The sequence below is a fragment of the Pteronotus mesoamericanus genome, unplaced genomic scaffold (genome assembly GCF_021234165.1).
Source record: "Pteronotus mesoamericanus isolate MK-2021 breed Mesoamerican mustached bat unplaced genomic scaffold, CSHL_Meso_final contig_98, whole genome shotgun sequence".
In the NCBI taxonomy this organism is placed as follows: domain Eukaryota; kingdom Metazoa; phylum Chordata; class Mammalia; order Chiroptera; family Mormoopidae; genus Pteronotus; species Pteronotus mesoamericanus.
This window is the reverse complement of record NW_026555295.1, coordinates 3,670,675-3,742,763: the sequence shown is the minus strand read 5'-3', so window position 1 is coordinate 3,742,763 and position 72,089 is coordinate 3,670,675. Positions and strand designations below refer to the sequence as shown.

General features: G+C 37.9%; 1 pseudogene; it reads left to right on the top strand.

Moving 5' to 3' along the window:
* Window positions 1–26,093: 26,093 nt before the first annotated feature.
* On the top strand, window positions 26,094–53,391 carry LOC129081368 (UDP-N-acetylglucosamine--dolichyl-phosphate N-acetylglucosaminephosphotransferase-like; annotated as a pseudogene).
* The last annotated feature ends 18,698 nt before the right edge of the window (window positions 53,392–72,089 follow it).

Sequence of the window (72,089 nt, the reverse complement as noted above, 5' to 3'; positions counted from 1 at the left end):
TGGATTGTAAGATAAGAGGAAATGACCTCAGGCAAGTGAAAAAATATTGGTAAAGCTGTAAAAAAACTTTCCAGAATTTTGTCAGAGTTTTTGTGCTTTTGTCAAACTTCAGCCATATTCACACTTTCCTCCATCTCCAGGCAGCAATACTGTGGGATGTGGGATGGTTTGTTTCTTAGCTAATATTCATCATCCAGAATGACAGCAGGTCTGTCGCTCCCTCACTAGACAACTGTCATAACAGGGAGGGGACCCAGTCTTCTGTAAAAAAAAAAAACCCTCCTCTGGCCAAAACAAGAACAATAAGAACAACACAAACTTAACATTGAAAAGAAACTGACATGTTGCTTTCTGCCTTTTGGAAAACATAAAGCAGCATCTTTGCCCCAACTGCTATCCAAATCATAAGCAAATTTGCAGTGCTTTTGCGAGAGGCAGGGGTCGGGGGGTGGCAAGGAGGGTGAACAGAGACTTTGGCAGAAGGCAGGAATGAGATGGAGAGAGGTCCTAAATCGTTGCTTGAACATTGTCCTCAGTTAGCGCCTGTCCCCACTCTTTTTCTCTGGAAAAGGAGCTAGCAGGTGGCATGTTATACAGCAAACCAGCAGCAGGCAGATTACAGCTGTGCATGTTTGGTAAACAAATGTTTCATTTTGGAATTGGTCGTGGGCCAGCTCTACAGAGTGGGGGCAGGGAGAAGAACCTGCTTTTATTGCACTGGGGAAGCAGACCCCTGAACAGATGCCAATAACCAAAACCACCCCATGGAGAAGCACAAAGTCAGTGCCGGTGCCACCCCTGGAGACCTCCCACACACCATCCCAGCCCTGATGGAGGATCAGGGCCCAAGGAGAGAAGATCCCCTTCTGGTGAGAAGTAGCAGCCATGAGCAGAAAGAAGTGACTAACAAAGTTTCCCACGTTCACTGACTCTTTTTCAGAGAACTGGAACTATGTCATTAGATGGAATCTGCAGGCATTGCATCACAACTTCGGGGAAGTTCAACTTCTCTGGGAGCTCACTTTTCCAGCCCAGCTCCCAGGAGACCATTTGACGCTGTGGCAGGAGCTCCAAGTTAATGTCAGGAACTTCAGCGTGGGTCTTATTTCTCCAGTTCTGGGCAGCTATGTATCTGTACCTCCATTGCTCCGTTTACATGATTTTTGGGGGCATCGTCCTGCCCATTAGATTTCTCTAATAATAGCTATAAAAGTGACATGAAAAAAAAATCACTTTTTTTTTTACCTAAAAGGGACACGTCTGAGGTGGAGTCAACTGAGAAAGGTTTAATAGCAGTACCACTTTGAATCAGTGCAAACAACTTGAGCATTGTTATCCCAGTGGCTAACTAAACGTGGGAAATCCCATACATCTGAAATTGAAACAACTGGAAAGTATAAGTAATTGACTGGTTTAATGGGGTCCTATGGTCTGAATGCTTTGTACCCAAAAAGATCGTGGTATTAGGAAGTGGGATCTTTGGAAATTGCGTAAGTCAGAAGACTGTCTCGTAAAAGAGGCTCCCAAGTGATCCCTAGGCCCTTCCAACCGTGTGAGGACACAGCAGGAAGGTGCCATCTCCAAACCAGAAAGCGGTCACGCACTAGTCACAAAATCTGTTGACACCATGATCTTGGGTTCTCTAGCGTCAAGAACTGCGAGAAATAAATTTCTGTGGCTTATAAGCTGCTCAGTTTGTGGTACTACTCAGCCTGAAGGGACACAGCCATGGGGGCAGGTGAGACTCTTTCTTCCATTTCTCTACTATGAGGAACATGTAAGTTGCTGTGAGGATCTGTAAAGAAGGCCGCCTTCTGCACATGTCATGTTTTGAAGAGGAGGAGGGAGGAGCTTTCAAAATTGACCCAATCTTCTTCCCCTTTTACATCCATTTTACAGTCTGATGATAACTGATGCCCATAATGAGGACAAAATTTCAATAGAAGCCTAAATTAACGTCTGTGCCATCTAATAATGAATTACTTGCAGGAGAGTTTCAGCACTTGGCATAAATCTAAACCTCAATTGGTATGTATTTTGTCATCCTTAAAAGTAACCAACATATCAAAACTAGAAAAATCCTCAATTATTTCAAAGAAACAAAAATAAGTGTTTTTATACACCAGTAGGAAAATCAGAAGTAGTGATATAAGGATACTTCTACATGGTATCACACATCTGGAAGAAAATTCAAAAAGTTAATCCAGTAACCAGTTATAATTAGTATCCAAGATATTTAATGATGAAAGTTAGGATTTTTGAACATGTATACATGTGCATAGAAGTTTTTATTATTTTTTCCAAATATCCAGTTTAAATGATTTGTCTGGGAATTTCTACTGGTTTTAGTCTAATCTTCCCTCTCCAACTGCTGCTTTTGTAAAATTACCATATGACATCATCAGGACAGTGAATACAGATAAGAAACATCTGTCAATGTCAGAGTCTCGGCTTCTTGGTAGACACTCCACAAAATACCGTATCTGGGAGTGAATTTCTTGGGGCCTCTCCTACAGCTTTTACCACACAAGACAAGAAACTTTGAGTCACCAAATTACAAAGAAGAGTTTGTGAATTTTGTGGAACTCTGATATTTCCAAAGATGTGTTCTATGGGGCTGAATAGGGATAAATTGTTAAGTTTAAGCAGATGTTTAGCCAGATGGGTGAAAAAGTGATTCTGTTCTTTTTAATTTTTACCTCCTTTGTAAGTCTTTATGACCACCTAATCTCAATTAGCCAGCAACCCCCTTTCTGCTGGTTGGTACCAAACTCTCGTAATCCAAAACTATCTTGTTCATTGTTTGCTTTTTTGCCTGCTTTCCACCCTGGAAATTAAACTTCCAACTGCTTGGGGTTTTTTGTTTGTTTGGTTTTTTGTTATTTGTTTTTTGAAAAGTTTGGCTTTTCTCTCCACTGTATTCTCAGTACTTAAACTGAATGCTAAAAAAAAAAAAAAAAAATCCTAGAAGAGAATGCTGCCATCCGTGCAAATAATAGAAAAACAAATGAAGGTTGATTGAATATGCATAAGGTAGCTCTGAGAACATCATGCACACCTGACAACATTAGCTGCTTTGAGTGAGAGAGAGACATTTTTTATTGTATACCCTTAGCATTTCTTGAATTTTGAATCATATGATGATACTAAGTATTCAAAACCAAAGGAATAACATTTTAAAGAATGGAGTGCTCTATTCTTGCAAAGAGAGTTTAGATGTCTCTGAAGGGTACAATTATTTTTCCATTCTTATCAGTCCTATGAGCCTTTATGCTCTTTGGTTGTCTAGGGGAGTCCAAATCATTCCATACTCTTACATATTTAATCTCATCATCTTCAAATATTAGTCAAATAAAACAATATTAAAAGACTCTGAACCCTATTTCAGAATATTCTATACCATGAAAGAAAAAAAATCGAATGAGGCAATTACACAGGAGGAATGTAATTACATAATTAAGAACATTCACGATGGTTTTACTGAACAGCATTAAAACAGTCCATTTTCCAATCATTCATTGCTTTTATTGGACACCATCCTGACTTAATAGAATGGTTCTTCTTAACGCTGTTAATTTCTGGAAGGGCTCCAAGGCAAATGAAATCTTGATACTCGTGTTCTGGGAATATAAGTTGTGAAGTGGTGGGGGTAGGAAATGTAGAGGGGGTCTTGTTGAAGACAAATTTCACCCTGAAATCTAACAAGACATCTCATACCTCATCATGGCCTAGCCAGCTTATCTCAAAGTTTCTTCCCAGACTGCAGAATGATCTTCTGTCACACTGAACAAGATTCAGGCAGCTAACTCTGAGAGGGTAAGGAGAGAAACTAAAACCATACTATCGATCAACTATTTCATGCTTTTACTATCCGCTTCCCCTACACAAGGGAGCTCTGCATGAGTGATATCAGTCCATATAATTATATCAAATAATTATAATTGCATCAAGGATAAAAATATTCATAACAATATCATTATGCTAGGTCAATCCAATACTTGCAAGAGACACCAAGGCTTTCTCAGGGTTATGGCTGGAGTCACCCTTGTCATAGACCAGTATGGAAAGCTGGGTTGCAGCTCTTGATGTCACTACTTCTTGAATGTAGAAATCCAAATGTGGCCTCAGTGCCTCCATCTCTTGACTACTATCCAGTTCTCATCTACAGTCAGCTGCATCTTGGGAGTTTAGGTATGAGGCTAGCTAAAAGAAGAAGGGGTAAAAATATCCAACAAGTTCACAAAAGCTCATCATTAAACTAGGAGTCAGGAAACTTTAGGCTAACTGAGTAGGTGCATGTTAATTAGTCTGGAAGAATCAGACTAACTTTTACAAAAACACAATCAGTTTAACCACAATATATCTCTGGGTTCATAACTGTAAATTACACATACTCCAGACATTTTAAAATATATAACAAAAATTTGATTCAGACATTGCTAATTCAGGAATTATGTGTTTTTTCAAGTAAGGTAAAAGTGTCCTTTATTATTCTCTATGAGAAAAAAACATTGCTTCCCCAATTAGAGGAGTAAAAATAATTCCAAAATCAACAGTTAGTCTAAATGAATAAATTCTTTTCAAATATTTCAAAAACACCTACTTATAAACAACAAATATGCTTGCTTAGAAAGTATTCATAAAGCAGAAAACATCTTACTCTATTCACCTGAAATAAGCAGTACTTTAATATTTTTAAGAATTTTAAACTAAAACTTTACTAAATTGTTATAAATTAATAAGGTTTTACTAAATCTTACATATCTATTATAACTGAAACATTAGCAAACTATACAGTTTTCAGCTGAGTACATTTTCAACCTTTATCTCAACATCTTCATACAATGACCATGCAGAATTCCCAACAATGATGAGACAAAATTTCTTGGTTTTACTGGACACATATCAAAAGATTACACTGCAATGAAAACAAAATTATGGTCATTAGATGTTTGATTTACTTTACTCAAGATGTTTGATTTACCTTACTTATCTGGTGTCCAAAAATTCTGGATAGTGGACTGGGTCTTTAGGGGTGTCACTCAAGATATTTAGCAACCATTAAAGTCCAGGGAAAAATGAGAATAGATGCTGGCTGCTTGTAGCTGCTATGTCTGAATTGGTGCTTATCTGTGAAACATGAGTTCTGTGTGTCTAGAAGTATGACTTGAAAAGGCTTGGCCTAGTTTCCTGACCTTGGCAGAGGACCAGAGCAGTGGTATAGTGTCCCAGGAACCCCCAGAGGGCATAACATTCCACTGCTTCTCTTTATGTACCTAAGGTTAACAAATCACAGAAGGGAAAATTGACAAGACTGACAGACACATAAATATTTGTTTATTAAAATGTGCACGGTAACCATTTCACTTACATGTACAGGTTAATTCAATTATAGATGTGTGTTCTAAGGACAAGATTGTTTTTAAGTGCTTTGTGGCTATGCCCACACACACAAACTACTTTGGAAAACCATCCTTTTGAATTTAGTCAGTCAATCAATTAATGACCATTTACTTTCATATTTCTTTTAAATTAATCTCCTAACTCTGGCTATGATTTTTAAATACATGCAATATAAAAAACTCACCCTACGGAACTACTAAAATAATTTTAATTGGTTAAATTCAGGCAGTTATCATAAAATCTCAGATTTGGAAGAGACCTCAGAATTATTGAACCTAATCTCCCATCCTTTATAGAAAGACTCTCTCCCAGATTCCTGAGTTAGTTTCTGTTTAATAACTTTCAGCTGTGAGCTTACTATCGCTCATGGATATTTTTCTAATTAACAAATTATTTTATTCATTCCAGCTGCATATTGCTTTTAATTTGGAGTATTTTGTTGGTTGGTTGTATGTATTGTTACATTTGCTTACATTATCTGTAGTTTGTAAAGTGACATCTACAAGTGAAAAATTAAATTTAGTACTGGCTACTTTCTAGCATGCTCCAAATGGGAGGAATAAGAAAAAATTTCTCTAGAACACAATTTTTTCATGTTCTCTGGGGAAGTCCAAGTCTAAAGTATGTGACAAAGCAGTAAAAGGAAAGAGAAGGTCAAAAGATCAACATCAATTGTGAGTGAGTATTTATTAAACAATTATTAATGTCTTCAGAATTTATTTGCTGTTCAGCAGGTGACTTGGACTTTAGCATTTAGTGATGGGTCTAGAATGGTTTCATAGGACTGTTTGGGTACTGGAACTCTGAACTGCATCTTAAAAAGAGAGCTAATGTTTGGAGAGGTGGAACAGGAGGAGAATAAATTTATTCTGGAGTCATGTAACTCATAGGTGTGAGAAATTAAATATAGAACTTGTGGCAGGCAGAGAGAAAACAAACATGCGAGAATGGAGAGTGGGTTGCAGAGAGGAGGGACAAGCTGTACTGCCCAGGATTATCAAAGCTTTGGTTGGAGTGCTAGCCAAGGTCATTGAGCCTTCCAAGAGATGGAGGGAAGATGTCTTTAATGAGTAAGCATTCTGACATCACTTGTTTTAGGAATGGGATCAATAAAGTAAGACATGACTCACCCTTCTTGGTAAATTTACAAAATTAAACACAGAAGGAAATTGTCTTTACATGCCCATTCTAGTCCTTATAAAGACAAAGAGAATGATTCTAAATGTGTCCATTGCCAAATAACGCAGGGACTCTGGAGATTTATCTCACTCAGCCTTTCCTCAAAGGAACAAACTACACAGATCATACATACATTTGTGTCCCCAAACTAACATCTTTTGAGTAACGTTTCTAGTATCAGCTTCATTTTCAATGTAAAATAGAGTACAGTTAAAGGATTCAGAGAACACATAATCCCACTGTGAAACAAGTACATTAATTAAAACACTGTGAAACCTGGTTGTTGGCCATGCACCATGATTTATACATTAATCTGAAAGCATGAGCTAACACCTCAAGTTTGTTTTCCTATTGTATTACAATGTCTGGCCAGGTTCTCATTAGTCCAGATAACCTCCTTTCAGTGTGAAACCTAACCTGTTTTGAATCCGTATGTATGTGCATGTTACTCGTGTCTTACAGTCACTGGGACCAATTCAACATAAGAATGGAATGCCGAAGACACATTAATCAGATGTGACAATTCTCCTATTGTTATCATGCTTTGTCAAATGTGACCACCCATAGGCACTTAGCAAAACATAAAGATTTATCACCTGATTCCCCTATTCATGGTCACTTGGCTATTGTGATTTTCAGTGTGATGCCAAGACGTCTTCCTTCATTATGTACCATGAATAAGACACTCGTGCTATGCCTCCTACACATGAGTTTGTTAGGTTTTAGGCCTTCTCGCCACCATAAAATATGAACTGTCATGGGCAGTGTTCGGTCTATTTATCTCTGAATTACTGCCCCTTACATTAGAGTTTCCATCAGATAAGTAGAGGGGGAGAGATGGCTGCTTGTTTGCCCCCAGGAAACAAATATTTGAAGCTGAAATGCTCTTAACAGTAAGGGATGAAGCCGAGCAAGCAGACGGTGCAGTGATGGTAACTAAGTGAACTGTAGTGTGAGCTGTTTGGTGACATGCTCAGACACGCCTCTTGCTTAGTTCACCCGTGGCCTTGTGCCGCGGACTCACATCTCCAAATAAACACAAAGTCAGGACCGGAGCATGGGATCTGATTTACTGAGTCAGCCAGCCCAAGATCCATTTAGACAAAGATTGCCATTTTATAGTTTCACAAAAAAAATAAAATAAAAAAATAAATAAATAAAAATATACCAAGAGAGAGAAAGAGAGAGAGAAATATTTTTACGTGGACAAATGTTGAGTAAAGCGTAATCAAAGATTCATGTGTGGACTCTGAATGCATTCTGCCCCACTGGGAATTTTAATCAACATGTCTCCCAGATGATTGTTTTAAGCCGATTTTTTAACGGTTTGATTAACTTGTCCAGTGCTGTTTATACACTGACTAGGGAAATATTTTGTCCCTGTTGTTAATACCTCACCCTAAATTGAAGTAAACCTGGCTATAGAGAGGGTGCAATTTATGCTGCCTGCCACATTCCCTGGCTGGGTAAGATTTTCAGTTAAAGTCACCCCCTCCCTAACTTCCGTTTTGCCCCAGGGAAGGGAGATAGATACATACGCATTCAGCCCTGACAGGTAAGTGCTTGCTACTTATAAAATCCAATAAATAAATTCTAAATAAATATATCTGCAAATCGAAACCATTTTGAGCTACTTAACTGAGTGCATATCTAGTCCTTTGTACACATATTTGTACAAAGTGTTGCCTGTAATTTTAAAGATGCTTGCCTCCGGGAGGTTTCGTTTTTCCATTGAAGTCCCCTTGATTTACTGTACGCAATATGTTACAGCTTCCTTATTTGCTCCTTTGGGACAGTTACTGACAGTAAATCTCTATTAAAATATTATTCCATATGGTTGCATGAAAATTTTATTGCAGTGAGCCTGGGGCTGAAGGTCACAGCTGAGTAGCTGCAGTTGAGTATTGCTGTCTATGGACTCGAAGGTACATCTGTTCTGGGAGCTGGAGTAAAATTAGAATTTTACTGTCAATAGCATTTCTCCAAAACTAGTTACATTTGTTTACTGTGGCTGGCTGGGCTTTTTTTCTCCTCCATACCTGAAATGCATGCACCTGGCCCAGCACCCATATCTTTCAGGGTAGAAGTTTTAATACAGAATATGTTGAACCTGAAGGTCACTGGAGAAGTCCCTAATGGATATTTCATTTATGATACATGAAAATTTAATTTGATCTCTTCTAATTTGAGTCTATTGCTCATTCACATTGGTTTTAGCTATAACTCATTGTTTGTTCTAAACACTTCTTCGAAAACAAACAAACTTAATAAATACTACCAAAAGATGACTTTTAATCAGTATCTCTGGAGCTAATGAGAGAGTGTCCACACAAGTTTTCATTGCTTTGCGTCACTGATTAGAAAGGGTGGGGTGGGTTGGATGCCATTTGCCTGGGAAACAAATGCCATTAGTTCAAGTGTTGGTAGACAGTACTCACCCTGGAAAAGACTGGAAAAACCAAGAGACCCTTGAAAGCCCAATTCCATTCAATAGCTAGCTGTAGCAATGACAATCTTTTAGGGCTCTAAACACCACATTCAACACTTGGGAGCTGGGTCAACAAGCATCAATGCGGAGCTCATATTTGCTATTAAAAAAAGAATGGAAATATTCAACCATACTTCTAAGCCTATCTTTCTCAGCCGTGTATGTCTAGCCTAATCCATGTCTACCCCACCCTCTCCCAGGTCAGAGCACTGTAAGTTGCAAGGAGAAAGCCAGACCAAGAGGTTCCAGGTCTATGACAGTGTCTCCACTAAGCTTGCCAGCATCTTGACTGGAGCTGAGTTCAGATAATGATTTGAATAGTAGATTCAGAAATTTGAGTGACTCTGCATCAGTTGTCTTTTTTGAAACTAATTAATTTCTAGCCTTATTTCTGAGACTCAGTTGTTTATCTCCCATTATATCCAGAAATACAGGGAAATGCTCAAGCTTAAGTCATCATACTGAACTTTTATGAAGGGATTCCAGGGACAAGAAGTGAGAAAAGAGGTTGGTAGGCATCAGAGAATAGGAGTTACATAAACTGAGGGCCAACTCTGGGCGAGCCCTGAGTTTTCTCAAAGTGCTAATTCTCATATTCACAGGACCCCTATGAGTTAGGTATGACTGTCTCCATTTTACAGATGGCAAAAATAAGGTACATTGAGATTAAGTAACTTGTTTACTTACACTGATACAGTAAAAAGAGGTGGATTCAAAGCAGTATGGCTCCAATGACTATGTTGTTAACTATTGTACTCTGCTGTGTCCTATGGAAGCAGCACCATGGGAAAGGCACAGAAGGTCCCAGTTGATCTCCCAGTAGCAAATCAGGTTTGAAATAAAGGCACAGACCATGCTGTTTGGCTTCAGGATGTAATCTGAGTAAGCCCAGTCTCTCTGTCTTTTATGAGAACAAAGATCACACTCTTGACCCCCAGCAGCAAGAACAGATATGGAGCAAGCTTAACTTTGAAAAGCCCTAATAGGATTTTCATGAAATATATATGGAAGCACAAGAGTTCATTTTGATGAATCTGGTGAACTAGGTAAAGTTTTTCCTCAGGAAAAAAAAAAGTGTTCCTTATAAAAATATATATTTCAGAAGTGTATGTTATCACAGACTAAATCTCAACCTCACCCTTCATTATTTCTACTCTGCACACCTCCTTACCCAACACACACACACACACACACACACACACACACACACACGATAGCTGGTCAAAAGAGAAAGTGCTAAGACCAACAAGAAAAGAGGTATATGCGAGAGGTAAGCCTGAGCCAAAATTCCTCATGGAGGCCAAGATCAAATATGAGGAGCCATCCAAACGACCAGAGGCAGAAACAGAATATGGGCAAAGAGCTCCATATGGGGAAGAGGTGTGCTGAGAGCAAGACAAAGGGTGCCTGGGATTGTCAGGAGCAGCCCTGAGGCATCAGGGCCTCAAGTGGGTAGCACACTTAGCAGGCAGCAAGGGTTGGAGATTCATTCTCTTTTCAACAAATATATTTTGAAACTTTATTTTGAAAATGTTTTAGACTTAACTTAGAAATTAAAAAAAAAATACAGAGAATTCCCATATATCTTCCTTCCACTTTCGCCCAGCAATAACATTTCACGTAATGCCATGATCAAAACCAGGAAATTGACATTGGACAATACTTTTAACTAAGCTATAGAGAACTTATTTGCATTTCACCAGAACATGTATTTTTTGGAGCGCTCTTTTTGTGCCTGACACACACTGTGCTAAGGGCTAGAATATATCCCTGGCCTGAGAGTGTTTTCAATCTTTGGAAAAAAGCTTGCAGGCCAGCCACATGCTACTCAGCTGTATGGTCCTGTGGCTAGTATTTGGAAATATTGTCATTTCACTGAGTGTCATGACATAGGGAAGTACTAATTACATCTCTCCGAGCGTCTTTCATTTTACATAAGCACACAAAGACAGAATCTCAGTTCTTTATGTCTCCAAATTACAGAAGATGTAGAAGACCGAGGAATTCCTGGGGAGGTTTTCAGCAGTAGAAAGTAAGCCAGGAGCTGGAGAGTGTGCATTATTGGCCTCAAAGAACATTATTGAAACCTTTTAAAGCTATGAACTTTGGAAATACTATTGAGAGAGATGATCAGGTATTTGTGTGTATGTGTGTGTATGTGTATTAACAACTTAATTAGAATCCCTCAAAAACCCTGAGGTTTTAGTTATTCTTTTATTGGTAATTTCAGATACTTTTTATTTTTGATATTAAGTAGCAATCAGCTATTAGAAATAGGATGCTTTCTGCATGATTAAGTTTTGCCTATTCTGAGAAAGCTGGAATGTATATCATTACATGTGTAAGGTCAGGGTTTTGACAATAACATAACTGGATTTATGGTAGAGGAAATTGTTTTTAAGAATTGGTTTTACTGTGTCATTACATAATACTCCCCCCCACTTTTTGTAAACTGTAAGCCATTTCAAATGACTCTATATATCACATAAGTGCTTTAAAAGAAATGTGTAAAATGATTATAGCTTTGTCCTGGAGAATGAAAGTTAGTCTCTCTGTGTGTGTCCACTTTAAATCCTATTATTTAGAACTAGATGCAGTAATTCTAAGTAAACACATATTTACCAACCACATGCGCCTCTGTCCACACATGGGCACCTATTACAGAGACACAAAAGGAACAGCAGGCAGACTCTTTCCTCTCAGCCTGGGTCGCAAAGCTCCTTATATTTGCTTATGTGATAAGGGGGAAAAGATCATTTTAAAGTTAAATCGCCTAGTGAACCCATCTATCATTTGCAAAAAAGTAATGAGCTGGAGCCAGAAACTGAAGTCTCTGCTTTCTCCCCTGTCTCATGGCCAAGACGTAAGACATAAAAAGCCATTTTTCTTGATGTGTGATCAAACGCTGGATTAAGATTTGGAAGGAGTCGGTGATTAATTGTCTGATAATATGTGACAGATCTTGTCAGATTGGCAAAAATGTACACCAGCCCAAAGTGAGAGAAGGCTCTGAGCTGTGAAGGTGCTTTCCTAAGCCGTTGCCCGAGCAGCAGAAGCCTCTGTGATACCGGTTATCTCTGTATCAATACCAAGCAGGATTTTTGCTCTGAAAACTGTCGTCAGGGTTTGACGTGTATACGTTAATAACTAATTAGATGCATTTCGGTAATCACTTAACTTTAATTGGTTTTGTACCTTATTTTTCAAAGGAGGAAGATACAGACTTGTCCTAATATATTTTACCATAATAATGTTCCACAACACAGGACAGGAATTCCCCACCACTCTCCCCCACATCATGGCAGGCCAATAAAAATAGTATTAGGTGATTAAAAAAAAGAAAACTTTTAAAAGAAACAGACATAGCGATAAAAGGTAATAAAGTCAAGCAGCTGGCGGGCTCCTTGGTGAATCTGCCACCTGATGGCTTGCCTCTGGATTCAGGCGAAGCCTCCTCCAGCTTTCGCTTAGCTGGCAGGACCCACACTTAGCATTAGCCCCTCTGCACAGGAGGGGAGAGACAAGGAACCATGAAGAGACAGATTGTTTACACCTTTCACAGCAGTTTCAAACTTGCAGGTAACATCCACTCATCTCTGACTGGCCCGACTGAAGGCAGTGAGGGGAAAAGAATACATTTCTAAATCACCTGAACTTATTTTGGGAGCTCAGGGAAAGTATAAATCAGGGTTCAATTTTCTTCCTTAGCCCCAAGCTTGGGAAGAAAAGTTTTATTTTTACATGAGGCCAAAGAAAGGACTGAAATAGGTTTTAAATTCTTTCCTAATGCAAAGGCAAGGAATCTAACGACTCAGCATTTTCTACCACCGTTGCTGTAAAAGAGGACACTGTGCTGAAGCAATTATTCCTGTATAAACAAGCTGTCTCCCATTTGGGAGATGTTTACATTTGGCGTTTTAGATACAGTCCCCAGGAAGCTGAGGCTAAGCTTTTATATATGTACAGAGAAAAGTTAGGGAAGATATAGGGTAGATAGTCAGAAGGGGAGGTTAATAATGAAAACCCAGCTCTACTGGTCACATGGAGCTATTATCTGAAATAGATACTTTTCATACATCTAAAAAAATCTTGTATTTATCCATTCATTGTGTGGTAGGTGTGCACGTGTGTGTGTGTGTGTGTGTGTGTGTGTGTGTGTGTGTGAGAGAGAGAGAGAGACAGAGACAGAGACAGAGACAGAGACAGAGAAACAGAGAATCATTTCAGGCCCTGAGGATTCACAGATGACTAAGGCAGCACCTAGCCTTCATTGAGATTGAAACAGAGGTACATTAGGAATTATCTAGCCCACAGTCTGTGTTTTTCAAACTGAATTCCGGGGAGCTAATTGGAAGTATTTGTGTGGGTGGAATAAAGAGAGAAAGCCAAGCAGATCTCCTCCAGCCCAGCAGCTACCCTCTGTTTCATCCAAAAGGTATATATAAATATAGATATAGATATAATTTTCCTATAAGATTTTTTAAAAAGAGTTACAAGAGAGAAAGAATGGAAGAACTAGAATCCAATATTTTATGCAAAGAAAAATCAGTTCTTAAGCCTAAGAAGCATTCTAGGATATGTTTGGTGACAGTCTGGAGAGTCCAGCTGGTCTGTCGTGAAGCTGTCATAACAGGTTACCCAGGAGGTCAGTGGCTGCTACCCTGCTGCCCTGCGCTGCTCAGAAGAAACAAAGGCTTGTGGCAGGTGCCACCCAGTGCAGAACTCCCACAGACAGAATGAGGAGCTGCACTCTTGCTGTGCTTCCTGGATGGAGCTTAGGGAAAACTTGCCAGTTGATTTCTGTTTTCTACTCCAGGTTTTCGGTGTATAGGAAGGCATCTTTCCATGATCATAAGAAACATTTGAAGCTCTTGTGTGAGTCTCTTAGCATTTGCTGGCATTCTGAAGGGAGTACACTCATTACTCTGAAAGTGTTAATTTCCCCATGGAGTCCACATTTTTCTTGAAACTCCTGGGATTCCAATGATGATCATAGCCAATATGACAGCAGTGAAAATTATGACAAAATACTAATTCAGTAGACTAGGGGTGAGAGGTCATGATCTAAGATGAGAAAAGGTGAATCAGTGGGTATAAAATTTCACTTATGCAAAATTAGTAACTCCTAGAGTGCTTCTATACAACATTGTGCTCATAGATAATACTGTATTGTACACTTAAAATTAAAAATATGCTAAGAGGGTAGATCTCATGGTAAGTGCCCTTACCAAAATAAAAACTTCCAGGGGCATTAAAGGGCACTTTCTTTGCTCTGCTCTGGAGGGTGGGCATGAAGCTGTTTATAATTGAGAACTTCAGAGCCAGGGAACGGCAGGTCTTGGCTTATCTGGTTTGAGAATAGAAATCTCCATGACCCTCAGATATTCTCTGTAGACAAGTGTGAGCTTCTATATCAGCCAAGGCAGCTGGGCCATTTCATCCCTATCCCATCCCTTTTTGTCTGGTCTAGTGCCAATGCCTCATGCCTTCTGTCCATTCTTAATAAAAGCTATTCTTGTCTTAATGAAATTGGAAATATGACACCCATTTTTATGCATTCTTAGGTCTACTCTAGAGTCAAAAAAGAACAACTTTGCAGCCAAAATCCTCAAGGTGAGGTACTACAATACTTTAGTAGAAATATGGGGCAGAGAAAAGGAGCCTGAGATACTACGAAGCAAGTACAATACAAGAGATTAAACAGAGGGAAAAAATTTAAAAAAATAAACAAAGGGGGAAAATATTATACACAGGGTCTAATACACTGTACTCATTCAACCAGTAAACATTGGTTGAATGAATGAATGAATGAATGAATGAATGAATGCTGAACATGAGATGTCAGTCCTTCTCAAACTACAATTGGGCATAATGGATCTTCAAGCCTTGTAGCTGAGCATCTCAGAAAGTTTTCCTGATGAAGATAATGACTCCAGCATATGCCCAGTGTCAGAAATATGGCCAAGGGGGTGGGTAGGAATCCAATATATCTTTTATCTGTTCTCCCTCCTGGGTGAATCCCATCAGGGACCCCAGACTCTGATGGAAATCAATCCAGAAACAGCTTTTTTAATTTAAAAATATCATTAAAAAGGACAAACACCTGACAAGTGATCAGACTGAGAGAAATAAGTACTTGCCAGAATTTTAATCCAAATAGCCCTGGAAAAGAGAGAGAATTTTGTATTGAGCATTTGTCATATTCCGAAGACAGATTTCAAATGGATTTGATTTGTACTGACAAGAAGACAGACTAATTGCAACCTTGCAATAGGCAAGATCAAGTAAGATACTAAGTTTAACAAAAAAAGGATGTCTGATTTGTAGTTAATCATTCTCTTGGGAGCTAATATGAGAATTCACATAGGGTCAAAGACAAGCGCTTTCCCCAGCTTCAGTGAGGCTATAGCTAAAGTGAAAAAGAGGAGAATGGGTAATTGTCTTTCATCTGGCAAGAAAAAGTGGATTTTAGTGTTTGGTAAACAGGGTGAAGAGCTGTTACATACAGATGCTGATATTCTCTGTAAGAAGTGCAGGGATAAAATATTCACAGACATTTGTTTGGAAACAAGCTATTTCCACTTTTCAGCAGAAGTGACCTACTTGTAGATTTCCAAAGAGAGCTCATTGGGATTTATTTAAGTTCAGTATAAGATACATTTTCAGGGATTCTCTAGCCAGATGACCCAGTATTGATTTACAAACAAGAAAACATAGGCTTTGGGTGACATATTAACCCATTCAAAATCAATGGCATAAAAGTGACAAAAACCACAACTCATGCCACCTCCTTGACTCCTTCCTTTCTTTTTGTGAGACTCAGGAAGTATTTTACCCATATTAACTCTGATTGGGCACTGTGGGATATCAAGAGACATATGATATCATAATTGTTTACAGAATGATATGAACCTTATTAGGAAGAAAAGACACATGATACTACTATAACTAGATGGCTTGCACTGTGATTCATGTACCAAGATTAGTGTAGGCACTAATCATTCTATACAGTAACTAAAATTTAGTCTTCATACAGCCATGTAAGCCAAAGAGCTCCATTTGCTAGAAATTGAAGCTTAAATTGAATGACTTGCTCGTGGTCAAATAGAAAGTATGTTCCAGAAATAGAATTTGAAGTTGGGATTTATCATTGAAAACCAAGGTCCTTCCCACTATACTTTGCAAGTTTTTAATGTTGTAAAACTCTCAGTTTTTTATTAAAAGGCACGAGAGGCATAAAACTTAGTCACCTTTAGGATGTAGTTCTTGTCATAAAATTAATAAGGGAAAATAATTATTTTTAAAACATTTCAATTCAACAAAACAATCATTTTAGGAGTGAAATATCACTGAAAAGAACCACTGGTTTCACTGACTTGTGCATTCTTTGACAGGTGTCAAAATATCACAGAGAAAGCATCTCCACCACTGTTGAATACCTGCAGAATCAGAATATTCTGAGAGCTGTTGCCAGTCAGCACGAAACCACAACATTATTGTAGAATTCATGGAAAACAAGTTATGAATAGTGAATAGCCATTGACAGGTACTTTTTTTAGGTTTCTAGATGTGTTTTCTAAAACAGGGATCACTGTAAAAAAAACAACGCAGATTCTACAAAAATAAGCACAACCCACAAACATAAACAATAATAAAGGAAATAGGTACATTAAACAATAGATGTTCTACAACTCTAAAACTACAATATTAAAAGCCAGTCATGAACAATTATCTATGATGATTACCTTGGGCTCAACTCTAACCCCATACATGTAAAAATGCTATAGTCATAGAAAGAAATTTATAGGAATACAGTCTTATTGTATAATACTATGAGATTTTACATATAAAAATTAGGGCTAAAATGACTAAGTATACTGAAAAGATTGTGATAAGAAGAATAATTGCATGTAAAATGCAATCCTTAAATATTTAATTACTTAGAAATTCATTACTTTTTAATTTGTTTTCCAGAATTACTCAAGAGATTTTTTTTTCAGTGAGAACAAAACACATGGTTAAATGATAGCATCTACCCACCATTTTATTATTGTTTTTGTTTGTGGATTGTTGAATTATTTTTTGGCCTTCTGAAAAGCCAAAGCTATTTGAACAGGCTCTCCAAAAATACTATGCTGGAGCTCAAACCAAGCATGGAAAATGTTGGCTTGTAGAATGCAATTATGAATCACTAAAAATAATACTGGAAATCCATATAAAATATTCACTCCAGAAACAAATGGGAAATATGAACACATGAACTGGAAGAGCATAAATAGTGCCACAATAATCTGAGAGTCAGGCAACACCAGAGAGAAAAGAAACAAGGATAAAAATTATAGTAGCTTCTGGCTCATGGCACAAAATAAAATGAAGTCCTTGTAGTTAGGGAATCCAAGAATCATATTTATATGTCCTGGGGTTTACCAACTGGAATACTTGAGCTGCATTGGATTTTGCCCTCAGACTGGATTCCAGCTGCCAACTTATGTTTTCATAGCAATAGTAACCCAAATAGGATATCTCAATGCAGTTCTTTTGACATGGACCATGTAGTTATCATTTCAAAGTGAAGTTAAAATAGTTATGTCTTCAACAGATATCCCTGACCATCATTTCCTTCTTCAGGTCATGTTGAGATGACTCTCCAGACTCTTTCTGATTCCTTCTTCCTAAATATGTTGTGAAGGCACCTGCTAAAAATTTCACTGGGTAACCTAAAACTTTGAAGTTTAATAACTTGGTTTTTAAGCATTGTCATAATGTTCCCAGATCAAAATGGTGTCATCAAACAGACTGGGTCAAAAAGTTATAAACTCTTTAGGAATATAAAAGCTAAATGCTACCTAACAAAATAAATATAAGATCTATTATGAGGAAAAGTACAATTCTGATGAAAGACATCAAAGAAGTAAGTAAATTGAGAGATATTCCATATTCATGGATAAGAAGACAATATCATTAAGATGTCAGTTCTCATTTTGATCCATAGATTCAATGCAATATGCAATTCCAATCACAAGCCCAGCAAGTTGTTTCAGGGATATTGAGAAACTAGTTTTAAAGTTTACATGGAGACACGAAAGAGCCAGAATAGTTAATTAATTATTGAAGGTCAAGAGCAAAGTTGGAAGACTAACACATCTTCAGGACTTGATATAAAACTACAGCAATCAAGACACTGTGGTACTGGAAAAAGAATAAACATATAGATTAATAAAATAGAATGGAGAGGCCAGAAACAGACCATATAGATATAGACAACTAATCTGTGACAAAGGACCAAAGGCAATGTAATGGAGCAAAGATAGTCTTTTCAACAAATGGTGCTAGAACAACTGGACATGCAAAAAAAAAAAAAAAGAATTTACACACAGACTTCCTACCCTTCACAAAAAAGTAACTAAAATGGATTACAAACCTAAACGTAAGACACAAAACTGTAAAACTTCTAGAAGGTAGCATAAGAGAAAACATAATTGGCTCTGGGTATGGTGATGGGTTTTTAGATATAACATCAAAGGCATGATATGTGAAGGAAATAATTGATAAGCTGGACTTCATTAAAATTTAAAACTGCTCTCTGAAAGACAATGCCAACAGAATGAGAAGACAAGCCATAGTCTAGGAGAAAATATTTGCAGAAAACACAATGGTAAAGGACTATTATACAATACACATAAAAACCTCTTAAAATTCATTAAGAAAACAAACAGCTCAATTTAAAACGAAGACAAAAAACCTGAATGGACACTTTATCAAAAAAGATACACAGATGACAAGTAAACATATGAAAAGTTGTTCAACATTATATGTCATAAGGGAATTTTAAATCAAACAACGAGGTACTGCTATATAGTTATTAGAATAGCCACAATCCAAAATGCTGACAACACCAAATGCTGGTAAGGATATAGAAAAATAATGCTCACCAGGAATGCTCACTCATTGCTGGTAGAACTTCAGAAATGGTACAGCCACTTTGGAAGACAGTTTGGAGTTATTTTGCAAAACCAAACATACTCTTACTATATGATTCAGCAATCACACTCCTTGGTATTTACCCAAATGAACTGGAAACTTGTGTCCACAAAAAACTGTACAACAATATTTATAGGAGCTGATTCATAATTGCCAAGGCGTGAAAGCACCCAAAGTGTCCTTCAGTTGGTGAAAGAATTGATAAACTCATATATTCAGACAATGTAATTTAAGGCTAAAAGAAAATGAACTATCAAGACATGAAAAAATATGCAGGAAAGTTAAGTGCATATTACTAATTGAAAGAAGCCAATCTGAAAAGGCTACATACTTTATGATTCCAACTCTCTGACATTATAGAAAAGACAAAATTACAGAGACAGTAAAAGAGTCAGTGATTGCTCGGGGTTGGGAGGCAAGAGGGAGAATAAACAGGATGCAAAAGATTTTTATGGGATTGAAACTGCTCCCTATGATACTACAATGGTGAATACATGTTTTTATACTTTTTTTCAAAACCCAAAGAATGTATAACATCAGGAGTGAACCCTAATGTAAACTATGGACTTTGGGTGATAATGATGTGCCAATGTAGATTCATTGACTGCAATATACATACCTCTGTGGCATGGAATATCAATAGAGGAGGAGGTTGTTTTTCTTTGGGTGGGGTACAGGGGATATATGGGAACTCTCTACTTTCTGCACAATTTTGCTATGCCTAAACTTTCTCTAAAAATATTGCTTTTTAATTTTTTAAAAAATGAAATGCTTGTAAGACTGGGGGAAGGGGAAGGGACTGGTAATACTTGGTAGTGTTGCCAGAAGAAGGGAGGAGGGGGTCTCAGTTAACAGGAAGTCTGTCTCTTATACAATTAGCAAAGGAGATGAAACTGTTTTACATAATGTCTATTAGCAGCAAATGAAATTGACTTGTATTTTTAATTATTGATAAATAAACATTAAATGTGTATATACTATAAATACAACTTAAAGTTTTCAAAGCATAGTATAGAGTTTCCTGAGACCCTTTCAAGGGGCCCAGCTATTTTCATAACAATACTGAGGATCATTTGTCTTTTCGCGGTGCTTATATTTGCACCCACGATGCAAAAACAATGGTGGTAAAAATGCTAGAGCCTGAGTCAGGGCAGTGGCACCAGACTGTACCGGCAGGCACGGTGCTCTACTCCAGCGTGCACTCATTTGCAAATAATAGAATGCCAGTTTGACTTAAGAATGCCTTTGATAAAACTGTAAAACTGATTGTTCTTTTTTTTTTTTTTAATCTTGGCTTAAGTACACATACTGAAGTGGGACGTGTGCAAAGGCAGTCCTGCTGCCCACAGAAGGCTGACATCTCAGATGAAGCGCTGTGTGATTGCTGGGACTGTGAGCTGAACCAGCTGATTTGTTCAAGGAGCTTCAGGTGTATTTGAAAGAACGCCTGACAGACACACAGTGATCACCCTGGCTTGGGCAGCTGGCAGACATTTCCTCAAGAATGAATGAAGTGGCCTGTCACTTCAAGGAAAACAGCTGACAGTATTATTTGCCAACTGAAAATTTTGAGTATTCAAGAAAATAATTAGAATTTTGGGAAACTTGTATGAGCTTGACAGTTCCCAATATTTAAAGGTTTTCCTGGTTATATCAATGGTGATATTGATGCATTTTTTTTAATGTTGTAGAATGAAATGTGTCAACATTTAGAATATCTGCGTAACTCAGTGAAGTGTTATTTTGCAAATGACCAATGCGTGTAAAATCATACATGGGTAAAAGATCCTCTCAAAGTGCAAGAAGACCAATGGATTTTACTGTAACAGAGTGTTAAAAGTCCAATGATATAGTCTTAGATACTACATTGAAACTAACCTCTAAGGAACTACCACTTGTCAAGTTTGGATGGAGTATCAAAGAATACCATCCTTCTCCCAGATGTGAGCATATTATATTAATTTTAGATCACCCATCCTTTAGCCTTTTTTCATAGTTTACCTGACATGCATATCTCCCTATACAATATTTAATCTTGTCTGTATTTGAGCTGCATGCAAATACAACCATACTATATGTCATAATTTGGGTTTGCTTGAACGCACTGCCTGAGAAAAAGGCTTGGGTACAGGTAGTATATTTTGGAGGTGGAAGGGTAGGGGGAGAGGCTAGAGAAGAGAGAAAACAGAAGCACATTATTGTGCTGGTTACTCCTGTGGGCAACTGAGGAGAGTCCTGCTGTGTATCTTCTCTGAAAATATGTAAAATACATTTCATACCTGGCCCACCAGCCCCAAGGAAAGGCGATTAGGCATTATGCAGTGACTTTACCTCCATTTGGTTAGAGTTGTTCTCAGAAGATTAACTCCCTTGCAAACTTAGGCTGAGTGGCTTCCCGTGATTCCAAGAAAGGCTTGAGGCAGAAAAGCAGAGGCCTGTCATTGTGACCTTGTGGTGACACTGGTCACTGCATGGAACTGTCCACCACAGTTACCTGAAACCATGTGAGCTAAAGGAATATGGATTGAGGGCCACCACAAGTGGCTGGCTACACTGTACATATTCTTTCATGACTTCCTTCTTTCCCTCTAGAGTGTGATATTAAGATACTTTGGGTTGATATTAGTAGTTTTAGCTAATTCACCTCCACTGATGCATAAGACTCTATTGCCTAACAATTGTATACCTGACTTTATATTCTATTATTGCACATACCTTGACATGAGGGCTTTTATTAATGCTATTGCAGGAAGACAAATAAACAAATATTTTCCTGTCCTTACATTTTATGTTAAAATTTCATAGTCAGGAGAAATAAGGTCTTCACCTCACTGTTGCATTTCAAATCTTGCACAGATTTGACCAATATAAGTCACATTCTGGCTGCAATGGATTGTGGGAGGCATAGGTTTGAATTTTCTGACCTCTGCAGTACAGGAAGGCATACTACAAGAAGCACTATGTCCAACAAATTAGGCAACCAGGCAACAGCTACAACAATTAAAAATAAGCATAACCCTTTGATCCTGTGCTTTTTACTCTGGTAATCTATTCCATAGAAATAGAAGTATTAATATGAAAGGGTATGTATATAATGCCATTTATTGCAGAATTACTTCTAGTGGACTGAAAGTAAATGTCCTTTAATAAAAGAATAGCTGGATATATTGAAATACAGCAAAAAGAATGCATTAGGGCAATACCAGGTAACTTGGAATGATTCCACAATGCGTTATTGAGTGAGAAAAGCAAGATGCAAGAATGTAAGTACATGTTATATAATCCCATTTATTTTTTAGTAAAATGATGGCCAAGAAAAGATGTCTATATACAAGGGTGGGCAAGGGTTTACTGTTGCATTGTGACATTCTTTTGCATTAATAATGCTATCATAATAATCATAATCTGCTTGTATTTTTCCATGTAAACAAGTGTAAACCTACCTTTTCCAACCCCTGTATATATTTATGTAAGTATAGAAACTATATAGAAGACCACCCATTGAGTTGTTTACAGGGCTTATGGTATAGTTAAGAAAGTAGCACAAAACTAACGTGGGCAAAGGAGAGTAAAATTATATATATATATATATATATATTCCCTTCAATGTGATTATTTTAGGAGGTTAGAATTTTAAGCAACCTTTATTTCTTTATATTTGTATGTACTATTAAAATTTTAAAGAGTTTATGTTATTTATATAATCAGTACAAAACAATAAATCTATTTTTAGTGTAAAAAAAAATCCTTTTTTTTCCTAATGGAACCGAGGGTAGAGGAGTGTAGAAAAGATAACTGTTTTACATAATCTACTTCTGCACTATTAGATTTGATACTATCTACATGTACACATACTTATATATAAATGTACAAGAAAATAATTTTTTAAGTTAGCGGACAAAATATCCTTGTTTGGGCTAAGGTTGATTCTTGCACTGATGCTCTGGAGCTCACCCAGTTCAACTTCTTCACTCCATTAATTAAATTCTTTTCTACAGTATCAAATCCTCTTCTGCTGGTTTCTTCTATGAGGGTTAGAAACACACTCACCTATTCCCCATCTTAGAAAATCTCTTTTTAATGTTATAGCCTCTTCTAGCTACCACGCCATCTCACAGCTTTGTTTCGTGGCTATGAGAAAGCAAGTTGAAAGACTTGCTTCCACCCAAATGTCACGTACCCCTCATCGTGCCACATGATAGCCTTTTCCCTGACAAATGTGCCCTGGAGGCCCCCCACCAGGGTCAGCATGTCCTCCTTATTGTCAGCCCTGGTCATCCCAGTGTCTCAGGAGCCCTCAACCCTCTGAACCACCATCTTCTTAGAGATCTTTCATCCATTTGCTTCCATTGTCTTCTCTCCATTCCCTTGCTTTAAATGGATTATCTCTGGGCCCTCTGCTACCCCTTTATCTGCCTTAAATGCCAGCATCTCTCAGGGTTCCACTTCCTTTTCTTCCTATTGCATTCACTTTCCCTGAAGACGACATTCATGCTTGTGGCTTTGGCAGGAATGACTCAGGTCTGTATTTATGGTACAGATAACTCATCAGAGTTCCTGACCCACATTTCAAACAGCCTCCTGGAACTCTCCTAGATGTCTTACTTGTTCACTGAAGTGCACATGTGAAAGACAGAATGCATTGTCTTTCTCAGAGTGCATATGCCCACACCGATGATCAGTCTGTGTTCCCCACCTTGTTGAATGGTGTCATCATCCACCAGCCCACAAGAAGGGACTTGAGCTATGAAGTCATCATATAACCCTGATTCTTATCATATCTAGTAACCAGGTTCTTTTTGACTCTACCTCCTGAAAACCTCTGCAGCTCTTTTGTTCACTCCCTGGCATCCACCTCTGCCTTAGTGCATACCATCACTGCTCAATTGAACTCTTACAGTCTTTTATCTCCAGTGGCGCCACCTTCAAACCATTTTTCATGGTGCCAGCAATATAAACATTCTTAAATGCAAAACTGAGTAGATCACGCCCATGCTCAAAATTCTTGAATAACTTCCCATGACCTGCATGACCAAGTTTAAACTACTTAGAATAATACATAAGGCCTGCCCCGCTTACTTCTCTGAAATCACCTCTTACCACTTATTCATTTATTACTTTTCAACATGCTGAATTATCTACATTTATCTATATAGCTCTTATATCATTCCATGTTTCCATCCGTTTCCCCACTGGTCTGTAAGTGCCTCCAAGGGCTGCGGGCTGTATTCTATTCCCACAACTAGCACATGCTAACTATTTGCCTCATATTGGTTGAATATTAAATGAACTCTTATTTGCAGGTACAGACACTATGTATCAATCAGAGAAAGAGACTTTCTCAGGTCACGCAGTAAGAAGTAAGGCCACCTGAAGTAAACCCTACTCTTGCCTGGAATCTATGTTGGGTTCCCTTCTCACCAAATCCCATGCCCTTCCCTGTTAGTTATATAAACCTAAGCAAGATACTTTAATCTTGAATATTAATATTCTCATCTCTGGGAGAATTATTGCCAAGAAATCATTCAATTCTGATTATTTGTTTTAGCAGAGTAGTGAGTTCAAATCTCCACACTATCATCACAGCAAGTGATTTAGCTTCTCTCTGACTTAATGTTCTGATCTGCAAAGTGGGGATATCAATAGTAATTTAATTCACAGAGTTCCTATGATGATTAACTGGGAGAATAATTGAAGGGCTTAGAAAAATGCTGGGTCCATTATAAGCATTTAACATGTGTTAACCATTATTATATTCTTCATAGGTGTGGAGCCAAACACTTCCACCTTTCCATCATAGACATGGATAGCTGAAGTCCAGGTAACTGGCTGCTTAAAAACAATAGCTTAGAAACTGATTTTCAGATGGCAAATATAGATCATTATTCTTAGCTTGTGGTTAGTGTTCCAAATAACACATAGGTTAGTATAATATAAATGGAGCCTCCATGCCCAAAAATCATGTATTAAAGATAATTGTCAAAAAATGGCATATACATTTCATACTTTGGTAGTTTTTTCCAAACTCTTTGGGAAAATTTTAAACTCTAACTATATTGCTAATTTTATCTTAGTTAAATTATTGGTAGGGCAGTTTTGAAAGTTAAGAAAATGCCTAATTTTTTTTATGTTACTTTACTGAAAATTTCTACCAACTTTAACATAAGCTCCTTCCACCCCTACCACCAAGCCTATGTTTCCATGAAAATATTTGGGTAAAAAAAAGTTTTAATTATATAAAAGCTGAGTTTTGTAAACTCTAGACTCATGCTCTTGATTTTCTTTTTCTTTATTTGGTTACTGTAACAGACGATGGTTAAATTCTCATCTTTGAAAATGTGATGAAAATACACAGAAACTAGCATCATTCCAATGTCCAATCAAAACAGCCAGATAAAAATATCACTCAACACAATTATACCAGGCTATATGCCAATGAAACCAGAAATGCCCCTTCTTCAGATGTGGCAACCTGTGTTTCAAGTGCCCTAGACAACACTAAACCAACACTATCTTTATCACTGCTGTTGATGTCAGTGTGTATTCAAAAGAAAATCTAATCTGTATGTGTCTCGTTGATTTACAAATCATCAAATGTTGATTTAACATAGCTGGTGGATCACCAAGAAACATCTAAGTTGTTTTATGATTTTATGTAAACAGCCACCACCCCAAAACAGAAAACTGTATTTTTCCTGCCATAATCAAAACAGAACATTAAATTCTGAATCAGAGTTAGAAACTGCCAGCTCAGTGTGGCTCAGGGTGACATTACATTTTGAGGTTCTAGGTTTTCCTTGCTCCTGCTGACAGAAAAGAAGAACAGAAAATCAGGAAAAACAAAATAAAACATTGACCGTGTCCCCCTTTGGTTCTCCATTATCGGAGTTGGACCCGGTTTGTTCTGGGAGCCAGTAGGGCACACAGTCTTTTTTCTCTGCCCCTGGATGTTGGGTTACACTTGGCAGAAGGGGAGCAGCAGGAGCTATAGGAAGATGAACAGAGACCCAAATACAGGAAGATGAACAGCTGCCTAGTTAAGATGTGGTGGGATGCTGCTTGTAGCCTCCCAATGGATACACTGGGCAAAGATGAGCAGAAGAGGTGTCAGGTGGTGTCTAAGGCAGTTTGGGCCTCCTGCATTCTCCAAGTGCCTGAGGCAGTGCAGGAAGCTAAGAGACGCTGCCAGAAATGGTGCCTTTTCCCTTGTCAACACAATCACAAACATGAAATGCAGCTGAGTAACTGGCTGCAAATAGGGGATCATGCTCTGCTGGATTCTGTGAGATGGGACACAGAACAGCCCCCTCCGCTGCCTGTTCATCACCACTGGAACGCCGTAACCATCTTTGTTGAATACCAGCTCACCAGCACCTCTCAAGTAGAGCAAACTATAGCTCCCTCTGCTTTTAAACACCAAAGAAAAACACTAAAGACTACAGAAAGCACAAAGCAGAAGAGCCCCTAAGTGCCCCTAGGCTGCCTGTGATTGTCATTTTGAAGGATTGTTATTACTATATTTTGACGCCAGTGGACATATTGAACTTCTTTCCTTAGTGCCATTGGTGTCAGCAGGATCAAAGGTGTGTGTGCACGTCTGTGTGCCTGCACAGGCATGGCGGGAGGTGAGATGGATGAAACAGGAAGAGGGGAGAAAAAAATGGGCAACTGAAGAAGGGATGAAAGATGAGGGTGGATGGGAGCTCTGATTTGAGGTTATGCGGCTCATGGAAGATGAATCATTCTATAATATAGTTCAAAGGGGGGACCAGCACACATATCTTCTTCAAAGGCATTCTGCCCCTAGTGAGACGCATTCTCTGAGCTTATTGAAGGACCAAAAATCCCATTTATTGTGGGCAAGACTGATCCCAGGTATAGAAAATGGAGGCACTGAGCATAAGCAAAGCCTTTAAGCTAGCTGTGGGAGCAGTATTTAGAGCAGATTAATGTTTATCCACTTCTCTGGGGCCATTTGTTCGGTATCTGTTATGTGTCAAGCCCAGTAATAAGTGATAAGTGCTGGGGATATAAAGATGAATAACAAGGTGTAGCCCAGTCTAAAGTGTATATGGAATTATCACCTTCATAATACAATGGGATGGTCTTATGAAAGGTTGAAGAACACATAACTAAGGAAAGGAGCATAAAGGAGCAGTACTCAACCAAGGGGAAAGGGATACTTCCTCAGGGAAACAGGATAATAAGATGTTTTTTCAAAGGACACTTGAAGGAGATGGGGAAGCACAAGTTAACTAGATTGATAAAGACAGGGGAGTTTTAAGAAGAGAGAAGACTCATAGCCAACACTTATTATATTCACTCTGTAGCAAGAACTTGTCTCAGTCCTTTACATAGATTAACTCAAGTAACTGTACAACAATCATAGCAAAGAAGCCAAATCATCACCCACACTCCTGTTTTACAGATATAAGGAAAGTGGAGCAGAAAGAGACTAATAACTTGATCAAGATCAAACAGCTGATAATGGACAGAACCAGAATGTTAATTCAGGGGGTTTGTGTTTGGAGCCCTTGCTCTTAACTCCTGTAATATATTGCCTTTTCTTTCTACAAAAAAAAAAAGTATAAAGATGTAGAGATGTGGAGTGTTCAAGTACCCTTGTTTTAGTTCAAACAAGAACCCTTGTTTTAGTTCAAATAGTTTATCTATTGTGGATCAGATATTGTACCAAGTGCTGATGTTTGAAATATGACTATGGCTCAGTTTTTGCCCCCAAGATTCTTAAAATAAAACAAAGAGAAAGAGTCTTAAACATCTAAATCTAATATAATATAATGTTTAGATATGTTAGCTGATTTTCTTTTTAATCCCTGTAATTAATAGTACTATTTAGTATTTTACTCCATGGCCCTTCTCCCACCCAAACTAGATATCAGGATTATTAAAGGGAAAAGTAGAAGAGAAGCTTTTTAAAGAGCAAACGCCCATGCCCAAAGGGTCAAAGGCATAAAAGGTATACCATAAACAGTAGATCTGGAAGAATTCAGCATGATGCAAAGTCCCATGTAGCCCTCCTCCTGTTTAGACTGGGAGCAGAAGAGGAGAGTAAGAGGAGAAGCACAGAATAGGAGACTGGTTTGAATCCCTGGGAGCGGTCCCTGTGACAGACATTTGGAAACTTCCAAGGGCAAAGAAAGCTGCATCTTGCTTTCTGGGCAACAGGCAAGATGAGTCTGGGAAAAAGGTCTCAGTGGGGGAAATGAACCTGGTGTCATCAGCATCAGTAGCTGTATTTACAGCACTGGTGAGATCACCAAGAGAAAGTTGTGGGACGTGGTAGATTTCATGTAACCCTTGGCACCAAGTGAGGAAGGACTCAATAGAGGAATCTATGCAGGTAGGGCTGTGATGTCATTGCAGATCTTCCCTGTGCTAAGGAGGTGCAATTCCCATATTTCCCATTAGGAGCTCCATGAGGGCAGGGTTATTAACACTTTGTCCACTATTGTATTCCCAGGCCTGGGACATAATAGGTGCCCATAATTTATGCAAGCAATAAATGAATATGCTTCACAAGTTTTATTGAAACAACAAGGAGAGGCTTGCCATTTATTAATTCATTGAATAAATGACTCCAATTTGCAGGCACTGTTCTAATTGCTTGGAATATATCCATGAACAAGAGCTTAGAACTTATATTTTGTTAGGGGACACAGACAATAAATGCTAAACCACAATTATGAGTTTGCTGTACAGTATGTTGCCCTGAAGGGTCAAGCTGAAATCACCCTCTCTGGGGCTTTGTCTGAAACTGTAGCCCTGCTTGATGCCTCCTCCTTACTGGCCCTGCCCTTGACCCCCTTTCTTGGTTTCTTCTGGGAGCATGTCCTTAATAAATTCCTTGCACACAAATCTTCCTTGCAGGGTCTGCTTCTAAGGAAACTAACCTAAGAGAGGAGTGGCCCTAGAAAGTAAACTTAGTTACAGAAAAAATATATAATATTTGCTTTTTGCATCTCAGAGTTTATAGCTTGAGCTTGAGGCCTGCAGCAACAGATAGATGCTACAACCAAAATTTGCACAAAGAAGTGGCACATGGTCCATGGTGGAGAAATCAGAAAGAGCTTCCTAAAGAATGAGGAGAAAATTGGTTGGGTGAAGAGTGGTGGAAACTATGCTAAGAAGAAGGGATCATAAGAACAAAGGTTCAGAAGGCATAGGAGGTGGGGGCCTTCACCTGGCTCAGTAGGTCTGCAGCAGAGCTGTGGCATATGGCCACAGAGAAGCATGCTTGGGGGGTGCTTAAAGTATAGGCTGTATGTGGGGGAAGGGTGTGGGGAGAGGAAGAGACTGAAGATGATGATGCTTAGTGGGCAAAGGGACCAATTGTGAGTCTTCCAGGTTAAGAATTTGAACCTTTCCTCAAGGTTCAGGGTCGTGGAAGAGTTTTCTTTCATTTTGTAATTAAGCCTTACAGTTACATGGCATAAAATTTTAAAGTACAAAAGGTTTACAATTTAAGAGAAATTCTGTCTCCCCTCCTTCCTCTGGACTTGGAAATCACTAATACAAGTTTCCAGAGTATCCTTCAGGAAACATGCTTTTAATATATAAGTAGTATGTATATATAATCCAACTTTGTTCACAAGACCCTAGATTGTGATGGTTCTTGTATATGATTCCTGAGTTTTAAGTAGAAAAGTGATATGATCCAATTAGTATCTCATAAATATTACTAACTGCAGTGTGCAGAATAGATGGGGATGAGAACTGAGCAAAAAAAAATGAGCAGTGTCTGACAGAAGATAGTGGCACTATAATGGAGAAAAATGAAAGACTTTAGAACTAGCTCATTTCATCACATAATAACCTCCAGTATTTATTTAGTGCATCTCTATAAAGAGCTCAGATTTTTATCTAGTCCCCAAACTATATTGTAGCTAGCTCAAAGAAGATATTTGAGCTTCCAGTTTGCAGATACAAGAGACAAGGTACACAGAAAGTAAGTTTAGGCCACTGCTATTCTGAAGCTAATGATCTCTCCCCTATGAATATCCTAACTTTAGCGTCTTGGTCATCCCAAACCACCAGCGCAATGAATGGGCAACCCTGACCAAGAACCATGAGAGTCAGTTACTGTGCCAATGAAGTAAAGTAATGCTCTAAGGGACCCTAGGAAATGGAGGGGCATTTTATGTTCTGGTGCTTATGTGAAGTAGTATTGTTACTAAAATTTCGAATAATTATTTTCCAAAACAACAACAAAAAACATTAGACTAAAGGCAGACTGTTCCATTAAGGATTTTCTGGACAAATAACTTGATTCTGCTTAACATCGTCCAAACCCAGTCCTCAGGACACCTTCAATAACCATGATGGATTCTCTTTTTTAGAGGTGGATGTGAAGGTTATGGTAGGCAGACTTCTAAGATAGACTCCAATGATTCCCATCTCATAGTGTTCCTTTCCTGAGGCATTCCCTCTCCATGAAGGTAGGCTGGACCTAGTGACTGGCTTTTAATAAATAGAATAAGACCAAAGAGATAAGATGTCACTTTTTGATGGGGCCACAAAATATTATGACTTCCATCTTGCTAGCAGTTTCTCGTTACTGCTTTCTAGGCTTGCATGCTTTGGTGAAGCAAGCTGCCATGTTGCACAGACCCACTCAGAAAGGAGCTGAGTGTGGCCTTCAGGTGACAGCCAGCAAGGAACTGAAAACTTCAGTCCAACAATACCCTGAGGGGAAGTGAATCCTACCACCAACCATGTACATGAGCTTGGAAGCAGATTCTTCCCCAGTCCAGCATTCAGATGAGAATGCAGCCCCAGGACTAACACCTTGATTGGAGTCTTTAGGAAATACTTAAGCAGAGGGTTCAGCTAAGCTGTGTCTGGATTCCTGTAGCATAGATACTGAGATAATAAATGTGCATTGTCTTAAGCTGCTAAATTTTGGCATAATTCGTTATATTGCAATAGATAAATAATGCAAAGGCATTGCCAGCATGTACAAAAAACAAATTACTTTGATTTACTTACATAGGTTAATGTTTTGTGGTTAAAGAAAACATGTGCTCTTGTAATTAACTCAACAGTATAATATAGTGACCCAAATGCTAACCAAAGTGCATCACTGACTGGGACTTACATATGGGTGAGTCTAGAAATTCAATCTTGTCTTCACCACCACCACTTTCTGTGATGTTCCCTTAGTAGTTTTTCAGGACTTTCCTATTGATTTCTGACATTTTGTGAAGGACACTGAGGAAGCTCGTGTCACTCTTGTGACATCATCAGAGAAGAAAAGATGCTAGACAGGCACATTGCACAAATGCAAAGCCATTAGCAACTCCATCATCACTGGATTTAACATGAGGACTCACAAGAAACTTGGGCAGTACTACAAAATCCCTAAATGGGAAAAAAGTGTTGGAGTTGGGAAATACATAGTCAGTCCTGACACTTATATGTCTTAAAGGGATCCTAATATACTTGGGAGGGGAGATGAGATGAGATACTATAGGCTCAGAGATTTTTCTTTTCCTCTTTTTCCAGATGTTTTCAACCTGTCTTCATTTGTAGTTAATAAGCCAGTATTGACCTGTGGAATTTGAGAAGATGACAAAGAAGTAAAAATCAAAGTTTTCATACCTAATGACATTGAAATGATGAAAACAGGACACATATGAAAAAGACCTACAAATATAGAACAGGGAGTCCTGATTTCACAGAAAGTAGTAAACAGATAGTGCTCATTACTTACATGCAACTAGTAAGATTCTCAGTTCACTAACTTAGTGAACAAGAAATACTCATTTAAAATTTTTCCTTAATAAAAATAAACCCATCTGTGGTCTCTCCCCTGCCTGGATAGTGGGGGAATTTGATAACAGCCATTATTGAGGCTCTTCTTTTTTCAAGGATTGCTGCAGAATTCCACCCGAAAGATAGATAGCGGCCTCTAACCTTGAATGCAGTGTAGCTATTGCTGATTCCTCAGTGCCCAAGCCTGCAGTGGCCCTTTGAACAAGGGGCATGGGTTTAAGGTAGATGTAGTAATCTCAGAGCATGCTTCTAGGAGCTGAAAACAGGAATCCAAACCTCTTCTGTCTATCACTTACAGCATTCTTTAAAAAACCCCACTCATCCTTTTAATGGCTCCGTTCTTCTTTCTGCACAACTGAAGGCAAATACATTTGTTTTCCAATTGTTTCATTAATAATCACATAGGTGGTTTTCTCTTACTGCTATGCATCTCTGAACAAATTCTCATGTATTCTTTCTGGGAGGTAGGCTAGTCAAGAACTCTGGTGCCCATGTTAGAGATGATATAATTGGGATGTTGCATAAGATATTCAGCCAAGCTCACACACAGCCATTCCTCAACTAAGTCAGGCTTAGAATGAAGGGTTTCAGTAATCCAGTGTTCTTTATATTGCAGTGTGGCTGCCACAATTGTAATAGCCAATTGTTATACCCCAAGTAGATGTTAAAATGTGAATATAGACATAGCACTGATTATGGTTTACATTACTACTTTAGATGGATCATCTCAAGCTAGAGAAGGGCTTTTTATGACTAGGTAAGGAATTGAGACAAACAAGACAACAGAGAGCAGAGAGGTAGGCTTTCGGTTTTGGTAGGTAGGGATGGTTTCTACTGTACCTTTGTTTTTAATATTGGATCTTTCTCTGCAAATGTATGGATACAGCACAGAGACATCTATTACCTGTTTCTGAAACATCATCAAAAGCCCCATGGGCAGCAGAGTATAATGCAATGTGCCAACATGACAAGTGTGAAGTGTGTCAAGTCAGGGAACACCATAAATCCTCTATTCAATTCTCAAAGAATATGATACACAAATGTCCATTCATCTTGCTCTCTCATACTTCCACCATTTTCAAAGGAGGCATCTGATAGGCTAGTGAGGGCTCCCTTGGTGCTTAGCTCCTGAGGGCAAGACTCATTAGCCATGTGGCTGTCTCTAAAATTATTACATCCAAACACTCAGGGAAAATAGCAACCTGAGGTAGCACACCATGCCTTGCTGCTATCATTTGTCAAAAACTGGCACCAGTTAGAAATGACACAGGATAACAAGTCCAGAAGCATCTAGAACAAACAAGAATGATTCATCACTGAAGACAGGGCAAAAATATCCCCTATCCATCCATATATCAATTATACCAGCCATGAAAATAAATACTGGTTCACATGCCCAATGCCTGGAAAAAAAATCAGGTGGCTATAAGGAAATTACATTATAGTTAAAATAGAAATCAGATCTAAGAAAATTAAATGTATTGTACTCTCTCTGTGTTGGCTCATCATTAGGTTTGATTTTTCAAGAAATCAAGTTCATGAAGGGAAACTCAGTATTTGGCTAGAGAAAAATATATGCATCCATCCCCCCAAGACCAGCAGCTTCAGAAGAGGTGAAGAAAGGAGGCAAGGACATTCAAGGGAGGGAAAGGGGGGTACCAGCTCAGGAAGAGGAAGGTATCTAAGACTAGAGAATGGCAGAATTTGAATAATAGCTAAAATGTATGAAGTGCTCACCAGGTGTCAGATCATACTAAACTTTTCCCACGTATAAGCTAAATTTAATCTCACCAGAGCTATATATGGATGGTACTATTATTATTTTATTCACTACTGAGGAAACTGAGGCACAAGAAGGTTACATGAACCAAAGTTTAAATATTTGAATTTAGGCAGTCTGACCAAAGTTCATACTGTTAATTAACCAGTAGTTTTCAAACTTAATCTTGCAGGAGAATTCCCTGGAGGGTTTGTTAAAACCTAGATTACTGGCCCCGGCCCCAGAGTGCCTGGTTCAGTAGCCGAGACCTGGGAATTTACTTTGGTAACAAGTTCTTGGATGGCGCTGGTCCAGGGACCACACTTGGAGAATCGCTGCATGAAGCTATGTTGCCCTTTACCAGGTGACCATTCTAGTTTGAGGAGAATAACAGCACCAATTGCATGGATTAAAAAGAGACCAGGTAAGATAACAACGAAGAAACATATGTAACTATAACAAACCACTTTAAAAAAAGTCACAGTCAAGACTTGGAAACCCTGGAGTGAATATTTGCAGTATATAAACAGAGATGCTCTCCTTTTTACATAAAGAATAGAATTTTGCATACTTACAAATGAGGCAAGAACACAGAAACTTTTACAGGTGAAGCAAGGCATACAGCTGCACCAGTAAAAGCCATTGGCATACACTTACTCTGAGTACACTTAAGCCAAAAGAAAAAAAAGATGGAAAGAATAGTTTGATACAGGTGTGGCCATAAAACTACACATTATATATGTGTCCCAGACAGCTTGCATATATATACATTACATGTACATATGTGTAAGTATGTATACATATACATATGTATAAATACTAAGCAACATGGATGATCATTGCCAACTCCAAGTCAAAATTTGAAAATTTCATTTAAGTTTAGGAGTCTAGCAGAATCCATTGTATTTGAAATATAGAACAATAGTCGACTGAGACCCTCTAGAAAACTGTTATTCTTGGCTCGCAAGAAAACCATCATTCTTGGCTCACAAGATGCATATTTAAACAGAGGTATTTTACATATACATATTAGTAAAAGATTATTTTAAATGCAGATCTTCTCATGTAGTAACAAAAAAGTCTCCCATCTTTTCTTATGTCTATGGGCAATTGGTATGTTCTCTTTGGATAAGTGTCTATTCAGGTCCTTTACCCCTGTTTTAATTGGATTGTTTATTTTTTAGCGTTGAGTTGTGTAAGTTTTTTGGATATTAACCCTTATCAGATGTGTCATTAGCAAATATATTCTCCCATTCAGTGGGTTGTCTTTCCATTTTGTTGATGGTTTCCATTGCTGTGCAAAACCTAAACTGCTTATGTTTTCTTCTAGGATCTTTATAATTTCAAGTCTAACATTTAAGTTTTTAATCCGTTTTGAGTTTATTCTTGTGTATGGTATAAGAAGGTGGTCTAGTTTCATTGTTTTGCATGTATCTATCCAATTTTCCCATACCATGTATCAAATAAACTATCTTTACCCCATTGTATGTTCTTGCCTCCTTTGTCAATTATTAATTGACCATAAATTATTTCATTTGTATATGGAATCCAATGAACACAATAAAGTAGCAAGCAAAATAAAAGCAGACTCATGGATATAGAGAACAGACTGACAGCTGTCAAAAGGGTAGGGATTGGGGGCTGGGTGAAAAAGATGAAGGGATTAAAGAAAACTCATAGACCGACAACAGTATGGTGATTACCAGAGAGAAAAGGGGGTGGGGAAAGGTAAAAGAGGGTAAAGGGGGGATAAAAGGTGATGGAATGATACTTGACTTGGGGTGGTGAACACACAATATAATAAATAGATGATGTGTTGTAGAATTGTACCCTTGAAATCTACATATTTTTTAACCAATATCACCCTAATAAATTCAATTTTAAAAGTCCTCCTAGCCTAGATACTATTTTTATTTCACTATACTGGTACATTTGACATACAAAAGCATGTGCAAAATAAAATTAGCCATACAATCATTTTTTTTGGACACTTTCTACGCCAAAGCTCAGAGGACACAAAGGTTTGGGCATCATGCCTGTCATGATGAGGCTCACAGTCTAATTGGAAAGACTTTATATTTTTATTTATATGTATGAATATGTCTCTGTATCCCATAACCCGTAGTTTTAGCCAATCATGAATATTCATTGAATACAGAGGATGATACAAAACATTTCTTTACCTTTCCCATGGAAACTCAAGTAGAACCTACCTTAGTGTGATAGCTTATCTCTTTTCCCTTGGAGAATTAAGAGGGAGTAAAAGATGTCAATAAAATTTAGAGAAGAAAATTATATACACATACATATATAAGGTCAAATGAGGTAAGTATCATGTATATTGTGCGAACAATAAGTGCCTATAAACTTAGAGGACAGAGCTATCACTGAAATCTTAGCAATCTAAGAGACTATGGAACTTCAGATGTGAAAGCAATTTAAGGCTGAGAGATGATAGTGAGGAGAGAATGTGCCAGACAGAACAAAAGCTCAGCAGAAAGATTGTGGATCTAGATTATGCCATTATGAAGAAGGCAGTAACTACAGTAATGTGATGGGTACAGCAAAAATCCCAGGAGGGAAAACACCTAAGACTATGGTAGAATAGTGTTGTTGAGCAGATCAGAGAGGGACTGAGATTTCACACCAATGGTGACTTTTACTTTACAGGCATTGGAAAATTTGAGAGAAGTGACATAACAAAGCAATGATATATAAATGGACAAGATGATGGCATTTTATGGGAAATGTTTGAGAGGAGAGCATCAGCTAGGAAACTACTACAATAGCCCAGATGTGAAGTAACAGTGGTGCACTCAAACAAAGCCAATTCAAATATAAAGGAAGGATGACTGTGAGCCTGGAAACTGAGGGAAAACCCTTGTCTTGCCTATGACTGTGGCTGAAAGAAAAGAAATAGTCAAGGAATGAGATCAAGCTTTTCAGTCCCAATTTCTGGCCAGAAATATCAGCTAAGGCCTAGGTGGGTTGAATCACTTGATCAGGCTCAAGGTTAGTTGATGGCAGAGTAGCACTGAGGTATGTGGAATCTCAGCATAGCCTTTCTTCCAATACATCATATTACCTTATGCATGTTTCATACAAAGCTTTTGATCTTTGGTGCTACTGCATTTCATGATAACTCTAAAACCATGTGACACATCTTATAATAAACAAAAGAGCTATTTTTTTCTAGACCCCAAGTTTTAATTGAAATGAGTGGCTTTATAAGAAATCGTTTACTTTTCAAATAAAAAATGCTTATTTATTTATAATGTCATGATTATAGTTTTGTTTTATTTCTAAACAGAAACTGGAGGTTGTGCCTCATTCCCTAGATAACCTCTCCTAAGTCCTCGTTCTTCATTGATTCTAAAGGTTCCTCGAACTTGGCACCTGACATTTAAGGCCAGATAATTCTTTGTAATTGGTGCAGTCCCGTGCAATGCAGAATGTTCTGCAGCATCCCTCACCTCTACTCACTACATGCCAGGAGCAACCGCACCCCCCCACCCCAGGTTTTTACAATAGAAAAATGTTTCCAACTTTGCCAAATATCCCCTGGGGGACAAAATCACCCCTGTCAGGAACCACTGTTTTAGAGGTATTAAAAGAACTTAAATTAATTAAGATACCATTTCTATTTAATAGTCTTCCTATTGGGAAAACCAAGTTCTACCTCAAGATGGTAGTTCTATTGTGTGTGTATGTGTTGGGGGTGGGGGGGAATTGGAAAGACAAGACTCAACCACCACCAGTCACCAACTTTTAATTCAAAATTTTCTCTAAGGGAATATCACTATGTCTAGGGACAAATGGAAGGTGATTTGTTTACAAATAGAACCCAAATGATTTTTGTGGTCTTTAAGAAACATGTGACAATAAACTGCTTTCGAAGAACTTACTCTTCAGTTAAAGTCAATTAAATTCTTTTCTTTTCTGTTTAAAAGAGATTTGTGTCTCTCTCAACAACAACAACAACAAAATTGAACCACTTTCAGCAAACTTAGTGTCAGAATTATAAACCCTCCATAAAAGGGGATTGACAGTGGAGGACAGAGCTGAGCTCTCCATCACTAATGGCCCTTGTCTATTAGGCAAGACCAAGGAAATGGCCCTTTATCTGAGAAAGACGTGGCTATGACTACACACTGTTCATCTACCCCAAACAGGCAGACTAGGAGGGAATAAAATCACTGCTGAGACATAATGTTCCATCAACATCATATTCTATAACTTTGCCTTTCAGATTCATCAGGAATTGAGTAAAGAAAAAAAGGACCTGTTACATTTAATCCAAAACTGACAAGACATTTGTATTTATGTGGCAAGAGGTTACATCTGCCAACTAGCCTTCTCTCTTCCTTAAGTAAAAGCTTCATGTCAGCTCTTCTGTTTACTCAATCGAAGGCTGCTTTCTGGTCTCACTTGCTTTCCTATATATTTATATTGAAAGAACACATTCTCAGCAGCTTTTAGGTCCTTAAATGCATTTCAAGAGGAGACCGAGCCCAATCACTGTTACTTAATTAACACAATTGTGAAGACTTCAATCTAGCTACACAATAGCTTCCCTGACCTTGCAGAAGGAGGCATGACTTCATTATTGAGTATATTGTTTCCTATAAACATATAAAACCCCTACAATAACAATCCCATCAGCCGAAATGAAGTTATCTGAGAACAGAATTAAACTCTAAATGACCTTTTGCTCTACTCCGTAGCCCCCTATTAATAATTTCTAATCTAATCAGTGTGGATAAATGCACTAAGACTGGTCATGCTAGGCACAGGGCCAGCCTGGCCAACTGCAGTCCATCTGATTCATTCCAGTCCAGAGCTTGTCTGGAAAAGACGCATCCCTCGCTGAGAGGCCACTGCCTGATTTCCTCTTTTGTTATCTTTTAGCGGCAAAGTCATGTCCTTGTAACTGATAGACACGTTTCTTTGTAAATAACCCTGGAGTGACTGATAGAGCTTTTGCCAGACAAAGGCAGCAAATAGCAAGGCATTACTCATGCCAAGCCGGAGAACACTGTGTCACGGCTGACAAATTTATGGGAGATATGAGCTCACCTCTTGCACAAATATATACTTTCCTGGCAAATTCATCACATGCTTTAATGGCCCCATACTGCATTTGTCAGCTGTCTGTCCCTGTGCCTTGTTGCCTTTGGTTTCCTGTCAAGGATTGTTTGTTGAAATCATCTAGCAGCCCCATTCTTCAGCAGTGAGACCCAAGAAAGATCAATGATGACACCTGTATTGATAATATTTTACATTCAACTGTTTGGCTGATAAATCATTTTAACAATGCTGATATGTTTATTGAGTGTCTGCCGGCATCACAATTATATGGAAAGTGATGCCAACTTAAATCTTTGCTTTGTTGGTCTGGATTTTATTTCATTCTATTCATTTTCCCATAATTAAATGTGCCACGAAAGAGGTTTGACTTCCCCATCTCAATAGAGGCATGTGAAAACAGAAGAAGAGGTGACATTGTACTTGTGCACATTGGTATATTTTAAAAACAAAAAAGAAAACGAAGAAAAGAAGTGGCAGTCTAGTTGTTACCTTTGGTCAAGGGAGTAGTCCCTTAGAGGGGGAACAAGGGATCTCAGAGAGTCCTGATAATGTTGTTTCTCCTACGTTTTAATACAAAGATGTGTTACTTTGTGAAAATTCTTTGAGCTCTCCTTTATAATATGTGCACTTTTCTGTATATGCATTACAACTTCCATAAAAAGTTACACAAAAAATTAGCAAACATGTCACATATACACACACATATTTTAAATATACATGCTCTGATTTAGTGCTTGCTACCTGAAACTTTATATTACCCAGAATCTTTTGGTTTCTCCCTATAAATGTCTTATGTCTAACACAAAAATTATGTCTGATAATCATTTTAGAGGGAATCATAGAAACTTCACCTGGAATTTCAAAGAAAACCTTAGCGTTTTCAAATGTCTCAGCCTTTACCTTCTCTTAGGACACTTTTGTCATGAACTTCAAGGTCTCTCCAAGGAAACAGAGAGATACCAAGGCAGCTCTAAGAACAGACCAAATTCTTCCTTGACTTCCCCTTTAAATTACCTTTGAGTCAAGTCATGTGCTCAATCTATGTCTACAGAAACATTCAGGTAATATAAAACATTCAAATTAAAAGTGAAAAATCCAACTACCTAAACTAACTCATTATTGGAAACACCTGGATGTCTGGGCTTCCCAGAAGCCCTCAACAGGCAGTTACTTTCTTGTCATTGGCCAGACCGGTATTGTATAGCTTCTTCATCTTCAAAGAAGCCCAGGAAAGAGACTATTCAGCTTCTTCAGCCTCTACATTAGAGGCAGTAATGAGATGGCACTGGGGACAGGGTATTGGCCAACTCAGAGTTCTAGCTAGATGAGTGAAAGCCAGAATAGGCCACGGGTGAAATGGATATACAGAGGGTCTCTGACTTATGATGGCTTGATGTATGATTTTTTTTACACTTTACGATGGAGCAAAAAGATATGCATTCAATAAAAACTGTACTTCAAATTTTGGATTTTGATCTTTTCCCAGGGTAGTGATATGCAGTACAATAGTCTCTCATGAGGCTGAGCAGCGGCAGTGAGCCACAGCCCCACCAGGCAAGCAATCACCAGGGTAAATAACTGATACTCTATAGTGTGCTTATGTTGCCAGCGATTTGTGGGGGGGGGAGGGTGGATATTGTTGTGTTTTTTTTATCCCATCACTCCTACAAAATGCCCATCTGTGTTTCTTGCTTCTGGTGAAAAAAAAAAAAGAAGACAATGATTCTTGAGATAAAACTCAAGATAATTGCCCTACTGTAGGCTAATATAAATGTTCTGAGCACATTTCATGTAGACTTGGCTAAGCTATAATGTTAGGTGTATTAAATGCATTTTTGACTTACGATATTTTCAATTATAATGGGTTTATCAGAATATAACCGCATTGTAAGTCAAGGAGCATCTGTGAAGAGAAAGTCCAGGGAAGAATTATTTAAATAAGTGTTTTCAACCTTGGGTGCTCATGGAAATCACTTGGATATCACTCATGGAGATTCTAATTTAATTGGTCTTGGGTGCGGCCTTGGCATTAGAATCTGTAAAAGCTCCCCTAAGTGATTTTAATGTTCAGCCAAGATTAAGAGCTTCTGGCTTAAACAGATAAGTATAAAGACTTGAATGCCCAAAGAAAATAGCAAAAGTATTAGATGAGTCACCAGCTATTATTTTTGTGGATTTGAAGCTACAGATTAAACAAAGGTTTAAACTAAAGTTTATAGTTAGAAAAAAGGGTAAGAATCTGGAAAAATAATCCCCTGGTTTTGTGAACACTTGAGTGACACATGGGCATTAGAAAATGACCAAGTTTATTTTTTAAAAGTAATATGTTGATTAATCAACACTCAATTTAATACTTGGATCTATTAGCATATAAAGTGGAAAACCTTTTCTCTACCATTGATTGGAAAACTTTGGCACTATTATACATTCAACATCCAAACTCCACCACTCCTTGGCTGCAGTTTCATACAAAGTACAAACTTCTCTGAAAGCCCCAGTTTTCCCATTTATAAACAGGGGGAACGATTGACACTACTTCAAAGGCTTGTTTTAAGGAGTGATAGAGAGAATCTAGATAAAACATTTAGTTCAATGTCCAGCACTTCAATTTCATCCTTCTTGGCATCCCATTCAGCATGTTCATTTACAAGCAGTCGTGTTACTAAGAACAAATTAGGGGGAATTGGATCTGAAAAACACTAAGGTGACAATTACATAACTGTTATCATATAAGCCTTGTAATCAATCACTGTTCAACTGTCCAGGGACAAAATGCGTATTTTAAAATAGATATAGAATGCTGCTGGAGTGACTTAGGTTAAATGTGATTAAAAAATAGTTAACTATGAAGTCAAAAAACACAACAATATGTTACTACTAGGAGCAATGGCCTTTCCTCAGAAGGTCTGCTTTAATTAGAGATATTTCCATCTTTTTTAGAACCGGGTAAACCAGGAGCGTGTTGAGTAAATTAACTTTCAACATTCCTTTTAGCTTTATGACTCAACAGTTGCTATTCAAAGATGTAAACTCAGATTTCAGTTTAAAAGTGATGCATTTTCATTTCCACTGAGACTATTGACTTGTTTGTGAAATATTACAGCAGAAGCTGTATTTCCTCCAAAACAAAAAAGGTCTTGACCTGAGCAAGCCAGGATGGAAAACTCATCCCATAAAAGCAGGATCTTCAGAGCCATGGGCAGAATGGACACTATGGTGCTCAGGTCGTTGGGCCTGTGCCCAGGACACTGGCTCTTCCTTCCCATCAGCCTGCAGTGTACAGTAGGTCCACACCATCCCAGGTGATTTGGAGTTTTGCTCCCTCAGCTCACTCTTTACATAAGAGACCTTGTTGGCCTCTATTATGTCTGGCAGAGAGTAGGCGCTCAATAAATATTTGTTGAATGAGCCTGATCGTTCTGATGAAAAGAGACCCCTTTGTTTTTCTGGACCATTGGATTTACCATTTACTAAACGGCCTGTGGCTTCCTGGTCTGACAAATTTATAGCACCTGTTTATGTCTTTCTCACCCACAGGTTTCAACTGAATACCTGTGGCTGTACGTACAAGAGGTGGCCAGAAGGACCCATCCATTTTGGCAAGGACCTCTGGTCTGAAAGGTACAAATCAGAACTTTCACCACATTCCATCTGGCACTCACTGGTGGCGCCGACACCTCGAAAGCCCTGCTTGGCTCATTTGTCACCATGCGGACACACAGACCATGGACGGGAAAATGGAATTTTCAAACCAGCTTGAATGACTCGCCTCTATGTGTAGACAGCTACAGTCACTTTTTCTCTGGATGTGCTGATCCCAATGTGGTTCCTATTATGCTGTTAGTTTCCTTTCAAAGAAAATTTCTTTCAGAAAGCTGGGAATTGCTAAAATGATTTCACCTCCATTTTCCCCCCTTGCCTTCCAAAAGAGCTGCTCACAATCTGAATATTAGTCAGCACATAGCAAAAGAAAATATTTCTTATAATTATTATTAGTAGTAGTTTTCCTTTGAAACCCAAAGAATTCTTCATATAATTTAGAGTACGCCAGGAGAAGGAAAGCATCATTTTCAGTGTGATTCCTCCTGTGGAGTTTTGGATTGAGCGATCCTGCTTTCTCTCTCCTGGAAATGGATGTGTAAGCTTTATGAACAGTGAATTTTCCCCAAACCACATGAAAATTATCACTACGATAATTAATCAGCAGTAGGAGTAAATCTGTTACACTCTCATCATTTTTTGCTACATTTTCCACCAGCAACGTTGGAATTATTAACCATTTTCAGCAGTTTTTTTTTTCCTTTCTAACATTAATGAGGAAAAATTACGGAGTTTTCTGGTCATATTCCCAAGTGACAAATGTGCACCCAACACCCCACACTACAGAAGGAAGAATCAGGAAGTAATTATTCCATCATACACCTACCTCAAAAACATCTGGTACTTAGCATTACAAACATTACACCCCCATTAGTTATCTTTTTTATATGTGAATCTTATCTCCTCATATAATAAGCTCACTGAGGGGAAGGAGATCACCATGTACTGAGAACAAACCACAGCCCATTATGTATTTCATTCTATGTGTTACTAACATCCCTATGACATCTTTACAGACGAGGAAAGTGTGGGAGGTTTGAGTCATTCTTCCAAATGCACAGAGTGACTGTGTAAAGTTTTCCTCACCTTCAGCTTGAGCTTGTCCAGGCACTCAGTGAAGGTTTGCTAAGCAACATGGATCAGTGTCAACAATCACGGTCAAGAGATTAGTACCATGAGTCTGGAATTACCAGAATGTCTTTTACTTGAGTACTCCTAAGACTTCTGGAGTCACTTTTGATTCTAAGAACAACCTTATCTGTAAATATCAACATGGGTTCAAACTTCCATCCCACATATTTTGTGAAACCCAGTGCCCTTCGCCCAACCCCCATATTCATTACTCACTTACACTCAGTGTTGATCATTCTACCTGCTTGAGAGAGAGTGCCAAACAAGACAGAGAAACTCCATTCTGCCATGGAGCTTACATTCCAGTGGAGATGTTAGTTATCAACTGCTCTGTAACAAGTTATCCCAAAATGTAGCCACTTCAAAGAACACATATTTATCATCTCATAGTTTCTGAGGGTTAGCTAGAGGCTTCTGATTCAGGGTCACAAGGGTGCAAAGTGTCTTCTGGGGCTGCAGTCATCTCAATGCCCAAATGAGAGAGAACCTGACTCACTCATGTAGCTGTTTATAGGTCTCAGGTCTCACTGGCTGTAGGGCAGAGACATCAGGTCCTTGCCACGTGGGCTTCTCCATAGGCTACTCACAATATGGCAGTCTGGTGCCTCCAGAGCAATGACTCCCAGAGAGAGAGAGAGGGCAAGAGACGGCAAGGTAGAAATCACAGTCTTTTTGTAACCATCTCATTGCTTTTGCTGAGTTCTGTTCATTAGAAAGGAGTTATTTACTAGGTCCAGCTGACACTCAACATGATTGGAACTTGTACAAGGGCATAAATAAATCCCAGACACAGGGACTTAGGGGTTAATAGACAGGGTTGTTGTTGTTTTTTTATGTTTGTCCATTCATATTATCTTAAATGGCAAGATTTCATTCCCTTTTATGGCTGAGTAATATTCCATTATATGAGGTCTGTCCTGAAAAAGTCTAACCATGTTAATATAACAAGAATGGTTTGCATGACATCAGTGTAAACTAGCAGCCAAGGAGAATGAACTGTAATACACATGCATGAACAATGACAACTTCACTGTACTAATCAGTGGGGATAGTAGAGCCAGTGAGTGAGCATGTGTAGTGTGTGGTCCATTGCATTCAAAATGACTAAGAGAGTAGAGCAACAAACCTGCATCAAATTTTGCATTAAGCTTGAACATTCCTCTGCAGAAACAATCTGGGTGGTTCGAAAGGCTACATTTATGGGGAACTGGTAATTGGCAGCTTTTTCGCAACAATGCACCTGCTTGTGCATCAGGTCTTGTGCAGAGCTTTTTTTTGCGAAACATCAAATCACCCAGGTGACTTAGCCTCCCTACAACCCAGAGATTTTGACGCTCTGAGACTCCTGGCTTTTCCCAAAACTAAAATCACCTTTGAAAGGAAGAGATTTCAGACTGTTGATGAGATTCAGGAAAATACAACATGGCAGCTGATGGCTACTGGGAGAACTGTGTGAGGTTCAAGGTGACCACTTTGAAGGGGACTGATGCATCATTGTCCTATGTACAATGTTTCTTGTATCTTGTATCTTCTTCAATAAATGTCTCTATTTTTCATATTACATGGATGGATACCTTCTGGACAGACTATATTCATCTATTTATCTATTGAGGCAAAATTAGGTTTTTATATCTTGGTTATTGTAAATAATACTGTAATTAATATGGGGATTCATATATCTTTTCAAATTTGTGTTTTTGTTTTCTTCACATAAATACCAGAAATGAAATTGCTGGATTATATGCTCGATCTGTTTTTTTGTGAGGAAACTTTATACTGTTTTCCGTAGTGTTTACACCATTTTATAATTCCACCAACAGTGCATGAGCATTCCCTCATGTCCACATCCTCACCAGCACTTATTGGTTGTCTTTTTGATGATAGCCTACCTAACAGGTGTGAGGTGACATCTCGTGGTTCTGATTGACATTTCCCTTATTATTAGTGGTATTGAACATATTTCATATTCTTGTTGGTCATTTGTATATCTTCTTTGGAAAAATATCTATGCAGGTCTTTTTCCCATTTTTTAAGTTGGGTTAATTGTTGTTTTGCTATTGAATTGTGTGAGGTCCTTATATATTTTGGATATTAACACCTTATCATATAGATAGTTTTCAAATATTTTCTCCCATTCTGGAAGTTATTTTTTCATTTTATTGATTGTTTTCAATGCTGATACTTTTTAGTCTGATATAAACCTACTTATTTATTTTTGCTTTGGTTGCCCATGTTTTTGGTATGAAATGCAAAAATTGTCATCAAGATTAATGTCAAGGAGCTTATCCCCTATGTTTTCTTTTAAGAGTTTTATAGTTTCAGGTCTTATGTTTTAGTCTTTAGTCCATTTTGAGTTGATTTTTTGCATATAGTGTAAGATAAGAGTCCAATTTCATCCTGTTGCATGTAGATATACAACTTCCCAAAACCATTTATTAAAGAGACTATCATTTCCCCATTGTGTATTCTTAGTGCTTTTGTTGAAGATTAGTTGACCATGTATGGCTTTATTTCTGAATGCTCTCTTAAATTCCGCTGGCCTATGTATCTGTTTTTATGCCAATACCATACTGTTTTGATTACTGTGGCTTTGTAATATAATTAAAAATCATAAAGTTTGATGCTTCTAACTCTGTTCTTTCTGCTCATGAGTATTTCAGCTATTCAAGATCTTTTGTGGTTCCATATGAACTTTCAGGATTGTTTTGTCTATTTCAGGGAAAATGCTACTGAAATTTTGATAGGGATTGCCTTGAATGTGTGGATTACTTTGAGTAGTATGGGCATCTTAACAATATTAATTCTTCTGATTCATGAACATGGAATATCTTTCTCTTTATTTGTATTTTTTACCATTTTTTAAATCAGTGTTTTATAGTTTTCAGTGTACAGATTTTTCACCTCTCTGATTAAATGTACACCTAAGTACCTTATTCTTTTTGATGCTATTATAAAAGAATTGTTTTATTAATTGCTTTTTTCAAGCAGTTTGTTGTTAGGGCATAGAAATGTCACTGATTTTTGTATGTTGACTTTGTATCTTGCAACTTCACTGAATGCTTTAATAATTCTAACAGTGGAGTCTTTAGGGTTTTCTATCATAAGATTATGCCACCTGCAAATAGAGACAATTTTACTTATTTCTTTCTAATTTGGATGCCTTTTATTTCTTTTCCTTAAGTTCTGGCTAGAATTTCCAGTACCATGTTGAATGAATTGGTGAGAGTGGGCCAGTTCTCCTGATCTGAGTGGTGCCTCATTTTTGATTTTGGAGGAAAAGCTTTCAGTTTTTCACCATTGAGTTTAATGTCTACAGTGGGCTTGTCATATATAGCTTTTATCATGTTGAGATACATTCCTTGTATATGTAAATTGCTAAGAGTTTTTATCATGAAAGGATACTGTTTTGTGTCAAATATATCTTTTAAGATATGACTTTTACCCTCTATTCTGTTGATATGATCTATTACATTTATTGATTTGCATGTGTTGAACCATATTTGCATCCCAAGAATAAATCCCATTCGATCATGCATGGTGTGTGATCCTTTTACTGTGCTGTTGAAGTCAGTGTGCTGGTATTTTGTTGAGGATTTTTGCATCTATATTCATCGAGGATACTGGCATATAATAGTTTTTTCTTGTGTCCATATTTCTTGTCCTCTCTTCAGAAGAGATTCTTTAGACTGATTGCCTTCTATCAATCTTGCAGTCAGACCGATGTTGAGAGCATACCAGGGCAGTGCACTGAATTGCTCAAGTTTATGTGCCTTCTCCCAGTGTTACAGAGTTGGACGACCTTTCTCTGTGTGCTCATGGACACCTGTAAAAGCTGGTACTCACTGTCAGCAAAAGCGCACTTGGGGAGCCAACCTGTGTGGGTGACGCATGAAGTGGCCCACAGATGATGAGTTGCAAACATCTTGTGTTCAGCTTCCTGATGGCATCTGCTAAGCATGGTAGTAAGATCCATGACCCATTGATGAGCTGAGTTTCTGCCAGCCTTCCCAATCCATCAGCTATGTCAATCACCTCAGTATTCGGAGTGGGATGAAAAAGAAGTGGGTCTCTTGGGTGGTATCCCACATAACCAAAGATGCTGGTCATTCACTCACCATACTCTCACTTTTCCCTGTGGGAAAATCACAGGCTGAGGAAGTCTATCTTAACACTAAACTCTGGTGCTTTGAAGAAAGGGTAACATGGATAAAGTGAAACTGTTCTTTTTACCTTCCTCAATGCAGCTATTCTTGGATTTTTTTGCTCCAAGAGTGTGCTGGAACTTCTCCACTGAACTAGCAGACTCCTGCTAACGTACTCTCATCTGTAGGTTGTCAAAATCAATGTTCTGTGGAAGGATGATAGTAGGAAAGACCTATTCATCTGTCTTGTAATTTACATTTTACAAAGTTCTTCTCAGTTGCTGTTGTGGAGAATGGACTATAGCAGGAAAAGAAAGAGGACAGCAAGACCAGTTGAAAGATTATCTTAGTGGGCTGTTTGGAATGGATGGCAACTCAGACAACAGTAGAAGGGTCTCAGGGCCTTATTTTCCCCAGAATTCCCTCCTATTCTGATATTCTGCTTTGTCTGAAATCTGACTCTGTACACAATGTCTCATGTCCTGTGATAATCTTCTCACCACCCTACGTTGACCTGAATGTGTAATGCAGCTCCATATCATTTTATTTCCTCTGCCAAATGATACCAACACAAGGAGGTGTGTATAGTTGACTCTACTTAAGTTCAGTGGTACCTCATGGGGCTTATGTTCCAGAAATGTACAGTGCAGCAAACAATTTTAAATATAATATTAGACATTGCTGTTAGGAAAAGCCCTTGCCCATAACCCCTGCCAGCCCCAGTACCCACATATTGGTATTCTACTCCCTCTCTCTTGATCTCCTTGTAGCTCAATGCTTCTGATTTTTCTGGGTTCCTTATTCCCTCTATCTTGCTGTGTCTTGCTGCTCATGCAATCAAAATACCCTATCAAGGTGCTTGGCCAAACAACATCAGTAGGACATACACCTTCCTAAGCAGGACACTTGGGTATTTTTACCCTTTTCTGATATTTGGTTGGAAGGTTAGCAGACAAGAGGAGGGATGGGCTGGGAAGAATTCTGGAAGCACTTTCAGAGTATGCATCACTCCTTGTAGAAGGAAAATGTCTTGAAAGAAGCTGAGTGTAAAAACAGTTCCAGCAACAAGGTAGATATCCCTTGCCAACATACACTTATCACTTAGAGAACACAAAAGTCCCTATGGACACAAAAGTCATAATAATTCTACTTCTGCCTTGGTTGGGTGGCTCAGTTGATTGGAGCATCATCCCTTGTACCAAAAGGATGCAGGTTCAATCCTCAGTAGAGCACATATCTAGGTTGCAGAGTTGATGCCTGGTCTGGGTATATACCTAGGTTGCAGGTTCTATCCCTGGTTGGGGCATGTACAGGAGGCAACCGATTGATGTTTCTCTCACATCAATGTTTCTCTATCTCTCCCTTCATCTCCCTCTAAAAATCAATAAACATATCCTCAAGTAAGGATTAATAATAACAATAATAATGATTCCACTTCTCCCATTCCCTAACCCCTATATCCTTTGACAGCCTCATACATTCTAGTTAACGTAAACTCAATTCTCCAGAAAATTTCAAGGAAACTAATTTGCTTCCCTCTTCAATCATTTATATTCATTTTGGCTTATTGTATTAACAGTCTAGGTACCTGTGGAGTGTTCAGACTCTGTTAACGATGTCACAGTTCAGAAGTATAAGAATGATTGAGGAAGAATTAATTTCTGATTCATGGAGCAATAAATTGAAGCATGCTGACTTGAACATTAGTTTTGCTAAGAACTTTTGCTGCCAGATTTTATTTACAGAACGTCATCATTTTCCAAAGCATTATTGTTTTCTCTTTCATATCATGCCTTCTGACTAGAGCAGGTAATTTGGGGAGGATTTACACATAATCATAGTTTGAATCCCTTCATTTATAAAATGGCAGAGGACTTGGCTCATTAATGGTTGTTGAAAATGCTAGTCTAGTAAAATTATAAGAACTTTTACATGGTGAATTTAATTGCTAACATCAAGTTGGACCCATTCCCACACATTATCTTGAGACTAAAAGTCAAGCGTGGTGCTGGGTGTTCCTCAAGGCAGAGGTTGAGGAACTGCCCTGACTGGAAAAGAGAATTTCCCAGCTCAGGGTGTGACCTCACCCACTGGACGTGCAGCCATCACCAGCCCACGTACTGAACTCCATGTAGACCATTGAGAAGTTCCATTGCCGGCACTGACAAGATTCCAAAAGGCGATGAAATATACATAATATAATCCTGGTTTAAAGGATTTGAGCATCTGTCAATGCCCCAGCGAGGACGCTGGACTTTCATTATTAAGCACATAGTAAAGTTGTGAGCTGGAAGGGAAAGATTAAAGGGATGCCAGGGAAACACTTCTCCACAATGAGAGATCGTTATAGCCATCCATTTTGTTTTGTTATCCCCTCTCCGGCCCTCAGGTTTGAAAACGGGTGAAAGAAATACTCTGTGTTGTGTAGACGAACGCAGAAATAAAGCTGCTGATTTACCCGAAATCTATTCTTAAAGTTGTAAGAAGGGCAGAATCCAGGGTATGAGGATAGAATGTTGTGGCCTAGATTGGACCTCAATTTCCTCTTGACAACTCTGCATTCACGTGCACGCGCGAAGCGTTCACAAATTACTCTCAATAACTAAGCTAATCATCAGAATCATGTGAGGAGCTTTTAAAATACAGATGCCCAGTCTGACCCATCTTGAGGCCCAGGAATCTGTAATTTTGAAACAAGTAACTATCCAAGTGACTCTTAATTTTAACCAGGTTTAGAACCACTGTTACGATACTCATTAGCACCTCACCCATTTCTCTGCTGGCTCACTTCCAGTAATTTAGTTTCTCAAAGTTTCTATTTTCTCTTTTTATTTATATTTTGACTCACAATTAATCCATATAAACTGTTTCTTTCTTGAGATTACAAAGATGTTTATCTTTCACTTGCAACTATTATTCTTTTGACTTCTAAAAATTTGCAATAACCAAGTAAGTGCATAGCCAGGTAAATGAATGTTCTTTTAGCTCATACAGAAACATCAATTGCAAACTGGTTAAGCGTGGCCTGATGATCCAATGACATGCTCTCAAATCCTTATCCGAACTGACTCTGAGGCAAACACAGAAAGACTGACAGGGACAATGCCTTCAACACTGTCAAAGGCTCAGCATCTTAAAATAAGCTAATTTTTAAGGAAAAGTTTGAAAAAGAATTGTTAAGTTTGAAAAAGAATTCTTTCTTTGTTCAAAGAAGAAAAGGGGCTTAAAATGACTCACATACAACTTTAAAGTACATGTTCTTACAAAACAATAGCTCCATGAGCTAACTCTAAATGTTAGTTATAAATGAATCAGAAACATATGGTTGCAACTTTCCTCTAAACACAAAGGAGATTTAAAATTCAGGGGGAAGGAGCTAAAGTCAAACATGAAGTACATTTTCCAAAGGCCTAGACTCTGAGCAATGGTTTAAAACACTTTCTGAAAGCTTGAAGCTCTCAGGTTTAATCAGCTCTGTTTTTTAATTTAGTTATCAGAATCCACAGGTATCTCAAAAGAATCAATGTTAAATAAAAGTTTCTAAGAAATTCTATCCTGAAGTAGTTTTCAATGTAATTATAGAAACTTGCTAAAAGCAGGATGTAAATTAGATGGAAACATACTCAAAAAATCCAAAGCTGGGTATTCAACAACTTTCAAGTAATTTTTAATAAAAAGAGAGTACTTCAAATTGAATGATAGTTGAACAAATCAATTGTTGTTGAAGAATTTTCCCTAATTAAGTCCTGATGGCTTTACAATGCAGAAAAGAATGTACTGGGCTTTTGACAACTCCTCTATTCCCAGTGAGAAGGGAAGTCAGTCCAGAAAATCATTTAGGAAGATTCGGACAGCAGATGGTACACCAAAACTGAACAATGATCTCAATAAGTGAGGCTTCAGAGACATGATGATACATTCTGCAGCTGGATATCATAAAACTTGGGTATCAATGGTGCACTGACCTGACCATTAAAATTATATTCTTCTTGAGCCACAGCCCAGTCTGTATGACTAGTCAAAGCCCAATCACAAGATGGACAAAGTTGTAGGAAGCATCTGAGACCTGGGAGGAAGTAAACCTGGGAGGCAGCATGATTGTTACCATAAACAAGTCAAAATCCCTCTATCTCAATCCCCTATAGAGCGATGGTAACACTATTTATTCTACCTATCTTGTACAAGGATTCGAAATGAAAAAAAAAAATTGTTTTTAAATATAAATATGCTGTAGTCAAACAAACTGGTATTTTGTAAAAAAGAATGGACACATTTTAGAGCTTGAATTTTTAACCCACTGTGCTAAATTAAAAATGCCTGCAAATTCATCCTCCTCCCATTAAAAATTTTAGAGGGATCTGTAGCCTCTCCTCCTGAAACTGAGCAGGCTCTATGACTACTTGACCAATGGATTATGGTGGGAGTGATGGTGCTAGTTTCTGGGTCCAAGTTTTAAGGGTAGCTTCCACTTTCTATCACTTGAAATATTCTTAGAACCCAGCCTCCATGCAACAGGGGAAATCAAGCATTCTCATTACAAGATCCATATGGAGACAAACATGGCCTCTGGCTAACAGCCTTGGTTGATCTCTTAGCTAACTGCTAGCACCAACTTACTAGATATCTGAGTGAACAATCTTGGAAGAGGATCCTCAAATTTTTTCTAACTGAGAAGTCCCAACTGATGTCACTGAGCTCTGACGAAACTGTAGATTCATGAGCAATGTTAGTGGTTGTTGTTTTAAGCCACTAAATTTTGGGGTGATTGGTTAAAGAACAATAGATAACCCAAATATGCACTATCTTGTATAACAATGATTTTATAATTCTTGGCTTGCACCTGGATTTGGGAATCCTGTACTATGTCCACATGGGGCTGTTGACAGTGTTCTCTACCAATGGAATCAATATTCTAGCAGGAATAAATACTCTAAAAGCTGGACAGTTGCTAGACATTTCTGTTTCTATCATCACCTTCAACCTGGTGGAGCTGAAAGGTTATTGTCAGGATCATCTTGTCCTTTCCTTCTATTTCATGATACCCTATTTGTAAAAACACATCAGGATTGCTCTACCATAACTGGTACCTTTCATAGGTGTTTGTGGGAGATACCATCTGTTACTTTGCTGGCATGATCTTTGTCATGGTGGGCATCTTGGGACACTTCAGCAAGACCATGTGACCCTTCATGCCCCAAGTGTTCAACTTCCTTAGCTCCTGCATATCATCCCCTGCCCTTGCCACCATGTGCCCAGACTCAATACCAAGACAGGCAAACTGAAGATAAGCTATTCTAAATTCAAAACCAAGAGCTTCACTTTCCTGGGCACCTTAATTCTAAAGGTAACAGGGGAACTAGGAAGTAGTAGAGAGCCTCCAGCTGGTGACAATGTGCCAGAGTGAGAATGAGGATAGTGCTTTCACCAAGTGTAACAACATGACACCAAATTAACTTGCTATTTAAAGACGTTGGGTCCATACCCCAGAGAAAGCTCACACTGTTCCTGCTGCTGCTATAGATTCTGGGCAGTGCTGCCACTTTCTCCACTCAGACCAGCCCATCCTGCTCTTCTATGATTTTCTGAGTCCCCAGACCATGCCCTTTATTTCACAGTCTCCAGGGTTCCTGACTCAGGCCGACCTCATTCCAGACCAAGATTGCCTCTCAGCTCAAGCCTCTCCCACCCTCCATTCTCTTCTAGACCTTGCCCTTATCATTTCCTCTCTCCTGTGGTCACTAATGCCTCAGCTAGTGCAGTTGCTAAGGGTTAAACTGATTTGGAAAAAATATTTTAAAACATGTAAAATGAATAATAAATTGGGGTAAACAATAGAACAAACAAAAAGTAATCTTCTAATGGTGGACATTCAGGCTGTATTAATAGTGGTCACATTGCATAGAACCCCATCTGACCTTAGACTTTGGGATGTCAGAAGCTAATTATATGTAGAAAAAAAAAGTGCAGAAGCTGTTTTTGGAGAAAAGCATATTATATCCTGAGGCTGCCATCCTCTAGCTCAAGTCACTTATTGATGGGGTCAAGGATCGTGTGGCCACAGGTCCACTTGGCAGATGTAATATGCCATGGGGTGCAGCACCAGTGGCATGCAAGAATCCCACCCAGTCCACACCCTTCCAAAGAGCCCTGAGGGCAGAATTTGGAGCCCTGCTGCTCTAGGTAGTTTGCCAAAAGAAACACTCAGATGTTAACTTTATTGGGAAATATGAATTAGCAAAACAAAACACGCAAAGGCAGATTGCAGTAGAGGAAAGCCATTAAGACTCAAGAAAAATCACCATACTGTCCAGGCAGGACAAGGTAATAAATGTTCCACTGAGGACCGGGTTACAATAGAAAGACTAGCAACTAGTTTATGTTAGAAACATATTTCCCTGGGTGACCTCCTGATAAATGTTAAAAGAGGCAGCTAAAGAGAAGCTGTATGTAGTACAATGTATGTCAATTTCCATTATTTTGATAATCCTACATTGTGCTGCTGGCAGATCATAAATCTCTGGCTTACATTGGGCTATTATTTAATTAGGCTGGCTCTTAATGACTCATGGTATTTTGTCATTTTAACGATTCTTTATTTTTCCTCACATCTAATTGGTAAATCACTGCTTATAAGAGTTTATGGTCTCGTTCTTTATTGTACCATCTTCAAGCCGCTGTCCAAGGTGATGTGAACTCCAGGCTATTGACTTTTCTTAATCCTCAGTGGAGGTTGTCCTGGAAAATTAAGTTTTTGACAAATCAGCAGCCTGTGTGCAATGCTGCTTTCAGGGTATAACTGTAAGGAATTTGGAAACTGTCTTAAATTTGGCCTGGAGTCACATTGCAGCTTGAGACCCTATCATTTACATCAATCTCAAAACATACATTTTAATACACTGCAGTATTTCTTGGACTTTGATGGTATCTGTGATCATGATGAAAAGGGTTTTTCACCATCAGATTTGAAATGTTTGGCTTTTTTTTTAAGTCACAGACTTTTTTTTTTTATCTAAAGCAAGTTCAGGCAGTAAGACGGAGTGAAGACAGTTCGAACTTATTAACATGGTATTTTCTCAGAAGTCTCTTTTTAAGAAGCAATTATTAAACCATCCGCATTAAGTCCATACAAATGAAAAGATCAGAGTTCATTGATCTTGTCCTGAGTAAGAGAAGTGACAAAGAGCAATTAAATATTTTGTGTTCCTCAAGGAATTTGCTTGCTTACTTGCTTCCTATTTCTCAAAGAAGGGAGTTGCTCTCATGATATGGAAAACACGTGGTAAAAGGGTTAGGGCTAGTGACTCATATACCCTGATCATCTTTCTCAAGCATGGCAGAGGGAAAATAATGGCAGTTTTTGGAGTTACATAGACCTAGTTTCTAATTTCAGTTCTACCATTTGCTAGCTATGAGAACTTGGCTAATTTATATAGACTTCTCACTGATAAAACAGAGATTATAGAGCTAACCTTCTCCATAATGATCACAAGGCAGCCACCTGTTTCTCTGTGTGCTTGAGCCAGTGTGAAAAAAGGACCCCTCTGAGTGTGCAATTTGAACCCAAAGAGGTTTATTCAAGAATAGTACAAAACATGTATTTCTGATAATATTACCCCGTCTTTCACTTTATTTTATAGAGTGCTTCGAGGCTATGTCTATACCCCAAAATGTTTGAATTTATTCCTAGAAACAGAATTAGATCAAATAATAATAAATTAATGACAATAACAATAATTGATGTCATTCCGTTGGAAAAGAGTGGCAATAAAGTACTTCTTTCATTAAATGACCTCAAGTCATTGGTTAGTTGCCTTTCTCACTATTCAGTTGATCTTTGAGGCACCATTAGACTTAATAGCCAATGTCTTTATCAATGAAAATAATCAACAAGTATATTAATTAGGTATTGCTTACACTTTACAGCAACTCTAATGATTTGTTGATTTTAAGTTAGATATCTGTCTTTTTAAAGTCATTAATGCTCTAAGGGAATTTGTGCTTAAAATTCCATAAGTATTTAGAAATTACACACATTTTGCTTTTTACTGTGGGACCCTTAGGCTATGAACATTCTCATATTGCAGACATCTAAAACTACAAACACAGCTTTAGGAATTTGTTAATAAATGCCTTGTCTTCACAATTGAAAATGGAAATGAAACAAACAAATATAAGGGGAAGAACCATCAACAAAACACTTTGAGTATTAACTTCTCTTTGCTGTTGATGCATGTAAATTTCTTCTGCAGCTGGCCACAAATCAGCACAGCCAGTATCCAAGGCATGACTGGCACTGATATTCACTATTCCGTATTCACCAAAATTCCAGAATACATGGGACCTATCCCTTCCCAGCCTCACTATTTAGTGAGAACAACTATGCCTTTATAACAATTGCACATATCTTAAGCCTTTGATTCCTGTGTAGGGGTCTCCTTTCTAAGTGCTTTACTTATGGGTCCTTGTGGTAACAGGGTGGTGATGATCACAGCTTTGTTCTGATGCCCACTGCCCTTGTGGTCTTTTGCCCCATGGACCACTGCTGGACCCAAGGCTACTATCTATAAAGCCACTGATTCTCCCTTAGACCTCTGAGCTATAGGCAGCTTCTTCCACTATTCCCAACAAGGCTTTTTCATAGAACTTTCATAGCAGAATTCTCCAGATGTAATGGAGAATGGAAAAGAGAAAAAGAAGTAGCAGGAGCTGATGATGTACAGGTGTACAGCTTCACCATGTGCCTAAGACCCATGCTCCTCCCTCTTCAACCCCATTTATGTTCATACCTTGGCCCTTTTAGCACCTGGTGCCTTCTTTGGTGGAAGGAATGTGTCATTGCCTTATCCCCTAGTCAGACCTCCTACAGAAACTACTAGAACACTGAACAAGTCTGTGGACACAATTCAAATTCTTTCTTACAGATATCACATGCAAGTCAAAGATCTACTGGGAATAAATCTCAAGGATTCATAGTATCTCCTAAAAGTTCAGAAACTCCCAGAACATCTAGAAGCAAGTCCTAATTCCAAGAGTTGAAGTTCAGTTCAACTGTTATATTGACCCACCTCAATTTGTTTAGTGCCTGTGGGCTTTTGTTACCAAGTTTACATTCCAGAAAATGGGACCCGCACAAATATGTTATGTGCACCTCACAAGGTCTGTCACAGTCAGGTCACACCCCACCTACCTACTCTAATCACCAACTCTTTTCTTCAACAACTCACCATAGAACACTCCAATAACACTGCTTGAGGTTTTTTTTTCTCCTTACAATCTTCTTTTTCATCAATTTTTGTATCATTTCCATCCTTATTTAAGGGCTGCTTTAAAGTTCACATCCTCCATGAAACCCACACTTCTCTCTTTCTTCTCTGTCCATGTATTTGACATCAAAATCACAGTGGCTTATTATTCTATAATTTCAATGCATTGGTGTTGGCTTTAGTTTTCCAGCTAAATTGCAAATCCAATAAGGGGAGTTTTCATGTTTTTTATGAATTCTTGTATGCACACAGTTTTTAGTAAGATATATTCTGTTGGTCACAGAGGCATATGAAATTAAGTGAAAATAATAATAATACCGTCTGTCAGTTTGGTTATTCATTTGCTATGACTAAAGCTGTAATAGACACTACAGGCTACAAAAAATAAAAACCACCACTTTCAATCTCGTTGAGAAGGCAAGTGATACAACATAAAATATTTTGACTTTAGACAAATGGTAAAATGCTTGCTTCAGGCTGGTGTTGGTTTGGTATCCAGGAAGGAGATGGCATAAGTTGACTGAAGTTAGAAAGATTTTAGAATATGATAGAGTTTGTGACTGGCCTACATAATTATAAAAGTTGAAAAGGCTGATTAAAATATCTGCATAATAAAATTTACACATGAATGTGCATAGAAGCTTTATAAATAATAGTCCAAAACTGGATACATTCCAGATGTCCTTCAGTAAGTGAATGATTAAACAAACTGTGGTACATTCATACCATGGAATACTACTCAGCAGTAAAAATGAAAATACTATTGATACTTGCAACAACTTGGATGATTCTCCAGTGAATTATGCTGAGTGAAAAGAAGCCAGTCCCAAAAGATGAACTACCATATGATTCCACTTATATAACACTTTTGAAAAGACAAACACTTAAGAGTAGAGAAGAGATGAGTGGTTGTCAAAGGTTCAGAGAGGGGGCAAGAAAGAGGTAGCCATGGTTAAAAAGGAAAACCCAAGAATCCTTATGATAAGAGAAGTGCTCAGTATCTTTTTAAAAATTATTTTATATTAACTTAGTTTTAGAGAGAAGAGAAGGGAAAGAGAAGGAGAGGAAGAGAAACATCGACGTACAAGAGAAACATCGATTGATTGCCTCTTGCATGCCTCCAGCCGGGACCTGGCTCACAACCCCGGCATGTGCCCTGACTGGGAATTGAACTGGTGACCTTAAACAGTTTACAGGACAATGTCCAACCCAACTGAGCCTCAACAGTGAGGACAAGAAGTGTTCAGTATCTTGACTGTATGATAGATATTCATACCTACACATGTGATGAAATTATATAACACACACACACACATACAAATGAGCACAAGTAAAACTAGGGAAATCTGAATAAAATCTGTGGACTTTATCAATGTCAATATCCTTGTTATGATATTGTACTACACTTTTGCCAAAGGTTACCATTAGGGAAAACTAGAAGAAAGATACAGAGGACCTATCTGTATTATCTCTTACAAATGCATGTGAATCTATGATTACCTCAATAAAAATTTGATTTAAAAAAAGCAGAATATCATTTCGGATGATAGAATACAACATCATCCAAGCAATGCAAACTTAGGTCCAAGATCAACTTTCGGAAGTCTTGGTTCCATAAATATTTCTTCTGCTAAGCTATTTTGCATCAATTTACAAGCCAAAAATTCATGAATAGGAAATAGTATAATGTGGTCAAAAATTATGTAAGGCATTCAAACATTCAAAGAAAATTATTTCATTTCATCAGTTTAAATGATTCTGACTTGAAGAGACCACCACCATTTCACTGAAAGGGTCAGAGATTGAGATGCTGTCTTGCAACAGAGACTAGTATAATGTAGCCCTCAAATTAAAAGCCCCAGTGTCCAACTAGCTGAAGGGCTCTTAACCGATGATACAAATAAAATTCATCTCAAGATGTGAAATTTACATATTCCTGGACCCATACCCAAAGATTCACATTCAGTCAGCTTGCATAGGGTTCTGGAATTTCCATGTCTAATAAGCAACTCAAGTGATTCTAATCTACCTGGAACCAGAAATCAGAGTCAACTGGAGTGCTGATTTAAAATGCAAATTTTTTTGAGACCCACTGCTTTGGCCACAGCAGTCTGTTTTAATTTTATTCTGATGACTCAATGGAATTTCTAGAAAGAGATCTGGGTACTTAGAAGTCTGGGTCATATTCCTATATGGTTGGGGGTAGAGAGAGAGGAGGAAGTTGTCAAAGTATAAAACCTTCCCAGCCTCCTCTTCCAATCACAACTCATCAGAAAGCATTTTGCACAGGGAGATCAAAGGCCCTTGCCGAGGAGAAGTTGAAAGACTTCGCTGTTGTAATTCTGGGGCAGAGGTGCTTGGATATAAATGATTCCTAACTGTGGGTTTGGGGGGACCCTCTACGTAGAAATGTAAACACAGATGTCAGGCCTTTCATCCCCACTATGTAAACATACCAGCTGCCAGGGAAGAAGGAGAAACCCTTTGGAATTAGCTGCATTTTTTTTGCCATCTAGAGCATAAAAATTGGCTTCACACTTGAATTTCCACCAGCAACGCAAAGCACTGTTCACCAGAGTAGGGCTCAACAATGAATGAGATGTTCCCTTGTCGATGGCCTCTTGTCTCGAGAGGGTCAGTTCTTGCCCTTCCCCTGCAAGTGAATGACTGTCCCAGAAGAGGACGATGAGAAGAGTTGGTGACACCATATCACAAAATTGCTGGGCTCATGGGAGGGAGCCCTTAAAAATATGTGGCCATTTTGTTCCCAGAGTTGTATAAACTAAGAGCCTGACTGAGAGTTATACTCCTGATTGACTCAGATTTAGGGAAGATGGAAGAAGCAAATGTTCATGAATTTTTCTGAGAAAAACAGAATGGTTTCCAGTAAAGAGGCTATGATTATTACAATGCATGAATATATCAAGGCCCACAACTGGTGTAGCTGCACTCAAACCACAACAGACCTTCTCTCACACTATTACATAATATTTTTTAAAAAGAAAACCATGAAAGGAAACATTTCTGAAAAAAAATGTGCAAAAAGTATAATGGGAAATGTATTTCTAAACAAAACACTTCAATCCATGGAGAAATGTGTCTTTAATTACATCTCAAGCTAGTGTGCCAACTTGCATATGCGTGTAAGTCTTGTGTTTTCTAAAGAGCCTCGTTCTGAGAGACTTGAAGAGTTGTAGCAAAAGCATTTAAAGAGTGCTTTTTCATTGGAAGGTTTTTTTTTTAAGTTCCTAAAAATGTCAGGACAGTCAAACAGACCTTTTGAAAATAGATAAAATAGTTATTACATTATTACAATACATACACACAGTCTAAGGTGATAAAAATAAATCTGAAATTACCAACTGAATTTATTGGGCAGAGGCCAGCGAGGTTCAGGACATATTAGTTGCAGCAAAACTTTTACCTTTACAAATGGTCCAACAGAATGTTGTAAAAGGATTATCACAGTGAGCTTTGTAAATAGTACTCTTGCTTAGAATGGGCCAGCCAAAGCAGCTGTATGTGATGGGAGAACCAATCAATTCAGGATGAATGCCTCGTAGGTAACTAAAAATTCTGTCCTGCCAATGCTTAGTTTAAAAGATACTATTTTCCACAGTCAGGTTATAAACTACAACTAAATAAAACTGTGTAGACAATATCTTCTACTTACAAATAGGTTAGTTCAGGAAGACTGTTCATAAATATATTTGTTTCTGAGTTCAAAAGATCACAAACAGAAAAATCCATTTTATTCACCTTACTGCTGTTACAAGAGAGCTCTGGATGTTGATCACATCACATCTCCCTCTTGCTTATTTCAAAAACCCATGTTTGTATGTATGTAGTGAATATATTTTTGTGTATGTATATATGTGTGTGCATGTGTGATATCTATTTATATATATGTGGGTATGTATTCAAGATAGTATTTGAAACACAACACCCACACCAGAATTTCTTGAAAATTCAGACTTAAAATCATTGTGCAGGGCAGCCAGGACCCCTTGTGGGTACGAACAGAATTGACTTTCCTTTACTGGGGGCATGAAAGTTTGTTAAATTGAGAATGTAGCTTATGTAATTCTTATTTCATGTTAATAAGGCAAAAAATATGCATAATTTGCTTCCAGTGTAACTCTCCAAGCTGGTCTCTTATCCATTTTGTGTTACATTCAAACTATTTTTTTTAAATCCCTCAAAGCACCATTTTTTTCTTTTTAGTCACTACATTAGTATTGATCTTGTATTATGTGACAGGCATGAGTCCCAGTTCAAGGGGATGCAGCAGAGAATAAAACAGACAAACTCCCTTTCTTCTTGGAGCTATATTCTAGTTGGGAACGGCAGAATAAACACACACAGGGTGTGGCAAAACTAGGTTTACAGTTGCAAGTATGCAAAACAGAGTTTATTCTTGTATTATTATTTATTATTGTATTATTTTCCATACGAACAACTGTCAACTTACTTTTCCCCACCCTTTATGTAAACTGTACAGTATGTCAAATAGTGGTAACTATCCTGCAACACAGACAGGGAAGATGGTAGAGTTGGAGTGGTAGATTGGAAAGACCAAACTTTGGAGAGGAGCCATTGGAGCAAAAAACCAAAGAGTCAGAGGAAGTGAGCCAAGTGGGGTGTCAGTGGAAAGAACAGGCAGGGCGGACAGTTAGTGCAAAAACCCTGGGAAAGCAGAATGCTTGACTTATTCAACAGTAAGGCGGTCAAGGGGATGCAGGGGGAGGGTGGTGGAGGTGTAGTCAAGAGGCAAGGGTCTTGTGGATTATGGAAATCCCTGAAAATTTAGCTTTTACTTGAGTGATGTGCAAAGCTATATAAAGGAGAGGCAGGAAAAGTGGTGGAATGTGGGGAAAGATGACATTGGCAGTAGTGACAGAAGTCAAGAGAGTGGTCAGACTCTGCACATATTGAAAGTAGAGCCAAGAGGATTTGCTAATAGAATTGATGTGGGGAATGAGACAGTGAAGTCAAGGAAGAATCCAAGGTGTGTGTTCGCTTTTGCCTGAGCAATTAGAAAGATGAAATTGTTATTCATTGAGAAGGGGCAGGCTGTCAAGAAAGTGGGACTTGGGATGGAGGGTGATGGCGCAGCTCTCAGGAGTTCGGGTGTGGACAGGCTAAGACTGAGAGGCCTATTAGACACCCAAATGGACATGGCAAAAAGGCAACTGGGCATGAGTCTGGGGTTCAGCGGAGAGATATAAATTAGAGACATAAAATTTAGATGTGATCAGCATATAGGTGAGATTTAAATCTAGAAAACTAAAGTACCAAGAGAGTGAGAAGATAAAGAGAAGACATTCAAAGAGTGAACCTTGGTTCATGGAACTGATGACTCTGAACCTTAGCATATGCTGTTCACTGGGTTTGGCATGCTCTTCTCTTTTCTTTTTTATAATAATTATTTTTATGTTTTAATTTTTGTATTAATACATATTCATGCAAATAATAAAATATTCATACATATCACAAAGATATATAGTATAGAAAAGCAATAATAATAGAATACTTGTGCACATATCACCCAGCTTAAGAATTATAACATTACTAGTACAGGAGAATTCCCCCTACACATTTCTCTGAATGCTTCTCCCTCACCCTCTGTGGTAGCAACTGTCCTAGATTTCCTCAATTTTTTATAGGATTTTACCATATAACAGTATTCCTAAACCATTTATTATTTAGAGTTCACTATTCTTGATATGTATATACGCATATATGCATATATGTGTGTGTATATATATATACATATATATATATATAAAGTCATACTGTAACTACTCTTCTGAGACCTCTACAATGTGTTTTCAAGATCCATTCACATTGAGATACATAGCTACGGTTCATCTATTTTCACTGCTATATAGTATTTCACTGTGCATCAAAAACTGTTGAATATTGGCAATTCTTTGGTTAAATTTAATGTAGTCTAATTTTATTGTGATTTGTTCATTTACCTACAATTCATGTCAAAGTGTTTTTTCTTAATTTCTAAATGTATGAAGTTTTTTCCAGTCAGCCTTGTTATTGATCTCTGAGAATTTCACTGTGATCATATTAGGTGGTCAACAAGACTATTCATTTGAAACTTTTATTAATTGGTTTTATGATCCATTATATGTATGCCATTTTAGTAAATATTATGTTTTTCTTTGAGAAGAATATTTGTTCTGCATTTGTTTCTTGCATTGTTCTATATAAGCGCAACCAATATAGCTGTTAATTACATTGTTCAAATTTTATGTATTTATACTGATTATTATCGGCTTGCTCTATCAATTTCTGAAGGAGATATATTAAATATCTCCCACTATATTGGTTATTAAATTTATCCCTGTAATGTTATTACTTGTTTTCACTATAGATATTCTGAGGCAGTATTTTTATTTATCATAAAGGTGGAATTGTTATATATACCTAGTTAACTAAACCTTTTATTATTATATAAAGATCTTCTTAATCTCTACTAAAACATATTGTTTTAAATTCTGTTATTTAATTATAATAATATTTTATTACATATGAAAAACTATATGTTGTCATTACTACATATTAGTATGTATAATCTTTTTTTTTCAGTTAGAACTTACCTTGGCATATCTTTTTCCATTTGATTATTTTCAACCATTCTGTTACCTTATAGGTTTGCTGTGTCTCTTTTAAACATCATATAGTGATATTTTGAATATTCATCTGGGCTAACAATTTTTTTATAAACAGGAACTTTCAGTTTATTTCCATTTAGTATTTTAAGCATCTAATTATGGGCAATTTATTTGTCCTGTATTTAAAAAATATTTTTTTCTTCTTTCTATCTGACTTTAGCATAATTTAACTATTTTTATCATTAGTTTATCCCATTCCTAATTTAGAGTAATATATTTTGATTTTAGACATTTATTGGCCTGCTTATCTCACGAAAATTTAAATTTTTTCAATATCTTTACTCTCCTTCCCTCCAAAACATTTTAAACACAGTGTCAACTCTTGACTTAATTCTACTGTTTCAATGTATTATTTTTACCAGCCAAGGCCTTATAATTATCATTTCACATAGTCAGTGTTGAAGTTCAGCCATTTCTACTCTTGTTCTCATCCTTCATTGTCAGATCTTCCACCTGGGATCCCTTTCCTGTGCTTGAAGTATATCTGTTAGTCTTTCCTTTGTAAGGTTCCTTTGGTGATAAGTTCTTGGTATCAGTCTAAAATATTTTTTTACATTGGCCTTACTTATGAAAGACATTTTTGTAGGCATGCAATTGTAAAATAACATTGTCTTCCTAAATATCCAAGATATTATTACTTTCTTGTGATTTAAGCGTTACTGTTGAGAAGTCAGGTTTCAGCTGAAATATGGCATTTTTCCCCACTTATTCCACTTGTAAACCTGTTCATCATCATCTTCAGCGGCTGCTGGTAAGACTTGTTGCCTTTTCCTGTCTCTTCTGAGACTTGTTTCTGTTCACCTTCCCTTTTAGACTCCAGCTTCCTCTCTAGTCCTCGCAGTACAAGAGGTTTTTAGTAAAGTTCCACCCAGCCATTTCATTACTCCTCTTGTGAATGCTGCATTCAGAGGATTAAAGACCAGAATGTCCTGATTAAACACTTAATTAGACATAATAAAAAATATTGCCAGTTTTAAATAATTGATTCACTCATTAGTTTAATATGCTAATGACAGAGCCTTGAGAAAAGGAAATGGAATAAAATTTACCCTCTGAGAAAATGGGTTGAAATTAGATTTTTACACTAAGATTATTCAGAGTAAATTACCAGCTCCCGATAAATGGGAGCTGTCTGACTAGTATTTCATTCACTACATGAACTTCTAATGGCTAAACCTTTTTCAAACGATAGCACTAGCCTTTCAGTTAATTACTGTTAAAAACTGCCACAGACCATGAGATACAATGAAAAGAGTCCTGTACTTTTTAAAAGCCAAGTGGTCTGTGTTTAAATCTCATCTGTCAATTCTAGTATGTCTTGGAAAATGTCTTTGAGTTTTGCTTGCCCTTCTGTTAAGATGAATACTGAGATTGTATCCTAGACTACTTTTTGCCTCTAACAACATCTTTTATGGTACCCACTGAGTACTAGGCACTCAGTGTATACAAGATTAGTTTAGATGGTATCTTAAGTAGCTTTTAATTCTAAAATCCTGTGGTTCTCTCATACAGACCTGTTTGTGACTTTTGTCCCAGATTTCTAGGCAAAACGACTTTTGCTGCCTGTGAAAACCAATTAGATAGATAGATGATAGATAGATAGATAGATAGATAGATAGATAGATAACAGATAGATAGGTAATAGATTGATAGATAGAGGATAGAGAGAAAATTCTGATTCTGCATTAAAAGTGGGCCACTCTTTACAAAATAGTTTCTTAATTATTTCCAATGACTCCCATCATCTGGACTATTACATGAGAAAGTTTCAGGAGGACATACTACATCATAGGTCTTATTTGTTCTCATCATCTAGCATGAGACATGTATGAAAATCGGAAACAATAAATTGGCAAGACAGAAAGGGTGGTGTTAGATATCTATTGACATGGTATATAATATTGTTACATAAATAAAGCAATTTGCAGAGAATGCTTTGTTTGGCTTATTTTATAAGCAATTATAATTTGTATTGAATTCCCTTTTCAATCTAAAAAGTGTGTAAAACACTGTTGGTATCCAAATTTATCTTGTTCTGATAGCATCCCAAATAATCGATAATTCAGACTAAGTCCCAAGATGGACATCCAAAGCCTCTCATAGTCAAACTGTTCACTACCTATAAATCCTCCTTAAAATTCCTCAAACATGCTAAGCTAGCTCCCACCACTGATCCTTTACACTGGCTAGTTCCTCTTCCTGTAATGCTCTTCCTCCAGATGGCCGCTTGTCTTTCAGGCTTCTGTTTAAATATCATCTCCTTGAACACTATACATTAATCCTTCCTCCTTGCCACTCTTTATCCTGCTTTATTCTACTTTTTCCCCCCCTTAGCACTTAATGCTCTCTGAGAGACTATATATTCACTTGTCTAGTTGCTTATTTTCTGATCTCTTTACACTAGAATGCTTCCCAGTCCCAGAATAGTGCTTAGCATATGTATGGCATTCAATCAACATAATTAATGAATGAAAAGTGAATAAGACAAGCATGGTCCATCACATAGAGCAATTTTGTGCCATCGGGATGTGTATGCTGACCTATACAGCTGGCATGGTTTTTTCCAAAGAAGGAGCAGAAACAATAAAAGTTTTTACCCAGTTTTCTTTATGCTCCTAGCCCCCAACATCTATTAACGTCACACAGGTTACCCTGTCTATATTGAAGTATTGCCTCTATTTTTTCACTTGGTACTATTCAGAAATTTCTAGGTTCACCAGACAGGTCAGACTCAGCAAAATCATGACTTGTGTTTTGTCTAAGTGCCTAAAATGTATATTTATTTGATGTCTCCAACTAGGTCTTCTCAATCTTGTCTTAATATATCTGATATGTGATATAGACCAATTCAAAAGGCACAATGACCAGTCTGTTCTCACCCTTGGATTCTTCAAGATATTATATCTCCATCATTCTATATTAATAGGTAAGAATGTTCCCTTTGTGATAAGATGCTCTTAGTTACAGACCAGATAAAAACACAATTCTTTTGGCTTAAACAATCAAGGTTTACTGGCCCTCAGAACCAATAGTCTCGAGGAAGGGCAACTTCATGGTTGACTGGTTCAGCACATCAATCAGGTCTTTGAAGACCCAATTTCCTTCTACTTTTCTGCTCAGCAATCTTCATCCTAATATTCACTTTCCTTGTTGTAGCAGAAATAACTGCCTGACTAAGTCAGGGATGCAATTATCCTTGTTCAAGAGATATCTTCTGCCTCAGTGTTACAGCAGTGCTGAGATACGCACTGATTGGACCAATGGCCATACCCAAGATAATGGAATGTACTGATTGGATTAAACCAATCCAAGCCCACACCTAGCGCAAGGAGTGGGGTAAGCTTACTCTAAAGTCCCTTAGTAGAACCAAGAAGAGTATCCATCAGTGAAAGTCAGGGTACCCATAGGACAACAAATATCACTACAGAGATTATTGGGAAGGAGGTGAGGGCAAACAGGCATGCTCACTTCAACTTTCTATGGGCTCCAGAAAGTGAAGGGTAGAGAAACCATAGCTATGGTTACTTGATTTGCCTTCCTAATGTCCCAAGTCTCTCTAAAGCACATTTACCGTTTAGAAATCACATGAAATCCAGGAATTAAGTCTGAGTCTAAATGCTGGAACTGATCAGTGCAGGGGTCCCTCTCAGTTAGGAACTGGGTTCTACAAAAGGCCAAAAAGGACTGCCTTATAGGAACAACAGTGCTAGAAATAGTGGGGTCCTTGTTTTTTTCTCCTGATCCCAATTTGGAAACTGGGGGATAAATCTATTCTTACAATAAAAATGACACTTTCTGTTAGCAAGTCTTCCCCCATTTCAGCATTAATAACACCCTCTACCCAAAGGGCAGTAGTATCTATTGACCATTCTTTTAGGAACAATTTAACCTGTCACTTGAGGAAGCACTAAAAATGCTCAAAGAATAAAAAAAATGCTCAATACAAAACTATGACATTAAAAATTGTTTTCTTATTGTGGATAATTTCAAATATAGACTAGTACAATGAATTACTGCATACCCATCATCCAGCTTCAACAATAATCAACTTGTGACCAGTCTTGGTTTTAGCTTTGCTCCCTCCCATATTATTTTGAAGCAAATTATACATCATATCTTTTTATCTGTAAATATTTCAGTATATAAGTCATGTCTCTGTAAAAAATAATGAATCTTTAAGAACCCACAAAATCATTATCACAGCTTTTAAAATTAACAATTTTAAAAATAATTATCAAATTATCTAGCCAGTGTTTCTGTTTACAGTTGTCTCATAAATGTCATAATTTTTAAATTTGTATGTTTGAATGAGGATGCAAATGAAGTCTACATATTGCAATTCATTTATAAGTATTTGAAGTGTCTTTTGATCTATGGGTTTCATCTCATTTCTTTTCTGTCTTTCTTATAATGCATTTGTAAAGAAATCAGGTAACACGCTCTGAAGATTTTTCCACAGTGTAGATGTAGCTGATTGCATCTCTCAATTCAGTTTCACATTTTCCTCTCTCCTATACATTGGTAGCTGGAGGGGGAAGTTTCATCTGATTCAAGTATGAATGGCATTTTGAACCATCAGTCAACAAAATGTATTCATATAACAACGGATATCTTAGATATATGCAATATATTCAAAAAAGTGCCTGGGAAATTCTAAGCTCTAGAGAGGTACCATTTCATTTACAACAAAAATGCAAACAAAGGGTGTTATTTTGAAACTCACACAGTTAAAATTTCCAAGTTGAAGAAAAATAAACTGCATCAATGTGGGTCTGCAAGCATAGACACCATACTCTAATTTGTAAGGATGTAAACATATTTATGAATGTTTCATTGATCAACTTACTTCATCCACACTCCTGAAAGTCCCACGTAAACAAAGCAGGCTAAAATTGTGCCTCCCCTTCCAAGGTCTCTCTTTTCTCCCTTGCCTGTTTTCTAGTACCCTGCATCATTGTCACATTTGACATAGCTCCCCTGCAGCAAAGTCAACTACAGGCAATCTTGAAAGAAATACTCCTGGAACAAAATTCGATACAAATTAACACATATTACAAAATGTAGGTATTGGATAACATGGCCTCCGATTCTAGGAGTCCAGTGCAGCTATCTACTCTGAATCCGAATCTTCTATGTTTTCCACCAAAACCATGACGTCAAATCTCAAACAGTGTTGAGCTGAAATTCAGTATAGAACACAGAATATGACGCTTACTTAGAAGTTATTTGGTTTGTTCCTCTTGTTTTTCAAAAGCTCAGAGAAGTCAGTGTCTTGCAATAAAAGACGTGATGACTCTGGAACCCAGTGCTCCTCGTTTCCAACCTGTGGCTTCCCGCACCATCTCTCTGCTAAAAGGCTAAAGATAACTCAACTCCCCAAATCTATGTAACTTTAAGCCTTCCCACCAGCTGGAGGCCCAGGAAAAGCTCCCTCTGGAACCAGGGAGTAGATGACTTCCCTCCATCCTACTCTCATTATGTACTATGATTATACTATTTCACTGCTCATTCATCCTAATTGGGATGGAGCAAAGGCAAATTCTTTCTTTTACTCTGAGGCTCCAGTCTCACTGACAGTGCTGTCCCCACCCCCCCCTACACTCCTCTGCCTGTCATACAGATCAGGTTGCAGGTCCAAGCAGTTCCCTTTGCATGTCACTCATTTTTTCCTCTTCTCTCAAGCCCCTGCTTGCATCCAGGTTTTTCATTCCATGAGTTCTGGCAATCTCTTCTTGCTCACTTCCTATTGCCACTGAAACGATCCTTTGTGTGTTCTGTATGGATGACATACTTCAGTTATTCAAAATCTTGTAGGAATAGTTGTCATCTGCCCAGTCTAAATGCAAACTCTTGACCTTGCTTTTCCATGCTGTTCACTGGTCTGCTCTCCCACACTAATCTCATTCACTCTTTGTGCCACTGGATGGATTCTCTGATTTCATGTTTACATCCTCCTCACAGCTTTTTCTTCCACTCTCTCAACAGATTTTGTGAACCTGCATGCCATCTACAGAGAATAGTTTAAAATCCAGGTCAAATCTTCTTTCTTCTGATATATCTTCTCTACTTACACAAATTCCAAATTTCTTGACCTCTCAGGCTCACAGGGGTAGCCCTAGCACATGGTTTAATTTCCACATACAAATTTATCTGGTTAAATTAACATCACATATAGAAACATAGTGGCTTTAAACAAATTCTTCGACCTCTCTATAAAATTGCAATCTATTGACCAATATTTATTGAATATTTAATAAATACTGTATACGATAGTAATCTAAATCATATGGTATAGACATCAATGTATAAAACACATTTCTGACTTCAAGGCCCTTATATTTTAGTTGAGCCAACAAAATATGCACACTTGGAAAGTGGCTAACAATCAAAAAAGATAATTACAAATGAACAATTATTAATACCCAGAAAATGGCTACTGTGAGGAGTTCAAAAGGGAGGTCCTAGAAGGAGGAAAAGAATTTAGACCTTGGGCTTGGAGTTGTAGGTAGAGATTTTAATGGGCAGAGAGTAGATCAGAATTAGCTAGGGCATAAACATAGAATATTAGCAGATATGGACCATATTAAGTGCATATCTTTTAAAAAGCCGCTACTGCTGACTATGAACACATTGAAGATGATGCTAACAATGGTGCTAATGATGGTAAGTAAGGAAGGTGCATCTATTGGCAATGTTGTCAAGTGGCAGTGATAATTCTAGGACCAGTGAAATATGCTTTACAAAAAAGCTATTGTGTTTTCGTCAACCTGGTCTTAATTGGCATTAGTTAGGATGAAATAGTTCCTTATTTCAGTTTACCATTCCAATGCTAATTTTGATAGCAGAGATGTGATTGACTATTTTTTTCTTGCTTTATATTAATGGCTTAATGAATCTATTTTTGTTTCAGTGAAACAGCAGCAAAGCTTGTGGGCTGATGTTATTTTTTCTGGTTAGAATCTTATTAATATATTTTAGTTTGGTAAAGAGTGATTCAAGGAGTACTCAGAGAAATCACAAATAATAGAGAGTTTTCCCGCATTTGTTTTCCTTCAAACTGTTCCCCCAATTTTACTCCTATAAGCTTGACTTCTGGACTAATAATAAAACCACCTAACATTCCTACATGAGACGGGACAAAAGCAAGCCCTTTCTTTTCCCCTGAGGCTCCAGTATCACTGACAGTGTCATCCCCCACCTCCTTTGCCTGTTATTCAGATCAGTTGCAGGTCCAAGCAGTTTCCTCTACATGTCACCCATATCTTGCCCCTCTGAAAAAGCAGTGTGCATATATGATGAGGTACATCTGGATCAAGTCCAGCTATTGTTAATATAATGAGAATGGTTTATGTGACATCAGTGTAACTTGACAGCCAAGGAGAGTGGACTGGAATGGCCATGTGTGAACAACGATGACTTCACTGTACTAGTCAGTGGGAGCAGTAAACGCCATTGAGTGAGCATGTGTGCAGTGTGGCAGTTGCATTCTAAATGACTGAGTGAGTAGAGCAATGAATCTGTATCAAATTTTGTGTTAAGCTTGAACATTCCTCCACAGAAACTATTTGGATGATTCAGAAGGCAACTGGTGACTGACAGCTTCATCACAACAACGTGCAGACTCACGCATCTGTGCAGTTTTTTGGAGAATATCAAATCACTCAGGTGACTCAGCCCCGCTAAAACCCAGATTTGGCACCCTGTGACTTCTGACTTTTCCCAAAACCAAAATCGCTTTTGAAGGGGAAGAGATTTCAGCCCACTGATGAGATTCAGGAAAATAACGATGGGGCAGCTAATGGCGATTGGGAGAACTGTGTTAGGTCCCAAGGTGCCTACTTTGAAGGGGACTAAGATTTCATTGTCTTATGTACAACGTTTCTTGTATCTTGTATTCTCTTCAATAAATGTCTCATTTTTCATAGTACATGGCTGGATACCTTCTGGACAGACCTTGTATATAAAACCAACGCTGAGATTACCTTGACAATGCACTTATACATCTAAACTTAGAATACTGCACATGTGTGCACCCCTACATGCACTTCCCTTTATGTGAAAGATCCTGCCATTTTACTCTGAAGCTTGGGAAAATTGAAGGCACAAAGGCAAGCATGTTCTCAGTTCCACTCAGTAGAGACTTGAGCTAAAATGACGCCCGGAAAGCAAATGCAGTGACCTTTAAAGAAATTGAGAAGAAGCTATTTCCAGCACATTACTAAATGCTATATTTTAAAGGTTCTAACCTTATTTGCTACAAGTGTATAATATCAGGAAACCCTTGTGAGGGAAGGGCCTGCATTCATCACATGGCACAAGCCACTTACAGAAGAGATGGTGAAAGTTATTACTTTCCAACTTGCAAACACCAAAGTTCAACCCAGCTCCTTTTGTGGTTTGCTGCATTAAATAAGGTTCAGGGGTCACTTGGAGAATTACAGGCTTCTTGACCTAACAAAAATATAAAGTTTTCTGCAAATAACAATGGCTCCATCACCATGCAGAGCAATTTATGACACAAACACACACACACTTTTATAGTTCATGCCAGTCTGCAAGACTGACCATTGATGT